Here is a 72,089-nt window from a genome sequence, read left to right on the forward strand (position 1 = left end):
GGGTTATTTTCTGTTGATATGAATTTCCATTAAACTATTTATTTACTGTGCACACTTGAATGACTGAATTATATTGCTAAGTATGCTTTACACATGCAAATAAGCTAAGTTAATCATCTAATTGAGGAATACTAGTACAACATTGGGTAATAAAAGCGTTCAACCCCCACGTAGGACTATGCGAAGGCAACATCTCATGGTGCAAGGTACGGATAAGTGCGTGTAGTGATGTGCATGTAGGGTCGAACCGCTGACCACTTGAACTCATCAAACATCTCCAGGGTGTGGAAACCTAGTTCTAGCACCCTCCCATACTAATTCGGGTGAGACCTGAGTCTGCTCTCCGCAGACTGTTGCTGAAGGGGCCAGTAGTACCAGAATTGTTTTGGCTAAATCACCTCCGAACCTGGGTTAGGCCGCTATAAGCCAACAACATGACCGGTGATAAAATTTTATTCAGTTCCTTGGAGGAGAAAGACCTCAAGATGTGCATAGAGATGGGTGATGACGAAAGTTACAGTGTTTTAGGAGTGGGCACGGTTTCTTTTCAAAGGGAGAATGGAGCTCCTCTCACCTTTTCAAATGTGATATATGTGCCTAGATTGAAGAAGAACTTGGTATTGGTCGCAATGTTGGAGGACAAAGGCTATGATGTTGTCTTCAAGGAAAGGCGTTCCTAAGACACATAGCCACAGGCCAAACTAAGAGGATAGGGATTCGGGTGAAGAATCTTTATAAAATAGAGGTAGATGATTATGCAGCATTGAGTACGAAAGCATAATTGGTTCATGGCCAAGACATTGGCGAGTTGTGGCACAGGCAGTTGGGCCATTTGCATCATGGGGCTTTGAAGATAATGCAACAGATATCTACAGGACTTCCCAAAGGTAAACTTGAGCAAGTTGACACATGCAAAGGTTATACCTTGGGAAAGTACACAAAGTCTTCCTTTCATGATCAAGACAGTGGAGCAAAGGCTATCTTAGAGTGAGTTCATATTGATGTGTGTGGACCATTCTCGACAGCATCCACAGCGAAGCAAAGGTATTATTTGATTTTCATTGATGACTATTCTTGTAAATGTTGGATTTATTTCATGCAGAAGGAGAACCAAACCTTCACAAAGTTTTGTGAGTTCAAAGCTTGGTCAAGAAAGAGTCAGGGAAGAATATCAAGGCCTTGAGAAGTGACAATGGTGGAGAATATGTCTCTCGAGAGTTTAAGGACTTTTGTGCAGTGGAAGGAATTAAACGAGAGTTGATGACAACTCATAACCCACAGCATAATGGGGTGGCCGAGAGGAAGAATAGAACTATTGTAGGGGCAGCACGGGTGATGCTGCATGACTAAGGCCTACCACTTCACGGATGAGGCATGCAACACAAAGGTCTATTTGCAGAATAGAAGCCCACATTGCATACTTGGGATGAAGACACCAGAGGAAGCTTTCTTCAGTAAGAGACTAGATGTGGGTCACTTCAGGATCTTTGGCTCATCAGTATATTGCCATGTGACAAAGGATGCACAGAAGAAGCTTGAGTTGACAACGGAGTTGGGGATACCTGTGGGGTACACTAATACACCTGACAACTATCGGGTGTACTTGCCTACCAGTTAGAGGATTGTGGTTCGTAGAGATCTCAAGTTTTATGAGTAGAAGGCCATGCAAGTTTCCCTTGAGAGAGAGCTCCAACTACAAGCTATGGAGGAACTGTTGGTTCCAAAGGAGGAGTAGCCTTAGACTAATACAGGGCAGCCACATGTAGAGGTTCCAGGAGCGGAGACATCCACTCAAGCAGAGTCTTCTAGATATGGATGGAAGCACACAAGAGAAGCTGACAAATTGTTGTAGGATGCGAGAGAGAATGTGGGAGCACCATTTTCTCAGCATAGATAGAGGAGGTCACCTGAGAGGTACACTGGATACTTGGCCCTTACTGGGGAATGTATTGTGTTAAAATTGGCAACTAGGGCCAAACTCGATATGGGTCATCTTATTTATGGCAGCTGATATTTTTATTGGATCCCTCTCATTGAGAGGTGTAGGATTGATCTAAATATCATCCGATCTTGATAAGTATTTATGGAGATATGAATTTATTTTGATTATGGAATTATTATCAAGCCGACCAACAACTTGAGTAGGCTCAAAAGCCCAATAGACATGCATATTCATCATCTACGTTTTAGTATAAATAGAAAAGGATTTGAAGTCAATTGAAAATAGTCTTTATGTGATCTCCTCTCCACGTCTTGGGTTTTTGGTGAAGGAGAGATGCATAAGAAGATACGTTAGGCCAAGCATGATGCCCTAGCCTACACGTTGTTCAAGAATCCCTAACACATCTGAACGCAGTCCTATAATGGAGTCTCCTAGCCATAGTTAAGGGAGATCGTACCATACTCTAAATGTAGTGATGAACTACAGCCCTATGCCGCCCGAAACGTACGTACTAATATGATGTCCAAACATCTCTAAGGATAGCCGCAGTAATATGAAGGTAGTCGCAGTCATAAAGGATAGCTGTAGTCAAATCTGCAGTAAGGTATTGATTGCACCATGGTTTTAGGTGCAGTCATGGCTTCATGAAGGAGGCAATAGTCATTGAGCTGAGCATCCTGTATTGTATGTAGATCTGGCAGCATAGATAAGGGCATAGAAACTCTAGTCACGCAATTTCATGAAGGCTCATCAATGGATATATATATATATATATACGCAGGCAATGGAGATACAACGTCGCTATATTTACACACTGTAATGGAGATACCTTCCTACGTTCTCAGGAAGTCACCTTCTATGTAGTCATGGAGACAAGCCTTTATACGCAGTCAAAGGAGACTTGTCTCAGACATTCTCCTGCTCAATCATAGATAGACAAGACTTCAAATGGATAGTAAGCTGCAGTCTTGTTGATAGTAAACCCTTCTCTGAGATCTCAATCAAAGGAGAAGATCTCGGATGCCATGAATGAAGGTATGAACTCGGATTTCATCTCAGATGGATGAAAAAGGTATGCGTATTAACATATACATCAATATATATATATATGTGTGTGTGTGTGTGTGTTGATCTGTGCTCCTATACAACCAGCAGTAATGCATTGATGATCCTAGTGTTTATATGATGAAATTGTCTTTATATAAAAGTCTCAGTAAATGTGCAGCAATGATGCAATTGTGATGACATCAATGATATGAGCATTGGCAACATGATAGATGAGATCATGGGCAGCATGATGAATGGGCAGCATGATAGATGAGATCATGGGCAACATGATGCATGGGCAGCATGATGTATGAGATCATGGACACCATGATTTATGGGTAGCATAGTGATCATGAGCAGTATGATGATGCATGATGTAGCATGATGGTGCTACATGGTAAGGTGCAGCAAATGGATGAGATGCAACACTAAGATAGGTGAAGGGGTCACCTAAGAGAATTAGTTGAAGCAATATGTCTTCAATTGATCTCATGTGATATCAAAAGTCAAAGTATTGACTTCTATTATAAATGTACTATCTCTCTCACTTTCTTTGCTGAACTTTGAAGAACATAAAAGAAGAATTGATCAAGGGTTTCACCACATTGTGGGGTTTGTCCCTAGCTAGCACCAGATCTTATGTCCTCTTGTCTTGGCTTGTCTTCCGCAATTTATATTTATGTTCTACCTATAGTTTACTTTAATGTTGATGTGATTGTTAATCTGGAAAAGACATTGAGCTAACTATTGAAAATTGAAATAAATTTCTCTAGCATAGAACATACCTAAAATTAACATAGTATCAGAGGTGAGGTGAAGACAATGCCCAAGCAAGAGTGAAAGAGCAATCACCAAAGACAGTTGGGACAAGACAAAAGGATCAATGGGATCGACATCTCTCTTCAAATTCACCGAGGGTGAAGTGGAAGTAGAGAATATTATCATGACAGCAGAATGGAAGTTTTTGATGGACCACTTAAAGATCACTTCATTGGGAAGTACGGATCTTAGGGTCGAAGAAAAGGCAGATGCCTTGGTTATAATAAGTTCGGCCATTATGCAAAGGAGTGTCCAAATGGCAGAGATGTAGGTCATTAAGGACATGACCCACTCTCCAGAGAAAGAAAGGAACCCCAGGAACTTCATCAGATAGATGGGTACACTCTCTAATTTGGTAGAGATGGAAATAATCGTGCGATTATACTTGGAGCCGATGCCACCTATCCCAGAAAGGATTTTGGGAATGTTATCCCTCAATTGAATGGGGGTAACTCAATTCATTTAAAAAATCTCTTTTATGTACCTGATCGCAAGAAGAACCTAGTGTCCATTTTAGCAATGGAAGTCAAAGGTTAAAGGGTGGCAGTCATTGATGGAAAGGTACATGTTTGAAAATAGATTTTTCAAAGATGTTTTTGAACTTAGGGTTGTATGAAGTTGCAGGAAGTCCACTGGGGACCATGTCTATTGACACAACACCAGAGGTCTGTAAGTTAGATGGTGTTAGGAATGCCTGAATTCAAAAGAGCATGAAGGTACATTTCTGAAATGTACACAAGGAAAATCTTATGAGGAGGACCATTCCCCTCATGCAACAGGTCCACAGGTCTGGAACAACCTGAGGAGTTTGAGATTCATGATCTAGAATCTCATGTATACAGGTGGAAGAAAGCCCTCTATGGCTTGAAGCAAAACACCTCGGGCGTAGTATGAGAGGATTGATAGCTGTCTGATGAAGTTGAGTTTCACTAGGAGTGAAACTGATCCAAACCATTACTCAAAGCTTGTGGATGACAGACCTCTCATAATGGCACCTATGTCTGACAGGTGCATACTCTCTCATTTTTAGGAGACAGAGGGAGTTGGATTCCGAATGTGGAAAGATAAACTGCAAGCCTATGACTACCTCAAGGATCTTAACTTTCAGAATTTACATAGTAGTAATGTCGAACCAGATTTGGGAAATGCCTCTGAATTTCATAAACTCATTCGCATTAATGTTTCTTGGTGAACCTCCGTTCAGAAATATGTTTTGCAGTTAGTATGATGAGCTCATATTTGGTTGAGCTTCACTGGGTTGGTGCCTATATTCTTTTGAGATATCTTCAGGGCACAATCTCTAATGGATTGAGATATAGTACTGGAAATATTTAAAATGCTGAGTGGGCAGGTAGTGTGGAGGATCATTAGAGCACTTCTCAGTGCTGGTTCTCTTTGGGATCTACCTCGATATCCTGGATGAGTAGGAAGTAGAAGTCGGTGGGTTTTAGCACTGCCGAGGTAGAGTATATTGCTGCTAGCATGACTAGCTAAGAGGCAGTCTAGTTACGAAAGCTCTTCAGTGAGTTGTTTGTATACCACTATGTAGCAGGATGATTAGTTCTCCTGTGAGGTCTGGATGATGTGTTATCCATGATGATTATGTAGTAGGATGATTAGTTCTTTTGTGAGGTTTGGATGATGTGTTCTCCATGACGATTATGTAGCAGGATGATTAGTTCTTTTGTGAGGTTTGGATGATGTGTTCTCCATGACGATTATGTAGCAGGATGATTAGTTCTCCTATGAGGTCTGGATGATGTGTTCTCCATGATGATTATGTAGCAAGATGATTAGCTCTCCTGTGAGGTCTAGATGATGTGTTCTCCATAACGATTATGTAGCAAGATGATTAGCTCTCTTGTGCAGCTTGGATGATGTGTTCTCCAAGGCGATTATGCAGCAGAATGATAAGTTCTCCTGTGAGGACAAGATTGATTAAATTCTCCTATCGAGGCATCCTACCCATGCAGTCTGGGACTCATGGGAAGTACCTCCCATCTGATCAATGAGCAGGGAAATGAGGATAGGAACCATAGTAGTACCGATGTATGCATCACTGTATCTACCATACTCCCTATGCTAGGATGACCTTCATTGATCTTGGATCAATGATACTAGTCTAGGACCAGTTGTAAGAGTTGTACCTACTATGACGCTGACTTCGGGTAGGTTGAGACTGGTCTGGGATCAGTGGTACATACTCTGAGACTAACTTCGGGTCAGTGGAGGACTGGTCTGGGACCAGTGAGAGTGGTACATATATGACGTTGACTTAGGGTCAGTTGAGACTGGTCTAGGACCAGTGGTACACACTCTAAGACTGATGATACTGGTCTGGGACCAGTGGTAGGAGTCGTACCCACTATGATGCTGACTTTGGGTTGGTTGAGACTGGTCTAGGACCAGTGGTACGCACTCTAAGAGTGACTTCGGGTCAGTGGAGAATGGTATGAGACATTCACAATCAATTCTTCTTCTTCATGGTTCAGCAGAGCTAAGTAGAGCAGAGCAGAGCCAGTAGAGCTAAGCAAAGTAGAGTAGAGCCAACAGAGCTGAGCAGAGATAGTAGAGCTGAGCAGAGTAGTGCAGGGCACTGATGCCAAAGATAATACAGTCGGATATATGGATCAACTGATGGAGTTCTCCCTAGTTGAGAGGGAGTGTTAAAATTGGCAACTAGGGCCAAACTCCATATGGGTCATCTTATTTATGGCAGCTGATATTTTTATTGGATCCCTCTCATCAAGAGGTGTAGGATTGATATAAAGATCATCTGATTCCGATAAGTATTTATTGAGATATGAATTTATTTTTCTTATGGAATTATTATCAAGCCAACCAGCAACTTGAGTAGGCTCAGAAGCCCAATAGACATGCCTATTCATCATCTATGTTTTAGTATAAATAAAAGAGGATTTGAAGTCAATTGAAAACACTCTTTATGTGATCTCCTCTCCACATCTTGCGTTTTTGGTGAAGGATAGATGCATAAGAAGATACATTGGGCCAAGCATGATGCCCTAGCCTACACGTTATTTAAGAAGCCCTAACACATCTAAACGTAGTCCTATAATGGAGTCTCCTAACTGCAGTTAAGGGAGATCTTACCATACTCTAAACGTAGTGATGAACTACAACCCTATGCAGCCCTAAACGCAAGTACTAATACACTGTCCAAACAACTCTAAGGATAGTCGCAATAATATGAAGGGAGCCGCAGTCATAAAGGATAACTGCAGTCAAATCTATAGTAGGGTATTGGCTGCACCATGGTTTTAGGTACAGTCATGGCTTCATGAAGGACACAACAGTCGTTGACTTCAGCATCCTATATTATATGTGGATTTGGCAGCATAGATCAGGGCATAGAAACTCCAGTCGCGCAGTTTCACGAAGACTCATCAATGGATATATATATATATATCTATATATCTCTCTCTCTCTCTCTCTCTATATATATATATATATATATATATATATATATATATATAGACGCAGGCAATGGAGATACAATGCAACTATATTTACACGCTGTAATAGGACACACTATAATGGATATACCTTCCTACACTGTCAGGAAGTCACCTTCTACGTAGTCATGGAGACATATACGCAGTCAAAGGAGACTTGTCTCAGACATTCTCATGCTCAATCACAGATATACAAGACTTCAAATGGATAGTAAGCTGCAGTCTTGTTGACAGTAAACCCTTCTCTGAGATCTCGATCAAAGGAGAAGATCTCGAATGCCATGAATGAAGGTATGAACCCGGCTGGATGAAAAAGGTATGCGTATTAACTTATACATCAATATATGTGTGTGTGTGTGTGTGTGTGTGTGTGTGTGATCTGTGCTCCTATACCCCCAACAGTAATGCATTGATGATCCTAGTGTTTATATGATGAAATTGTCTTTATATAAAAGTCTCAGTAAAGGTGCAGCAATGATGCAACTATGATGACATCGATGATATGAGCATGGGCAAAATGATATATGAGATCATGGTCAGCATGATGAATGGGAAGCATGATAGATGAGATCATGGGCAACATGATGAATGGGCAACAAAAAAGATGAGATCATGGGCAACATGATGCATGGGCAGCATGATGTATGGGCAGCATAGTGATCATGAGTAGCATGATGATGCATGATGCAACATGATGGTGCTACATGGTAAGGTGCAACAAATGGACAAGATGCAACACTAAGATAGGTGAAGGGGTCACCTAAGAGAATCAGTTGAAGCAATATGTCTTCAACTGATCTCATGCGATATCAAAAGTCAAAGTATTGGCTTCTATTGTAAATTTACTATCTCTCTCACTTTCTTTGCTGAAATTTGAAGAACACAAAAGAACAATTGATCAAGGGTTTCCCCACATTGTGGGGTTTGTCCCTGGCTAGCACCACATCTTGTGTCCTCTTGTATTGGCTTGTCTTCTGCGATTTATATTTATGTTCTATCCGCAGATTAATTTAATTCTGATGTGATTGCTACTCTAGAAAAGACATTGAGCTAACTATTGAAAATTGAAATAAATTTCTCTATAATAGAACATACCTAAAATTAACATATTGAGACCGAGCCATCTTCCTTTGAGGAAGTACTGCAATAGTTGATTTGGGTTGATGCTATGGTGGAGGAGTATGACTCCATAGTTCGTAAAAGTGTTTGGGAAGTGGTTGCAAGACCAGAGAACAAGTCAATTGTGAGTTTCCGTTGGCTTTACAAGGTAAAGCAAGTTGTTGATGGTAGTGTGGAGAAGTATAAGGCAAGATTTGTTGCCTGTGCCTTTTCACAGGTTGAGGGGATTGACTATGATGAGACTTTTTCTCCTGTCGCAAGGTATTCATCTATTAGATCCATGTTGCCACTATCAGCGTAGATGTGTTGGAAGATCCATCAGATGGATGTGAAGACTGCATTCCTCAGTGGTGAGATTGAGGAAGAGTTGTACATATAATAGTCAGAAGGTTTTGAGACCTTCGATCATGAGTCGCATGTGTGCCATCTCAAGAGAGTGTTATACGGGTTGGAGCAAGCACCTCATGCTTGGTATGCCAAGATAGACAACTTCTTCACTGGGTTGGGCTCACAAAGAGTCAAGCATATGTGAACCTATACCACATCATGGTGGAAGGTAATTTGTTTCTCATCGTTCTTTGTGTTAATGATCTCATATTGACTTCTGATGAACAATTGGTCATGTCTTGCAAGGAGGACCTTGCAAGAGAATTCGAGATGAAAGACATGGGTCTCATGCATTACTTCCTTGGCATGGAAGTGTGGCAGAAGGATGAGGAGTTGTTTGTGTCTCAGGGCAAGTATGCCAACAAGATACTCAAGAGATTCCACATGTAGAAGTGCAAGCCCATGCAGACTCCTCTAGCAGGTAACTGGAGGAAGGAGGATGCTACTTCAGGGGAAGTAGTGGAAGGTACTATGTACAGGAAGCTTGTGGGTTCACTAATGTACTTAGTGAACACATGACTAGATTTGTGCTATGTGGTGAACCAACTGAGTCAGGAAATGGTTTAACCTACTAAGATGTTTTGGAAGGTGGAAAAGCATGTATTAAGATACCTTAGAGGCACATCTCAATATGCATTATGGTACAGACGGACAGAGAGAGTAAAGCTACAAGGCTTCACTGAAGCAGATTGGGAAGGTAGTCCATCAGATCATAAGAGCACATCAGGAGGGATTTTCAACCTTGGGTCAGCGACAGTTTCTTGGTATAGTAGGAAACAGAGGTTTGTTGCACTCAGCTCGGCAGAGGAAGAATACATGGCTACAAGTCAGGCGACATCTAAGGTCATCTGGAAGCGAAAATCCTAGTTGGCTTGTTTGATCAAAGGATGGATCCAACTATGATCTATTGTGATAATAAAAGTTGTATCAAAATCTCTGAGAATCTAGTATTTCATGACAGGTCCATGCATATCGACATCCGGTATAATCATCTCAGAGACTGTGTGGAGAGGAGGATCATGTTATTGCAGTATATTTCGACAGAGGAGCAAGATGCTAACATTTTGACAAAGGAATTATCAAAGCGTAAATTCGAGTTCCATAGAGACATGATCGGGGTGGCAGATAATCCCTTTCTTGTTGAGAGGGAGTGTTGAAATATGGCAACAAGAATATTCCAATTTTAATTTGTCCTTGAATTAAAATTGTGATTTAAAATCGAATTTAGTCTTAACAACAACTTGGAAAAGATTAATTAATTCAGTTTGAATTAATTAGTTGGAGAAATTCAAGTTAGAAGTCTTTTTGAAGTCATGCAAGAGTTATCCCTTTGATTAAGGAGATAAGATTGAGTTATACATTAAATCAAGGAGATATGGTTGAGTTATATTTGAGTTGTAATTAGTTAACTTAGTTTATTGAGTTAAGTCCAGTTAAATTAGTTCCAAAATATTTGAGGATGAAATAGAGAGTTATTAGTCTGTTGATGCATGCATGCATGCAACTAGTGCTACTCAGTTAACTGAGGATTCTCTCATTAGAAACTCATGCATGTCTATTCTTAGAAAGACCCAGTTGAGTTAAATGTCAAGGAAAATCTACTATCAGTTACATATGCTTTCCTATAAAGGAAACTCATGCATGCAGAAGGAGATTCATCCTTGAGGATCAATGTAGTTTTGGAGGATTAGCATTACACTTGGTTGAGAATCTTCCACTTGGTAACAACAGGATCACCCAGGAGAAACTGCGCAAGGAAATAGAAGGCTTGGAGGGCAGAGGAGAAGGCTTGTGAGAAGCTAGGATTGCCTGTGAGCATCTGTGAGGATTGTACTGAGAGCTGGCTAGCTATGCGAGCTAAGGATTTGTATAATTCCTATGTATTTCCACCTTGTATGATAATACAGATAGTGGGGTTTTTAGCTGAGGTTGTCCCCGAAGTATTTTCATGTGTATTGTGCATTGATTCTTCTTATTCTTCTGGTTATATTGTTCAGCTCGATCTTTAAGCTTCTGCAAATTGAAAATAGAAGTAGGCTATAGTAATTTTCTTTGATTTATATTTCAATATCGGGTTAACCTACAACAAAATTTCTACATGGGACTCATATTATGTTTCCCCTTTACGACATCTATTTGGATTTCTTGGCATGGTGATATCCTAAAGGCACGAGCAAGACTATGTGAGTAATGGGGATGTAGCTAATGTAGTGAGGTCAAGCCCATGTAGACTAGTAGGAGTGAGACATAAGAAACTAAGAAAGTAGAAAAATAAGATGTCTCCATCGAAAAATAGAGAATACTTAAGAACTTTTGAAAGGGAGGAATGGATGTAGGAGGAAAAAAACTAGGTAAGAGGAGAGACCATAATGCATCTAACAAGTACAACTTAATTGTGAGGAGAATTTGGGAGGAAATAGTCAGGCCAAAAGGAAACAAAATTAGTAGATCACATAGGAATCACTATTGAGGTAGCCCATTCAATAAGCATAACCATGGAAAATCTGAGAACTTGGAGTTTAGAAATGCCAAGGAGAGTCATGAAAACAAATGGGAACATCCTCCCCCTTAGGCTAATTCCTTAATTCTCAATAGGGTAAATGCCTAATCCCTAAAGTGATTTAGGACTAAGATTACATCCTAAATTTCTTTGATCAATGGTGGAGATTAGATATAAGTCACTTAAATAATTAATTATTTATCCTTAAAATGAAATTAACCCAAGTCTATGTTAATCAAATAATTAATCAATGTATTTTTCCTAAATTAAAACTTAAGAAATATACCATATTAGTTGATCCTCTTAAGCAACCACATAAAAAGGACTTCTCCTACATGCAAGACACCATCCTATCTACAATCCCTTTCAAAGCTACAATAATCAAAACGAGCAACATGGTGGTTGGAGTGCTTCCTTTTATGGGGAAGGATTAAATATGGATGTAAGTGTGATGTTCTCCAGTGATATTTATATGCTAAAATTGAATGTAGATTAAACTTAAGCTTTTATTCATTTTTATGTAATTTTCACACAAGCTATATTTTATTCATTCATGGGATGATAGTAGAAATCATATATTTACACATTTATTTTGACACTATAATTTCATCATAGATAATTGTCCCTACACTTGGATGTGAGTCAAGAATATTTTTTTTTACACTTATCCTCATGCTATAGCACAAAAATATCTCATGATCCGGTGACGTCATTTGAGATATCATTGGTATAAAGTGGTATTTGAATTGTTCCTATATACCATAGATAATTATGCCTACATTTTATATTCATTAATTTTTTCCAAATAGATTGTATTCCTTATTTTTAGAAGCTTCAAAAACTAGGGTTTGTGTATCGTTGCTATAGCTTCCGCAAGGACCGTTGAGCCTTTTCTATCTAGTTTTTTAATCAAACACTAATGTATGGAAGTGGAAAAAAAGATACTACATGTAATGGTATATAGTTTCCAACATTTGGATAGTAGAGGATTGACATCATTAACAATTACCTTCATTGGTTTAGCTTGAATTGTTTAGAAAATGGCTTGATTAATGAGTTATTAAAGCTATTGAATACTTTAATACACTTTACTTAAATATTATGATATAATCTAATATAAAATCTACTCTAATACTTTAATATACTCAAATACTCTATTGTCAATAATACAACCATAATAGACAAAGAAACTCTTACCAATATGTAAATTTATTTACAAAATGAACATCACAAAGATCATTTTCTTTGACTTAAGTCACTATTGCAACAAAGGAACCAACATTATAAACTAGCATTTGTTCAAAATAATTCAATATTTGAGCCTGAGAAAGATTCCCATCAATAATGAGCACTTGAGCAACATTCAATAGATGATTATAATAGTGATACCACATCAAAGAAAATTCACATGAAAATGCATAAGTTCTTCTTACACTTGCCGAGCCCATCATCATACCTTGGGAATAAGTTATCAACAATAAGCACATAACCATTCTTTGATATGAAAAGGAAGTGGCCTTTCACATTCCAAAGTACTCTAAATCAATCTAATTTCAAAGTGTTGGGTTTCTTCAATAAAAGTCATCTTCATTGTCTCCACTTCCATATCAGATTCTCATATTCCAACATTGTCATTGAGTTGGCCAAATGAAAAAACATTATTTTGATATTCTCCCTTATAAGCATTGTGGAAAATAAAATCATCATTTAGAAAATGTTCTAAACACAAAATTCCTGCAAGAACTAAGACCCACCTTCAATGGATTACTTCTTAACAATGGTCTTCAATAGCTAAAAAGATATATTGATCATATAAGAAAATTCATTCTCAAGTATTAACACATATAATTCAACTTACATCTTACTAGATAAAAAAGAATTAAAAATATACTTATTCATGAGGACTCTCTTCTTACTTCTTACGATAAATTTAATGACTAGAGCCTCCTCTCTAGAAAAGTACACCGTTCAACCAATATTTCAAGATATCAAAGTAACAACATGCATTTTCTTGAATCTCTCTTTCTCTTATGTCTTTAGGGAGAAAAATTTAGAAATTGACAAGAACTCAAAAATTGATGCGGAAATAGATCAAGGAAAAATCCTCAATATAGTAGTCCAAATTTTCTTTTCATATCTTGGCTTCATATCTGATATATGCTAATCATTGGTAGTTATTTTTTTTCTAAATTAATTAATTAATTCCATTGAAGGACCTTTTGATGGATTTGATGGAAGATATATTTTGTCATCATTTTTGTGAAACATAAAAAGTGTGGCGGTAAAAGTGTACATTTATGTTCTAATCATTGTGTTATTTTTCTAAAACTGAATTCCATTTTTGAATCCTCTAAGCACTTATAATTGTATTTTTTTACATAATAAAATAGTTAAATTATAATTATATATATATATATATATATATATATATATATATATATATATATATATGAATATGATTCAAATTTTAATAAATTATTATATTTCTTTAAATCATATTAAATATAATTAATATATTTTTATTTTTAATCAATTTATATATTTTATTGAGTTACTTATAACTACCCATAATAATTATATAAATATTAGCACAATTGTATAATTTAAGTGGATCATTAATAAGAATTAAAGCATTTACTTTATGATACATCTCACATTGCCTAGATTTAAAAAATCATTAAAAGTAACTAAATTGTGCTTTTATTCTAAACTAGTATAGATCCATGGTTAACATGGATCTAGAAAAACCCAAGGGATCAAATCTCTTGACAATGCAAACCTCTTTTAGAATGAAAAACATAAATGAAGGCTTTCACCTTGAAAGAGTTGATCCCTCTTGGCACTTGCTAGATCTTGGGCTAATATAAATTTATGTTGGTGTTGTCCCCAACAACCCACCTCCTCTCCCAAATTAAAATTTGTGTGGGGCTCCTCCATAGCTAAATTCCTACTGATCTAAAACCTCTACTGAGGGAACCTTCATGAAGCGTATCCTCTTTTTGGGCCCCTTAGCCTAAAAAAGTCCTTATTAAAGATGATTTTCCCTTCTTTATACCAATTTGTATCATAGACATGAAATCATTAACTTTTTTATCCATTAAAAAGCTCACCCTCTTCATTTTCTTGATGTCAGCGAACCATCAGATGTTTTCTCCCACTTTTCTCATATTATTATATATCATAAGTCGTAAATCATAAAAAAAAGGTCATGGTAATGTTCAATACGATACTTTTTTTTCCCTAACATCAACACCATATCAGGGATATATTCTCACTAACATAGATACTCCCTTTGTCAGAAATAGAAAGTATCAAGGGAGAGCTATGAAGGCTTTTTATACACATTAACTCTTCCCAATCTCTCACTGCTGGAAAAATAGTGTGTAGATTTTAACTCTAGGAATCCCATTATCATGTTTAATCTTTTTTAGAGACAATCCCCATGTTTGTCTAAGAATGAATTGTGCCCCTGAAAGCCTTTTCTTTAAACCTTTCCATGAAGGGTATGTACTATATTTTCCTCGAGACTTATATAAACATGTATTATATTTGTGAATAAAATGAAACTCATGATTTATCCTATATGTTATCCATTATCTAGTGTTGTTTAACATTTCCAATCCAATATATCATTGTTATACATAATGACTATTAAAACAACCTTCTAACATTAATGCTAGGATCATCCCATTATACTTCATTGATCCTGAAATGTACCCAACATTATGACATGCTTTCATACAACATCCTGCTTGTGTGGCATTAATGCCTAACCTGTAGTGTATTAACAACTTGCCTCAATCACCCTAATGCCTTCCTATCTGCATTACCACACCTCAGGGCGGCATTAAAATCCACTTATTTGTTATGTTGTCAAGAACTTATATAATGTATTCATCCATGCCTTTCCCCTCATTATTATAGGGCTAAATAATTTCATTATTCCTTCTCTCTATATTCTCTTTAAGCATTAAGGCTTATTCCCACTGCTCGAAATCTCACTAAGACCTAGCTCAATTCCACTCTAGGTAAGAAATTATATTTTATTTTATTTTATTTTAATGAATTTTATATTATGAAGCTCATGGTGGTGACTTCATGTAGATACTGAATATAATAAATCAAAAAAATGTCCAAAAAATGTAAGGGAAACGAGTCAAATATTAATATTCCAGAACCCATTGTGCTAGACCCTCCTATAAATGGAATCATCTATGGGAATAATAGATATTTTGATGGAAGAAACATACATCCCGATTGGGGTGAAATATATCACACGTATGCCCATTTCCATTTAAACACACATGATGAGGACTATGCAACAATGTGTAATATCAGAAAATCTAAGATATATCATATTTCCATAAGGTCACCTATAATTCCATACAACAACATCACAAAGTGGGTCGAGTTGCAGGAGGATTCTGTTGTCAATAGAAAATGTGAAGTCATAGCCTTTCTGAAGGCTTATGATCTTAGTTAAAAGTACCATCTAAAACTAGTTGATATAAAATTGAACAAATAGTTTTTAAATAATTTATCTACAACCCTCCCCAAATTTATCTAGATTATAAATTATTAGTGGTGGGATAGTGATTTGTTCAAGAAACATGCCAACAAAAAATACCCTACACAACATCTATGGGAATTGTTTTGCCACTTCATTGTCATAATTGACATACTTTATACTAAGTTCAACATTTCCCATTTCAGAATTGAATGGTTGCCTTGGGTAGTGGAAATAATTTCCATGGGTTGTAGATTCAACTGGTTAAGCATTTTTTCAAGAAATTTATTGAAATCCCTCTTGAAAGTGAAGGATTCTTTGGCCACTAAAATCTCATCATTCTATATGTTAGCCTACTTAGTAGATGTTTTAAGTGGCACCAATGAATTCTTAGGAACTGTAAAGTAACTCTAGCACTACATCCTATACATATTTACTGTCAAAAAATGTGGGAAGACCATTACCATAAATCCCTTTATGAAACTTGGAACCACTTCTTAGCCTAAACCTATCAAATCCTCTTAAGTTTTCAAGTGCCCAATATATTAGAAGAAGCAAGGAATGATGTCAGGGGAATACGAAATTGGTATTGCAAGGAAAATTATAATTACATCTAGAGATTTGGTTGTTTAGTGCCCCCTCACTTCATGCCTCAATTGGTTCTCGACAAGATTATGATTAGGATATCATATAGTAAGTAGGAGCTTGGGTAGCATAATCCCTAGCCAATACTACTAAAAGGTCATGGTTGGGCTTCCTTATAACAATATGCCACTATGCTCTCATGAAGTTTCCCTAGGAAGTGAAAGAAATCAATAACGTTAAAGAAATCGAGATCCTCATAAAATTATTTAGGAGGGATGATGACCATGGCATGGTGAATGAACATTTCTTGTTTTAAAGCTCACATATCCATATGAAAATTAGTTCATCCCTAACAAATTAGTGTTCCAAGACATGCTCACATACAAAGAGTCGAAGATGAAAATGCAACTAAGAGAATAAGAAGATTTGTTGCCTATCAAATTTCTAGAAGAAGATAGAAGAAAAATGAAAAGGTAAAAACTCTTTGTTGAGATAAAGGTGCTCTTAAAGGCTAAAATTGAAGAGGAAAGGTCTAAAGTTGAAACCATGTAAAATTAAAGACTTGATGTTGAGATGAGACTAGAGTAACAAAGGATAGCCTAGGTTGAATCCTCAGTTGTTGAACATATAACCATTGACAATGATGAACCACAAGTGGAGATAAATTTACTACAAAGAGATATTAACAAAATGAAAGAGACATAACATTTCAAAAAATGATTTTGACAATGAGAAGCCCCAGAGCCAAATTCTTCGAAAGTGACTCTGGTAAAAGGGTCCATTATTTTGTAGAGCCTAATTTCCTATGTCCCACTTATCGTTAAAAATTAGGGATGAAAACTCCCTAATATAATTCCAAGGACCTAAAAAATGATGTTTTTGATCTAGGTGAATATTACTACAACAAAGCTAGGAAAGTCATTATCTACAATGTCCTAAAGAAAAAAAAAAGTTTGGAAACAATGGGGAGTAAGTAGTCACTCAGAAAATCCTAGAGCATAGGATAATATGTGATATGAACTTAAAAAAGTATGCAACAAATTATAGTACGGTAAATACAGAGGCGCAACATAAATAACACTTCATTGGATTAATATCAAATACTGAAATAAACTTACAAATAGAATGGAAATAAACTAGCTCGGGCGATGATAGTTTATCTCTAAGAAGAGATGTGATGGCTACATGCCTCTGAACTATGCTATAATGAGGCTCTAAGGCCTATTTATTATTGAGAAATAATGGAAAGTCCTAAACATCCAAAAACCTAAGTCTAGGAGATGAAGCACTAAAACTATGGGCCTCGTTTGGGTAAATTAGTATATCAACTTCCCGGGGTCATAAATTTGGCATACGATCTTTGTTTGACATGAAAAATACCTCGTTAGAAAGATATATCCAAGGAATATAACTTTTGAATGGAAAAAATAAATAAAAAATTCATGTTTTCTCTGATTTTCCCCAAAAACATTGTTTGGGGCCTCAAAACGACTTCGAGAGTTCAATACTAAAAAAACTACGAAAAAATAGTAAATTGTGTTGCAATTAAGGAAAATGAAAAGCTAAAAGAGACATTGGTGGGGGTCCGAGTGGAATTGGTGGGTGGCCACCAACATCCACCTGGATTAGTCCTCCCCCCTTAGGAAGCAACAACCCCCATTGCGTTGAGTTCCTCCATGAGATGGGGAAACTTTTGTTGAACTTGGTCCTTGGTGAGCCACTTGCCTTGGTGCAGGAGTTGGGCAGCTTTAACAACCCAATATATTTGGATATTCTACGGGATAATTTTCTTGATCTATGTGTCCATAATCAGATGGGTTTTGGCATGTTCCATGTAGTCTAGGTTTAATTCTGTTGGTGTGAGTTGTTCTATAATGTCTGATGTGTCAAGTAATGATGGGAAGTATGGTCGAAGGTGATCCAAATTGAACATGGGGTGCAGGCCAAGGATTGGGAGAATATAGAGCTCGAAAGCATTGTATCCCATAGCCTTGGTAATAGTGTAATGATCATATTGGAGTGGTTTGAGCTTTCGATGGGATCCAATAAGCCATTCTTTCTGCAAATGAAACCACACTTTGTCACCCACCTAAAACGTTGGAGTTTTGGCCAATAAAAGTACTTTTGTTGTACAGCCAAAGTTTTCTCCACACCAAAATGTCCTGCGACATTATTATAATGCGCCACCCAAATGATCTTGGAATGCTCTCTAGGAACACAAAGGTGGCCCAAGTAGCATAATAATGCATCATGGAGGTGGAAATCATGAACTTTCTTTTCATCTACTAGAATTTGGTACATGGAGGCGAACTTTGGATCATTTTTGTATAGTTGCGGCCATCCATACATCTCATGGACACAAGAGTTGATAACATAAGTTAGTGCTGCAACTGAAGGCCGAATAAGGCAGTTTACAACATGATTGGTGCTTCCCTTTTTCTATTTAATTTTCAAGTGGAATTGTTGCAAATATGTAGACCACTTCTAATGACAGTCGTTCTGCAACTTCCCTTGTGTTTGTATAAACTGAAGAGGTCGTGATCGGTGTGGATGACCGAATCCTTCCCCAGAATGTTATGCTATCAGAAAGTGTCTCACTATGATATGCCACTAGATGCTCGTGCTGGGTGAGGACTGCACCAATAACATAGTCGGAGGCTTCTGTCTCAATTTCAAATGGTTGTTGTAGGTTTGGTAGTGTGAGTATCGTTGCAAAGTAGAGGCAGTTCTTCAAGTCAACGAATTCCCTCTTTTGGGACTCGAACCAGGAAATTTTTTCTTTCACCCTGCCCTTAGTAATTTGATGCAAAGGCCAAGTGATATGGGAGAATCCCAACACAAACCTCCAACAAAAATTTGCAAGGCCCAAAAAATTGTGAAGCTCTATTAGAGTGGTCGAGGCTGGCCAATCCCAAATGACTTGGATCTTAGTCATATCCACATGTGTGCCACACTTCTCTATGACGTAACTCAAATATTGGACTTGGCTCATGCCGAAGGTGCATTTCTCTAAGTTGGCATACAATTTTTGTTGTCGAAGGGTTTGAAGGACCTACTGAACATGTTGCAAGTGTTCTTCCCAACTCTTGCTCAAGATGAGGAGGGTGTCTAGATAAACAATCATGAATGAGTTGGTGAAGGGCTGCAATATGTCATCCATTAGCCTCATAAAATTAGCAGGGGTATTTTTCAACCTGAAGGGCATAACCAACCATTTAAAAAAGCCTTCCTTGGATTTGAAGGTGGTCTCCGATAGATCTGTGGGTTCTATTGGAACCCGGTGATAGACAAACTTCAAATCGATCTTGTTGAAATAATTGGTCCCCTTGAGTTAGTCCAGGGGGTCAACAATCTATGGGATTGGATGTCTATTCCTGACAATGATTTTGTTTAGTGTCTAATAATCAATGCAGAGCCTCCAGGTCCCATCCTTCTCCTATACAAGTACAATTGAGCTCCCACAAGGTGAGGAGCTTGATCGGATATGCCCTTTTTGTAGCAACTCTTGGATTTTCCGCTTGATCCCTTCATTTCCATAATGGAGCGACAATATATTGGCTCATTGGTTAGAGGTGCTCTCGGAGTCATATCGATCAAATGCTTGAATGGATAGTGCATGGGTACCCCTGTGGGTGAGCAGAATATGTCCCTGTATTCTTCCACGACTGTATCCATCTGCTTCTACTATGTGGAGGAACCCTTCCCTGGGACCATGGATTTGGATTTCGAAAATGAAGTGCAATGAAGAGCCCTTCACCCACATCTGTGAGTGGAATATGCATTCCCCCTCCTCTAGATATTCTGGATCTTTGTGGCATTGGGATCTTTGTCAATGATTTGCTTCCCTTTGTCATTCCCCTTGTTGGGTTCTGACTTAGAGTTGGAACATGTGTTAGACTCAGAAGCCTTTAGCTCGGCCACTAGTGACTGCTTGGCCCGATACTCACTTGTGTTGTGAGTGGAGATCTTATGGAACTCACACCACTTTCTCATGTCCTTCCTTGTCTTCGTGGTGTTGTTCTTTGCTTTCTACTTTGACGAGTTATCCTAGGCCATGTCGCCTTGGATTTTTCCTTTTCTTTTCGGTTTGGAAGCACCTTTACCTTACTTTGGATTCACTGATCCAAAGTCTCACCTTTTTTTTTAAACTTCTGCTCAATTTTGACAATGTATTGGTACACCATGCCGCACTAGGAGATGTATAGGAACTTCATATTGTCATAGATGTACTAGTGTAAATAGTCGCGTTATTTGAGTACCAAATGACACTCAGAATCCTTGATACACAACTTTATGTATTTATCCTCATAGCTCCTGACAGAGTATTACTTCTCCTTGATGGCATCCCAGCATGAATTCCAAGTGGGTGTGGCTGGAAATAGTGAGGGTGTACTTTCATACTTCTTCTCATAATAGGTTTCCCACCAGTCCTGGGCATGGGGGAAGGATTTGAAAAGTGCAAAAGTAATATTTACTGGGCCTGCAAAATCATGAACAAAAAATACCCTTCTAGCAGATTTAACCATTTATATACAATGTTCACATCTATATGACCTTAAAATATGGGGATGTCAAAGTTAACTTGTACCGTAAAGGGTGTGGCATTCGAGTTTTCCTGTTAGAAGGAGATGCATCACCTTTGGGTAGTCACTGAAGGATATGGACAAAGTTGTCCATCATCACATTCCTCTGTTGCTCAAGGGCTTCTTTGAGAAATATTTTTAAAGGATCTCCTGCCCCCTCGTCTTTATTTTCTTCCACCACGAGAGGTCGTCAGGGCTTTTGAGGTTGGCCTTGCAAATATTTGACCAATTCAAGCCCTAACTCCTTATATCCCAACCTCGTTGGGGTCATGAAAAGAAAAACCGAGAAGGAGAAGACCGCTCCAATACCACTGATCCAAACTCAAACAGGAACAGAATAAATTATAGGTATAACCATAAGTATAGAGGCACAACAGAAATAACACTTCATTTCATTAATATCAAATACTGAAATAAGCCTACAAATGGAATGGAAATAAACTAGCTCAGGCGATGGTAACTTATCTTTGTGAAGAAATGTGGTGGCTACATGCCTCTAAACTGTGTTACAATGAGGTTAAAAAGGCCTATTTATTATTCAGAAACAGTGGAAACCCATAAACATCCAAAAACCTAAACCTAGGAGACGAGCGCCAAAAATATGGCCCCCATTTGGGTAAATTTTTAGATCAACTCCCTGGGGTCATAACTTTGACGTATAATCTATGTTTGACGTGCACAATACCTCATTAGAAAGATATATTCAATGAATACAACTTTCGAATGAAAACATCAATCAAATAAATGTGTTTACCCTATTTTTCCCAAAAAACATTGTTTAGGGCCTCAAAATGGCTCTGGAAGTTCAGGGTCCAAAAAACTTCCAAAAATAGTAAATTGTGCTACAATTAAGGAAACTGAAAAACTAAAAGAGACTGTGGTGGGTGTCCAAGTGGAATAGGTGGGTGGCCACCAACATCCGCCTAGATCAATATGAAATATAGTCAGGCAAAGCAATCAAAAGGATGTAGTGGATACAACATGGATTATAGGAGTTTTAGATACAAAAAATAAGGCCACCACTTAGAGTCCATACCTAGATGTGAACCAATTGTTTCAGATGGTGAATTCACTACACAAACATTTGAAAGATCATAGGTAGCATATGGAAATTGAACAATGACACAAGTTGGCGGAACAATGTATAGCATTCTTAGAGTCCTTCACAGCCCAATAGGAACAGAAAACAACATGGATAAACGAGGCTCACATCAATGAGGTAAAGGCCTTGAAGAAGGTCATCGAAGTCTGTTAGAATGAAGATGGAGCAAGTGCAGAAGGGCACATTGACCTCCATGTATTTAGAAGATAAGATATTAAAGTTAATAATTAATTTTGAAATGCACAAAATTCTTTTGTGGAAATATTAGAATAGATTCAGGGCTAGTTCATGTAATTAGAACAAATAGCCCATGAAAGTGATGCCTAGTTAGAGACAGAAAGAAACCAAGTTTATGTATTTTGGATGATGTGTGCAAACTAGATTCTACATAGATACATATGTCTCATATTTTTATTCTTATGGATGTGTTATTGATCACACGTTGGATCCCATGTGTTTTATGTCCATGCATGTTCAATTATATTTATGTTGAATATGTGATGTATGCCATTCCAATACATAGGTTGACAACAAATCATCCAATGTATTATAACTCCTAGGGACATGTTTATAAATCACATAATCAAATCATTCAAGAAGAAGTACCCAGAGGTAACGAAAAATACCACAGGATGTCAGACATATTAGATGTGATTCAGTTGTGATACCATGGGTTGAGAGTCCATATTCACCACCAACTGAAAAAATCCTAGAGCTATAGCCTCAATTAAGATTTCAATGACAACATTGTATCTTGGTGACACCTAGAAACATGCCCCATAAACGCAAAAGTTTGTTGATGGGTGAAAAAAGTACTCATGTTTCAGAGGCAATGTTCAAGGAAATATGGTTGGAACCATCAAAATATCCTATGTAAATCAAAGGGGGTACATACATTTGTAAAAAATGTACCAAAGATGATAAGTAGCAGACCAAAACATGACACGCATCCAGAAAAAAGTAATACCATAATAAAACATATGTAAAGGGAACCATGCTCAATGGTCTAAGAATAATACCTTTTGAGATAGATCCTATTTTGGGCCCCAAAAGAGTCACGTTCCCACCATATTTTATGAACATGTATATCAATTTTTTTTACACATGTTTAACAATATAGGGACCAATCCAAAGGGGTTCTCACTTTCCCACATCAAGTTGACCATGTTTCTGTTCACAAATAAGGACCAACTCACCTTCAGAAAAACATGAGGTTGAATAAACTTGTCATATTGATGTTTGAAATGCTTTTGGTGAACCTCACTGGTTAGAAAAGTGTCATGACATTGTTCATCAAGTCAAGCCAAGTAAAGGAGTTGTTCTTCCTCAATCAAAGTGTTTGGGAGAATTTTGACAACAATTTTTAATGAGGAATCAATGTATTTGATAAGTAACATCACTTCCATTCCATAAAAAATTTGGAAAGGAGTGAATTCCATGGAGGAATTGGCTGAGATTATATAATCCGAAAAGCATAAAGATATCATCAAGCTTCTATTCCTTTGGTGCTTCTCGACCATATTCTAGATTATAGTTTTGAGGATGCAATTGATGGCCTTAGCTTGACCATTAGCTTGAGGATAGTAGGGAGTTGAATTCTCATGACAGAACCCCAAACTAGTTGCCACTTTAGTCATCATATGGTTACAAAAGTGAAAAATGTGATCAGTCACATTCTCTTTGATAAAAACAGACCTAGCAATGATATGATTAAAGAAAAGGAGAGTCACAGTGGTTCCATAAAAAAAGTAGGTAGGCATAGCCTTATCCCATTTGGTGAAGTAATTTAGAACCACTATAACATAATTATACTACTCGAGGAGGGAGGCATACAATGCATAAAATTGGTATCCCATTTAATAAAGGGATTGAAATCAACCATGGGATGAAGGTGATCAGGATGAGGATGCATATTGTGAGTAAAGAAATGGTAGGGATGACACCTTGGGACTGCATACATATAATCCTTTAATATCAATGGGCAAAAAATACTTAGCGCACAAGATTTTCTAATAAGTGGTTAATCCAAAGAGATGAATGACACATGGATCTACATGGAATTCATTCATAATGATAAACCTCTTGATGATTTAGACATCAATGTAAAACCAAATCAACCCTGTAGCGATAAAGGGAATCACCAATGGTGAAATACTATTTGGAGTTGTGGCATACACATCGATGGTCATCGTGAGACAACTTGGGCTAAAAGTTTTAGGTCTAGTGATATAACAAGATATCCCCATAGTAAGGATCATATGTGCTAATGAGGAACAAAAATTCATCAAGAAAGGAATCAATAGCCATTGCTCCATCATAACTAGTGGGAAGGTCAAATAAAATTTCTGCAAAGAACAACTATTTCTTAGATTTCACATCCACAAATTATGGACCAAATTAATGCAAAATAACTATCCATTTGGAGTACTTTCCGCTGAGCATATATCGACAAATAAAATGGTGCATGGGTTTAGAATCAACCACTACAATGGTCTTATGAAATATAATTACGCCGTAAGGCGTTTCCCTCTGAGATCAACTCCCCTCTCTGCCTACCTGTCATCTTGTAAGCCACAGGATTATATGTTAGACGATTGCAACCATTTCAGCCATTGATCGGGGTTGCCCAAACGGTTTGGGCGTTTCATCAAATAGTTTCATTCGGGCAGCAGGGTTTGTACCTCAGATCAAACGCTTGCCCTCGCTCTGGATTTGGTTTCAGGCTCGCTGTTCTTGCTGGTCTTCGTATTTTTCCTCTGCGTATTTACTCCACTGGATCATAGGCTGCTGGATCATGCCATCAAAGGCGGCGCCATCAGATGCGATGTGCAGCAGATCAGGTCTCTGAATGCGAGTGCAGCAACAGAGCTTTCCATGGAGACTCCAGAGGTTGGGAGCACTGATAAACTAAAAATAGCCCTAAAAAATTCCTTACAAGGTTAGCTTATTCTTACATGGGTATGTTATGCTTTCTGTTATTGAATTTGGGGTCCTTATTGCATTTTGGATGATAACAGTAATTCGGAGCTGAAGGATTTAAGCCTTTTCTGAAAGTAAATTGCTGATTGCCCGTTTGGGTTTTGTGAATGTCAATGCAAGGCCTGAACAGGGGTGTTTTCGGCGTTCCAGTGGCTAAAAGGACTGAAATAGAGAAGCTTCTAATGCTGCTTGAAGAAAAAAACCCTGTACACAATCCTACTGAAAATCTCCAAATGGTAAATGCGTTTGTATTTCAGTGTGAATCTGGGTTCCGAAACTAAGTGGATCTAGTCCAATGGTTGGTGGCATTTACAAAAGAAATTAGCGCTATTATTCCATTTCAAGATTTGGGATCCCATGTTCTAATTAGATTTGGGCATGGATAGGATACCATAGATGCCCTAATGCGAAGTTTCTACCAGGTCGAAGGCCGGTGGAAGCTTCTATACAGTACAATAACAATCCTGGGCTCTAAACGGACAAAGCTAGGTCTCCGGGACTTTATTGCTCTGGGGGAGTTTGTGCAGACTATCAATACAAAAGAGGTGGCTCTTCTATCTAGTTTGTCATTCATTCATGAATTGCTTGTCTTTTATTCTAAATTCAAAATCATATCAGAAAAGCTTGGGTGTTCATGGCTTTGATTTCTGTAGGGACCCATATGGGTTTTGAAATCTTAATCCTCTGAATGTAGGGAAAAGCAGTAAACACCATTGGCTTCAGTGTTGCCGGCTTGGGCATGCTCACAGGAGAGCTAACTATTGAGGCTTCCTTAAAGATTGCAAGCCCTAAGGTTCCAAACCCTAACCCTTACTGATTGTAATATGGATTAGTCTACATTCTTGAATAGAATCAAAATGTGCACATTGAGGTCTTCCAATTAATGTTGAGAAACTGATTTTATAATGGATTAGTCCATGTTCTTGAATAAGTCAAAATGTTCACTCTGATATATTCCAAACGATTGGGAGAAACTGAGTATGATATGGAATAGTCCATGTTCTTGAATAGAATCAAAATTTACACTTTGATATCTATTGAGCCATTGTGGAAAACTTATTACAATATGCATTAGTTTATGTTCTTGAATAGAATCAAAAGGTGTGCTCTGATATTTACGAAATCATAGGGAAAACTCAGCTAATGAACATGGAATTAAGGTTGAGGGCTGAATTTCACCAGCTCAAGATCAAATTCAATTCTGGATTTGGTTTCAGGCTCGCTGTTCTTGCCGGTCTTCGTATTTTTCCTCTGCGTATTTACTCCACTGGATCATAGGCTGCTGGATCATGCCATCAAAGGCGGCGCCATCAGATGCGATGTGCAGTAGATCAGGTCTCTGAATGCGAGTGTAGCAACAGAGCTTTCCATGGAGACTCCAGAGGTTGGGAGCACTGATCAACTAAAAATAGCCCTAAAAAATTCCTTACAAGGTTAGCTTATTCTTACATGGGTATGTTATGCTTTCTGTTATTGAATTTGGGGTCCTTATTGCATTTTGGATGATAACAGTAATTCGGAGCTGAAGGATTTAAGCCTTTTCTGAAAGTAAATTGTTGATTGCCCGTTTGGGTTTTGTGAATGTCAATGCAAGGCCTGAACAGGGGTGTTTTCGGCGTTCCAGTGGCTAAAAGGACCGAAATAGAGAAGCTTCTAATGCTGCTTGAAGAACAAAACCCTGTACACAATCCTACTGAAAATCTCCAAATGGTAAATGCGTTTGTATTTCAGTGTGAATCCGGGTTCCGAAACTAAGTGGATCTAGTCCAATGGTTGGTGGCATTTACAAAAGAAATTAGCACTATTATTCCATTTCAAGATTTGGGATCCCATGTTCTAATTAGATTTGGGCATGGATAGGATACCATGGATGCCCTAATGTGAAGTTTCTACCAGGTCGAAGGCCAGTGGAAGCTTCTATACAGTACAATAACAATCCTGGGCTCTAAACGGACAAAGCTAGGTCTCCGGGACTTTATTGCTCTGGGGAGTTTGTGCAGACTATCAATACAAAAGAGGTGGCTCTGCTATCCAGTTTGTCATTCATTCATGAATTGCTTGTCTTTTATTCTAAATTCAAAATCATATCAGAAAAGCTTGGGTGTTCATGGCTTTGATTTCTGTAGGGACCCATATGGGTTTTGAAATCTTAATCCTCTGAATGTAGGGAAAAGCAGTAAACACCATTGGCTTCAGTGTTGCCGGCTTGGGCATGCTCACAGGAGAGCTAACTATTGAGGCTTACTTCAAGATTGCAAGCCCCAAGGTTCCAAACCCTAACCCTTACTGATTGTAATATGGATTAGTCTACATTCTTGAATAGAATCAAAATGTGCACATTGAGGTCTTCCAATTAATGTTGAGAAACTGATTTTATAATGGATTAGTCCATGTTCTTGAATAAGTCAAAATGTTCACTCTGATATATTCCAAACGATTGGGAGAAACTGAGTATGATATGGAATAGTCCATGTTCTTGAATAGAATCAAAATTTACACTTTGATATCTATTGAGCCATTGTGGAAAACTTATTACAATATGCATTAGTTTATGTTCTTGAATTGAATCAAAAGGTGTGCTCTGATATTTCCGAAATCATAGGGAAAACTCAGGTGCCTAATGAACATGGAATTAAGGTTGAGGGTTGAATTTCACCAGCTCAAGATCAAATTCAATTCTGGATTTGGTTTCAGGCTCGCTGTTCTTGCCGGTCTTCGTATTTTTCCTCTGCGTATTTACTCCACTGGATCATAGGTTGCTGGATCATGCCATCAAAGGCGGCGCCATCAGATGCGATGTGTAGCAGATCAGGTCTCTGAATGCGAGTGCAACAACAGAGCTTTCCATGGAGACTCCAGAGGTTGGGAGCACTGATCAACTAAAAATAGCCCTAAAAAATTCCTTACAAGGTTAGCTTATTCTTACATGGGTATGTTATGCTTTCTGTTATTGAATTTGGGGTCCTTATTGCATTTTGGATGATAACAGTAATTCGGAGCTGAAGGATTTAAGCCTTTTCTGAAAGTAAATTGCTGATTGCCCGTTTGGGTTTTGTGAATGTCAATGCAAGGCCTGAACAGGGGTGTTTTCGGCGTTCCAGTGGCTAAAAGGACCGAAATAGAGAAGCTTCTAATGCTGCTTGAAGAACAAAACCCTGTACACAATCCTACTGAAAATCTCCAAATGGTAAATGCGTTTGTATTTCAGTGTGAATCTGGGTTCCGAAACTAAGTGGATCTAGTCCAATGGTTGGTGGCATTTACAAAAGAAATTAGCGCTATTATTCCATTTCAAGATTTGGTATCCCATGTTCTAATTAGATTTGGGCATGGATAGGATACCATGGATGCCCTAATGTGAAGTTTCTACCAGGTCGAAGGCCAGTGGAAGCTTCTATACAGTACAATAACAATCCTGGGCTCTAAACGGACAAAGCTAGGTCTCCGGGACTTTATTGCTCTGGGGGAGTTTGTGCAGACTATCAATACAAAAGAGGTGGCTCTGCTATCTAGTTTGTCATTCATTCATGAATTGCTTGTCTTTTATTCTAAATTCAAAATCATATCAGAAAAGCTTGGGTGTTCATGGCTTTGATTTCTGTAGGGACCCATATGGGTTTTGAAATCTTAATCCTCTGAATGTAGGGAAAAGCAGTAAACACCATTGGCTTCAGTGTTGCCGGCTTGGGCATGCTCACAGGAGAGCTAACTATTGAGGCTTCCTTCAAGATTGCAAGCCCTAAGGTTCCAAACCCTAACCCTTACTGATTGTAATATGGATTAGTCTACATTCTTGAATAGAATCAAAATGTGCACATTGAGGTCTTCCAATTAATGTTGAGAAATTGATTTTATAATGGATTAGTCCATGTTCTTGAATAAGTCAAAATGTTCACTCTGATATATTCCAAACGATTGGGAGAAACTGAGTATGATATGGAATAGTCCATGTTCTTGAATAGAATCAAAATTTACACTTTGATATCTATTGAGCCATTGTGGAAAACTTATTACAATATGCATTAGTTTATGTTCTTGAATAGAATCAAAAGGTGTGCTCTGATATTTCCGAAATCATAGGGAAAACTCAGGTGCCTAATGAACATGGAATTAAGGTTGAGGGCTGAATTTCACCAGCTCAAGATCAAATTCAATTTGTTGTTTCATGTCTTTTCCTATTCCTTGATTTGATTCATTCAAAATTTATAGTCAACATTGTTCAGTTTCTCAATCTTGCATAAGTATTTAAACTAATCCTGCCCTTCTTTCCAACCAGCGCGTTGACATCCAGTTTGAAAGATCAGCCATTGCCCCTGAAACGGTAGGCTACTTTGTTTCAGAAATACAGGTTGTTAACAAGATTTGGCATGGAATTTTCGGTTGTGAGGTTGCAAATGTCTTTGCTGTTTGTGATTTGCAGTTACTAAATTTGTTCCGAAAGAACTATGATATACTTCTCAGCATTTTCAATCCCCAAGGCTGGTTGGAAATAACGTATCCTTGACCATATGTTTCCTAGGATAATTAGAGGACTTCTTTCTCTTTCTCTGTGAAAATATTGAATTGGCTGCAGTTTGATTTTAATTTTGAAAGTGTGCAATAGTTAAAAGTGATTTTGGTCACATGAATGATGGTCCTTAATGTGGGGAAAGATATGTTGACAATATTACTAGGATTGGTAGGGATGACAAAGGTAATGTCTTTCTCCTTGAACGAGTGGCAGGAGAAAAGATATCTGGGTAAGGTTTGCAAGTTCTTAGCTGTCAAAAAAAATGATGCAGAGAAATGTAATTTATGAGAGCTTGGTTGGCTGACTGCATCAAGCTCAGAGAATATCATTGTCAAAAAAGATATTCCTAGGCTGATGACTCTTAGAGATTATTTAGTTAAATTGTACAATGTGTTCTATAATTGATTTAAAGGGCCACAATAATATATTTTGTTCTTTAATTCTATAGCAATCATTTGAATAGACTGAAAAAGTAAATACAGTTACCTGGTTTCAGTGGACTTGAAGTCAGGTAAATAACCTGCACGAAATTTCCACTTCAGGGCTTCTCAAAATGCTGTGATGGTTGTCACCCTGCTCTGAATCTATGATCGCAATTATTCTATCATCAAACTCGCATCATCAGATTGGATAATTGAAAGGTGGAACAAGTGAACATGTGGCCAAGTTGTAAAATATAAAATTCAAGTAAAACTATATTTAAATTAAATATAACAAGTTAAAACTAAGTTTTATAAAATATATATAATTTATTCATTTTATATTAATTACGCCGTAAGGCGTTTCCCTCTGAGATCAACTCCCCTCTCTGCCTACCTGTCATCTTGTAAGCCACAGGATTATATGTTAGACGATTGCAACCATTTCAGCCGTTGATCGGGGTTGCCCAAACGGTTTGGGCGTTTCATCGAATAGTTTCATCCGGGCAGCAGGGTTTGTACCTTAGATCAAACGCTTGCCCTCGCTCTAGTTTTGGTTTCAGGCTCGCTGTTCTTGCCGGTCTTCGTATTTTTCCTCTGCGTATTTACTCCACTGGAAGATTCGTTAGCTACATCGGGGGAGACAAGCATTGCGGCTGAGCTGGGGAAGGGACAGAGATGGAGATCCCCAGGACAGATAACGCTTTGACAGAGTGGTTGAATCAGGGGAGGCAGGCCTGCCCCTTGAAATCCGTCGATTACTATCCTTGCGTGAAGAAAACTTCTGAACACTCCAACCAGGTTAAGATGGCAGAACTGTAAGTCACTATATTGTTTTGATTATATTTAATTTATTATACATAATCAAACAATGGGTTTTTTTGTTGCTTCAAATCTCGCTGAGCAGCCACTGTGTAACATAACCTATTCTTACAGTCATGAGCTTGACCAGCAATGCCCTTAGCATGGTAGATGCTCTGGATGCATACAGACAGAATATGGTCCTATGGAGGCCTCCAAAAATAGAGAGATCATCCAATTCCTCTAGTACTGCAGATTATTACCATCATTATAATCAAATTTGGGATGTATTAGAGGTTGATAAATTGGTTCCCGATGTGACTGTGTCCAAGGATGAATCCTCTATGAGTATTCAACAGGCGGTGAACAGTGCACCGGATAAATCTAAGCGGAGATTCGTGATACATATAAAGGCTGGGGTGTATAAGGAGATTGTTAGGGCTCCTCCTAGTAAAACTAATCTTATGTTTGTGGGTGATGGCATGGGGAAGACTGTGATCACGGGGTCTATGCGTGTGCCATCCCTGCCTGGTGTTCCAAGTACATATGGCTCTGCAACTGTTGGTAATGCTCATCATTGTTCCTCTTCCTCTTCATATTAAGTTGGAATTTATTTCTTTGCCTGAGTTTGGTTTTGTTATTGTGTTTGATCATGGTGTGGTTCCTGGCAGATTTGAGATGCCTTGAATTGAAATTGGAAAATCTGCTCTTCCAACATGTTTTGATCATTACACATGGTTCTTGCGGACCACATCCCTCTGTGATTTTTCGGGTCAACCTTAGTCCATATTCTCTCCTCTCTCACCTTTTGTCACTAATTCACCCCAAGAGACATTAAAAGAGCTGTTAGGATCTTGAGCACCAGCAAAGAAGTAGATGAGTAAGGTCTACAAGTTGAATTTGCATTGGCTTTCCCTCTTCATGGTCTCAAAATATCATCCACCCCATCTTCCAATTGAAGGATATTTCTGATAGAAATAATTACAGGAATATTATGATTGGGCGTGCCTTTGTCGAACTCTATGTTATGGACATGAACGTGTGGCTTTCTCAACATCTACAGAGGAACAAATTCAAAGCTATGGGGCAACCAAGTCTTAGAAGAGATTATGAAACTAGTGACCACATTTTTAGCTTGTGTGCTATTATCAAGGAAGCTGACGTCCCTCATCTAAAGTCCTGTTGCTTTGTGGATTTTCAGAAGGCTTTTGGACTCTGTTCCAAGGGAATTATCGTTCTGGAGACTACGTGAAATTGGCATCTTTGAGTGTCTCATAGTTGCTTTCATGAAATTCCATGGGATATACATTAATGGGTTAGAGCATAACCGAGTGAGTACTTCTACAAGGAAGATGTTTATGTTTTACACCATGTTTTGTTTACCTTATTCTTATTTGCAGAGGATCTGATCCTTTTAGCCTCCTCCCCTAGGGACATTCAGAGATAGCTTGATGCCCCTGCCAATGTGATGGTCATAGAATGATGGTGGTGAACCTTAGTGAAACTGAGGTTGTGATTTAAATATCCAAGAGCACCCTAACAAACTTCCACTTCTTCTTCAAAGGAAGCAAGGTGGAGATTACCATTGCTTATACATCTATGGGATCTGATCCATAGCCCTTAGGTTTAGCTTAAGGCATGTCTTTCAACCCAAACTTAGAAAGGGTTATAGGTCTCTCTCCATGCTTGACCGACAATAATTCCATATGCATTTTCAGGACATCTCTTCTGAGATGCATTTTTTGACACAATTAACAGACCTATAGTACTATACGGTGTTGAAATCTTGGGGCCTACCTCATTACCACCTGACTGCGCGCAAGCTGAGACAGTCCAATTCCTCATGCTACAGTGTATGATTTAGCATAAACAAACAGTTCCATAACCCATTGTACAAACAGTTTGGCATTCATCCCTTTTTCCTTGAGAGCATTTTTGGACTTGTCTTCTTTCTTCACGGGAAACTCCTATCTGTCCCTTTGCCTTTTTTAGATTGCCTCCATAGGCCCCTTTGTCTAGCGAATGTGCTGTTTTTTGAAAGGCGTCTTCAGTTCTTCAAAGAGTGCCTCCCTCCTTTTAGCTATTCTCTAGATGCCCTAGTGACATCCTAGCCCCTGAATGGAGATAAACATGGATATCAAAGAGGACGTCTATCTACAGTAAATTCAAGTCACTTGGATTGAATCCCAAAACGGTTTCGCAATCAAATGACCTTCTACTATGATCACTTATTGTACAAGTATGATCTAGGAAGCAATTCTCTTTGATACATTTGCAGATTTTTATGGGTCTTCTTGCAGAACCCAAAGGGCTTTAAACGCTTGTTCAATTCTGTGGCCAAGGAATCCACTACCATTGCTTCCAATTCCTTCTGCATGGACATAAAGTGTGCCCTTTCTGCCATGTTGCTAAGAACTACTGGATAAAAATGCCAAACCACAACACTGAGGGCCTGCATGCTGGTTAAACTTAAAAGCCTGAGGAAAGGTAGAGATTTGGCTGACAAGACTTCTTTGGAGACAATCAATTGTGAAAATGACCATCCAATTAATGAGAGAGAAATTTTCTACTTGAGTTCAACCCAGATTAATTCCCTTGCAAAGGAATGCTGATCTAGAAAGCATCAACAAAATACAAATGAGAGGAGAAGGAAACAATCAAAATCCAGCAGTGCTTGGAATGCAATCTGTCATTTGCAAGGGAAGCAATAATGCTTTTCTTCAGATTGTAGGTTGCTGAAAAGAAGAGAGCAATAACATTTATTTTTGCAGATTCTGCACTTCTTTCATCCTATTAAAGCAGCAAAAAAATTAATTATGGTTTTACATTTTAAGAATAAGATATTTGGAACCCTTTCATATGATAGGTGTAATGTCTTTCAACATGCATTGGGGTTTGTAAGTTTGAGAAATTTCAATGGGCATATGCTAAAATCGGATCCTCTGTTTATTCTGATAACTAGATAAATATGTGTATGTTATTTCTAAACAAAGGCAGAATTTAATACTTACAATTACCATCGTTCTTTGGTTTTGAACTCTTATCAAAGGAAAATTCAATCAATCCATATTCCTCGATCCCACTAAATCTTGTTTTAGATGTTGAGGATTGCTAATTTATTTTTTTTCACAATTGCAACTGTAAATGCTGATGGCTTCTTAGCACGGGATATAACATTCGAAAATGCAGCAGGGCCAGGTAGTCAACAAGCGGTAGCCCTAAGAGTAGATAGTGATCACTCTGCCTTCTACAACTGTGCCTTTCTTGGCCACCAGGATACATTGTACACTCATATTCTTCGTCAGTTCTATAGAAACTGCACAATAGAAGGCACTGTTGGCTTCATATTTGGAGACTCGGCAGCCATCTTTGAAAACTGTCTCATTCTGCTGCGTCCTCGTCAAATAAACTCAGACAAAGGATCATCAGATCCTGTCACTGCACAGGGTCGAACAGATCCAGCCGAGCCCACAGGATTTGTTTTCCATAACTGCACTATCAATGGAACTGAAGAATATATGAGGGCTTACTATGCCAACCCAAAAATTTACAAAGGCTATTTGGGTCGGCCATGGAAGATGTACTCCAGAGCAATCTGCATAAATTCATATTTGGGAGAGGCCATTAGCCCTGAGGGATGGATGCCGTGGATAGAGGAATTTTCTCTTAACACGCTTTACTATGGGGAATACTAGAATTATGGGCCGGGGGTTAAGGTTTCTGGAAGAACGCCATGGTCTAATCAGATACCTGAGAGAAATGTAGGAATGTATACTGTTGGAAACTTTATACAGGGAGACGAATGGCTTCCAGATACAATCAATTAATCCAAAAACAAAGGTTGGTTACTATGCAATCTTCTAATGCGTGATTTTATTCTACATTGTTGTTGTTCCCTGATGATGGTGAAGAATTCAACGCGGAGCAATGGGACTAAAAATTCTCAGACAGTTGCAACCCAAAAATCCATGAGCCACATTGTTTCCTTCTATCACTGTTTCATCTGTCTTTGGAGTATTGCAATTTCAATCTGCTATGAAGGAGCCACTTGCTTTTCATTGGAGGAAAATGTTATTTGTACTTGTCTGCAATTTTTACTGCACTATTTTGATCGACATTGATGACCAAAATGGCAGAATAATTTTGTACCTGGTGCAGAGGAAAGCTGTTTTGTTACTGGGAAAGTTTCAACGCAGCACTGTTTTGTGATTGGGCGAATCCTCCCGCAGTTATATTTGAAGCATGGGATAAAACTTTTGGAAAAATGTTATGAACTCTAAAGGTTTGGGTGTCTGTATTTGTTGTTGTTTTTTTTTAAAATCACGAAAATTGGTTGAATGAAAATTACAGGGATTTATTGAACCACCAAACATAATATTGACTCTCAAGTTTTAAGTAGATATCATTCAAGTTCTCAATATGTTCTTAATATAAAAAAAAACATGCAACTTATACAGGCTAAGTGTAAGTGCAGAGCGATTTGGTGAACAGAAGCAAAAACCAGTCTATCGGTCAGCTTTCTGGTAATAAAGGACTCTACGACAACATTACAGCATACTTTTTAAACTAACCAAAAGACTTTTAAAAGGCTTGAAATAAAAACCGGACCTAGAAAGTTATAAAAGTCTGACCTTCCTGGTATAAGATACAAACTATTATTAACACCATAAATAAAAAGACAACCACAATGAAGAATAATTTAAACATCGTTGGAACTAATAGATTCTAGAACAATATAAGTTTGGATAATACTTTGATCATTTGAAGAATAAGGTACTTAATTTTTAACAGCATGTTATTCTCGACAACGTCATGGCTTATTCTGTGTGACAATTTGCATACACTCTCTTTGATTTTTCCAAGGAGTGCTGTTATTCAAAATATATCTCCCTGTGGGTGTCCTTATGCTACACACAAGCAATGATGCATTCACTTTTTTCAACTTTATGTATGTTTATCATTTCCATCCATATGATTGTCTTCCCATGATTTCTAAGATGTAATTGAGTTTATATCCATCTAATTGTATTATAGGCTCCTAAACCAATGGTAAGATCAGTTATTTTAGATTTGCTGACAGGACTAGATAGACACGCGGGATAAATCTTATATTTATAGTATACTCCTCTTTAACGTTATGAGCTTGTACACATGTTTTAACACTTTCTCAGCTCTCAATAAAAATCAGAACATTGTCGAATTCTTTTAGGATCAGAAGCAACACTAGGGTTGGAAAAAGCATGTAGCACTTATAATGTATCAAACTTAAAACAAGCCAGAAGTCTCCATTTTATCTGGGATTCCTCTTTGTTCATCCCTTGTCTGACACTAAGGTATATAATGTTCTGAAAAGTCTCATTGTGATATCCACTCATACATGCTAGACAGTAAGGCACACCTCTGTGTTGAGATTCAATTCTAGATCCATAATTGTTTTTGACTTTTATTGATTTTTCTTTGTCAAAAATGTAGATTAGCATTGCCTCGAATTGGCCATTTGTTGATGATAAAAAATAAACACCGGTAAAGAAACAAAATTGCATAAAATTTTTACTTCTTTCTTCTATGCTGTTGTTTCTTATGTCATTTGCATAAAATTTTGACTTCTCTCTTCTATGCTATTGTTTTTCATATCATTACCTTACGGCGTTTCTTTTGCAACATGTGGTGCAAATGCTAGTGTAATGTCTAATCCATTGGATAACGAAGACAATAGGGAGATCCAACTTCCTGATGTATGAATAAGAAAGTTCCCCACCTACTAATACTCCACTCGTTGAAAATTGGTAGGCGAGGGAGAAATTCACCCATTGGAGAAGCTCAAAAACCCCTAAGGAGACCCCTCTTCCACTTAAGATAATTCAAATTTTCACTTGGAAAATATTATTATTTTGTTGGTTGGGGTCAACATGAAAGTCAACAAGACGGCCTAGAGAGAGAAATTGACCCTCCTAACTCCCATATAAATATGATCTCGTTAACTTCACTTGGAGGCATCACCATCACATCACATCTTCAACAATTGGTTCATACACCTTTGAAAATTGTAGGGATAAGTTCACACATGCGAATGAGAGAGAAGATCTTTTGTTTCATTGTGTTCACTTTCTGTTTTGGGTATTCTTTGAACATCATTGATTTCAGATTATTTCAATTGGTATGATTAATTTTCTAATCTATTTTGCGAGGCCAAATTTAGGGAGATTTTCACTAATTTTACCCAGGAACTTTGACCATATTTGACTGTAGATTTGTGCAAGGTTTTATCGTAGGATAACTTGAAAGGGTGGTTGAATTGTTGGAAAAATTTCAGGATTGTTTTCACTTGGTTTGACTAAGGGATGTAAGGTTGAAATCATTGTTGATTATGCCAAAATTTTCTAGGTTTTTTTTTTAATGGTTAGTGTTACCATTGGCTCTTGCTGATTGTACTTCCATAGGGCTAGAAATTGTAGATTGGTACTTTGACCAGATTTGACATTATCCTTCATTTTTGAATGATTTTTAATTGGTTGGATTAGAATAGTTAAATCTTGACTTTGACTTGTTTATGGATGTACATTGTATCTGTTGTTGAACTAATAGAAGAAGAATATAGCTGGGTTTCCCCGTTGTGGGGTTTTTCCTTGGTCTTTGACCTAAATATCCATGTCTCATTGAACTCGGATATCTTCTATTATGTATATTGTTGAGCCTATTAATTTTTATCCTTTAAACAAACACTTTTCCTTTCTTTCATCCATTTTTCTTGGCTTAAGGGGGCTTGGACCCAAGTTCAGAGTTAATTGCAATAACCAACAAAACCATACACTACTGTCCCTTTCAGCAACAACCCACGTAGTGCAGGCTACAACCTCATCCAAGGCAATATTGGGGGATGCCAAAACTAGGTTTTTGCATCCAAAGGACTATGTCATGTGTTTTTGTTACTCCTAGGGTTTTATTCCGATCTCTGTGAACCCTAACCCTTAAAACACTAAAACTATAGTAACTAACAGATTCAAACTCTTCGCTAATTGTCTTAAACATTCATAACATCATGTAACTAAGTAGATATACCACTTTCATGTATTATTAAGTGTTTCTTATGATAAATGCAGTAAATAGAGTGAATACAAAGTAAATGCAGAAGTAACGATTAACACACAAATGCATAGATATTTTTCTGAAGTAGTCTTTATTATGTTCAGATATTCTATTACAGACTTTGTCCTCCCTATGCACTCAAATACAAACTTACCAAGGTCTCCAAGCACATAGATGCAAGAGCCATACCCTTAGCCTAAGTACAAAGTAGGCAATACATACCCAAAACTTTCCTATATGTGTTCTTCGCTATCTCAACTGACTTCCCTATGACCTTTTATGACTCATTTTATATCTTTCTCTTTTACAATACCATGGTCCATGAACCATGGGTGGGTTAGAAGACAACTTAGCTTGTAACAAGATAAGGGGCTTTAACCTTCCTAAAAACCCTTTTGACTCGTAATGACCTCCGCGCTTCGTTCCTCAAAATGTGGAGACTTTATAAAAATAACAAAATTGTTTACAAAATTTACCTTAGGGGACCTATTACACAACATTTTTTCACTGTCCTTGTACTCCCCATTCCATGATCCTGGAGGACCTCTACAGTGAACCTTGCATGCTTTCCCATTATGAAGAAACTCCCATTATGTCCTTCTTCAAGCGCAGAACAATTCCCTTTTGCATCATTTCCCGAAAATATTCCTTTTACCCTAGTTTACAAGACCGACACTAATGGCCCATTCTCACCTCGCATCGATTTGCAAAGTTTAACACTAGTACTAGCATCGATCAGTGCTACTGAGTCTTTTCTCAGTCTCATCGATCCTCTTTTGTCAAGTTTTTTAAATATGGAGTCAAAGCTTCCAGGTCTAGAAGCTTCGTAATGGAAGTTTGGTAAATGGTTGGGCTAGATGGAGCTGAGGAAGTTAGTTTGGGCTTCTTTCCCCTATTAGGATGGAACAAAATCGAGAGATAAGGCCTTATAACATGATAAGGGGAACCATCTCCCATCCATCCAAGCTATATAAAACTCCTTTTTCCCAAGCCAAAACTAGTTTCTATTTTGGATTTTTTTGAGTGTAAAGTTTCAGCAAGACATCTATAGCTTGTAGCTCTCTAGTTTATGTTTGAGGGAGAATTGTGTGTTTGGTTTGGTTTGAAGACTAAAGGGAAGAGCCTTAAAACTCCCATTTTTGGGGCTATCCATGAGATGTTAGCAGAAGTGTGTGGGAACCCAGATATGTCAGAGGAGACCAATGACGTCAAGGCATTGGTTATAATCTCTTTCTAAAATTATATGAATACAACTATCGATTGATTTCCTACATGAAGTGTTGTCTTACATATTTATGGTTTAATGTTCCTTGACATATTAAGTAGTTTGAATGTAATTTGTATGTTATCACATTTGTTGTTTGTTGTTGTTTTCTTGTTTCAGGTATTTGAAGGAAGGAAATGAAAGATAGCTAGAGCAAGGAAGAAGGATCATCACCAAGTGGAATAGCGTACTAAGTGGTAGGCCCTCTTATTTGATTCTAGTTTAAGGAGATTTTCCATAGATTGTTTGTTTTTGGCTAGACCCACTCTCTTAGGCTAGAGGAATTGTTTGTGTCCGCACTTAGAATTTACCTGCACCATAGGAGCATGTCCCAACAAGCCCCCAATATAAAGTCGTGACTCATCCTCGAGTCACTCTACTGGTGGCACCTAGATATTCGCCTGCAACTCACTTAATTATATCTTCAATACTTGAAGATCAGTTGTTCCCTACACAATGGCCTGACGAACTTCTTCAATCAATTTTTCTATGATTGGGCCTTCGACTGCTAGGCCCATGGTTCTTTGCATCTGCTGCATCACCTTCATCTTGTTCTGTACTGAGAGTGTCAATTGACTCACTTCATCCACCCAGGGTTTCATCCTTGAAGATATGATGGATTCCTTCCCCTATAAGATAGTGAACCTTTGCACTGGTGCTAAGGTTCGTGTTGTAGACTTGATCTCGTCGAAGTGCCTTTTCCTTTCTCAGATATCTGCTTCAATCATCTACAAAGTTGGATCCTCTTGTAGTGAGGTCAATAGTTCCATGGCTTTCTCAAACAACTGGGTGTAGCTCTTGACTGCAGCTTCTAATGTGGCCATTTCTTCTTTAATAGTAGCCTTGCGCTGCTCTTTGATTTCTGGAGGAGTGATGGGTTGGAGCTTAAGTTGGAGCTTAGATATCTGTAATTGCAACTCAAATCAAACTTTGCCAATTTCCTCCTTCAACTCCTTTACTACAACAACTAGCTTTTGAATCTTCTCTACGGAGGTCGCTTCTATTGGAATCTAGAGCTTAGGAAGCTCACTACAGGCCTGCACTAATGTTGCTTCTAGCTACTGACTACATTCCATCACTTCCTCCATTTCCTTAAGGTCCTACTCCTTTTCCTCGAGCATATGCTGATTATTGGTTTTGACTTTGTTGATGATCAGTAGTGTGCGTTGTTCCCAAACTCCAATCTCATCTAATACCCCTTGATGCAACTCGTATAATGTCTAAATGGGGAGTGTCGCTAGATTCAGACTCAAATCCTTCATTTGTAGGAGGCATTCCCTGTCTTCTAATGCCTCAACGTGCAATGACCCCTCTGGTAACTACACTGTGTGGAGGTCCCTGGTGAGCTCTGCTACTAAGGCTGACCCACTCACTTGTTTCAGGCTCGCCTATCCAACGCTCGCTTGAATAATTCTTGTTTAGACCTGCAATTCCCTCAGGCTTTGCTGCACCTTATCCAACGTCTAATGATATTGGTCCTCAATGTGGTTCAATATATTCTCCATTGCATCACAGACCACATATTTGATCTCGTCTATGTCCCCCTCTATGAGGAACAAAGGCATCGTGCTCACTGATTCGTCTGAATTATGCTTCTTGCGTAGCCTTGTAGAACTTCGCTTCTACCTCTTTTTGATGATGAAGGGGAATTCCAAGCCTGTGCCCCTTCCTCTTCACCCTTTATCTCGCCCTCAACATTGGTGTGCTTTGTTTTTTACATGTCGAGGTCAATAGTGGCCTGCAACATGGTGGCATCTTTCTCCTTCGGCACTTCTGTCTCTTTGGTAGAGACCTTCTCTTTGGGCGCTTCCTTCTCCTTTGTAGAAGCATCCTTCTATTGCGCGACATTTTATTTTGTCGCGACCTTCTCTTTCATAGAAGCCTTCTAGGATTCCTTCTTCTTATATTTTGCAGTTGTTATCGTGGATGTGGTCTACGCTGCTTCAACTTCAGCAACCTTACTAGTTCATGCGCTAACATCAGAGGGGGTGAGTCAATCTCTCAACCATTTACTGATGACCCCGATAATATCATCTTCAATGACTAATTATGGAAACTTATGCCATGTGCCCATGGCATATTTCTTCATGTGGATGTGCAGATTATGAAAATATACCTTGAAATCAACAACATTGACATACTATCCGTGCAAACTTGGTGATAACCTTGGCCACTGGTTAATCACTATCCTCATATCTGGTTCAAACAAGACCCAAAATATCTTTGTCTCCATAAAGTGCTCAAGGTCTTTGGTGACCCATACGAGGAAAAATTCATGGCCTCGGGTAGATAAGTATCATGCTGAGGGAACTGAATTTCTTCTGGCATCCTCCATGCCAACAACGTGATCAATAAAAGTAGCAACGAGTAGTGGAACTCCTTGCCCTCATCATGGGCCTCTTTGAAATCCTCCAAAAATTCATGACATAAGTACTGAGCCCAATTTTATTTGACTCCTTTAGCATACTACGCATCCAAAAAGACTATTATCGCCGACACTTCATCAGTGCGACACTTCCTCATGATTTTTCCAGCCAAAATTTGTGTGGCGAACTGCACTGCATCATTTGAGATGGAATGAATTGAATAACCGCACAAATTCTTTACGAGGCCAAAATTTTTCTTCATTTGTTCCACCAACTTCTTCTTCTATGATTTTCCCACAAATGCATTTGTAAGGTCCACCGCTTGGTAAGGAAACAATGTAATTCTATGAATCAACATTTTAGTAATCAAGATGGGCCCTCCCAACCATAGGCACCCATCATGCACCAGCATCAATAATTGATGCACACAAACTCTATTAATGGCACTACGGCTGAAATGTGGCACCCATAACATGTTTAACAACCCCGCACACCTAATTCTGACCACCCATTTCATTGGCTCCAGGTGAGTAACCTTTGATTCTTCATATTATACCTTCTTGAGGTATTTTCTTGGTTCCAACTGCAGGAACTTTGTGTGATCTCCCATGTCCCAATCCTCCATCTTGAAGTATGGTATTCGGGCCAGCAGATTTCCCTCAAATGACACATTCTCCGGTAGCGATGGTGTGGAGACCATGAACTTTGCTAAATTCGAGTCTTTAGGGACCTTAGTTGTAGATTCTGTCGGTGTTATATAAGGCAGAAACTGAGTTATCAACTCATGTTCCTATGTATCAATCCTCTTAATTCCCCTGGTTAGTTCTTCCTCATCTAGGTCCAGGGGTTCCGTGGGTTGCTTGGATCTATCAATTTTTCCTTTCTGTTAGACCTCCGTCAAATTTTTGCGCGGAGACTGCCACACCGTAGCTTGTTGGGGCTTCTTCTGTTTGTTTTTTCTCATTGTGGATCATTTAGGCCTCGACGACCTAGGCACTATAGTAGGTACAAGTTGTTATAACTCACGTCACGTTACTGTCATTCTCTCAAGGAATCTTTCATGCCGCCAATCAGTTAAAATTAGAATTTTGGCTATAAGATCTTCTCTCGGAGTATTTCTCACTCTCTTGCAGACATATAATAATACTCTTGATGCAAACTGAAGCGCAAAATCTCAAGACCAATTCTCAAGAAGAAACAGAACCTTTTGTTGGCTTATGGGGGCTTGGACTCAGGTCCAAAGTTAGCTACACTAACCAAGAAATCCCTACACTACCGGCCCTTTCAGCAACAATCCGCATAACGTAGGCTATAGTATCCCCTGAGGCAGTATTGGGGGATGCCATAACCAGGCCTCTGCATCCAAATGACTATGTTATGTGTTTCTATTACTCCTAGGGATTTATTTCGATCTTCACAAACCCTAACCCTTAAAACCTGGAAATTTTAGTAACTAACATATAATAGATTCAAAATCTTGCTAATTGCTCTAAAAATTCATAACATCATGTAACTAAGCATATCTACAACTTTCATGCATCTATTAAGTGTTTCTTATGATAAATGTTGTAAATAGAGTGAATACACAGTAAATGCAAAAGTAACGATTAACACACAAATGCATAGATGTTTCTCCAAAATAGTCTTTATTATGTTCAAATATTCTATTATAGATTTTTTCATCCTTGTGCACATAGCTACAAGGGCCCGCACAATTAGTTGCAGACTTTACCAAGGTCTCCACACACACAACTGCAAGAGCCTTCCCCTTTGCCTAAGTACAAAGTAGGCAATACAGACCCAAAACTTGCCTATCTATGTTCTTCGCTATCTTAACTGACTTCCCTATGACCTTCTATGACTCCTTTTATATATTTCTCTTTTATAATACCATGGTCCGTGAACCATGGGCGAGTCATAAGACAACTTAAATTATAACAAACTAAGGGGCTTTGACCTTCCTAAAGCCCCTTTTGACTCCTAAAGACCTTCACACTCCGCTTCTCGAAATTCAAAGACTTTACAAAATTTACCCCAGGGGACCCCATCCCAACAATTTTGTACACATTTTTCACTTCATCTATGAATTATAGGTCACCCATGTCATGAAAATCTATAATAAAAAGGTAGTCATCCACTCTCAACTCATACTCGATGTTTGCTTTGTGAAATTTATGTAAACTATGTTATAACTACCAAAAGATGAACATTATGTAGCTAAAAGACATTTATGCAACTGAATCCTAAGTTTTACAGGTTCACACCTGTTAGAAGACAAACAAGACACATGAACAATTGGCAGGTGTCAACCACATGGCCATCCACCTATGGGATGCAACTAGAAGCTCACAGAATGTGTGAAACTTATATGTCAAACTGAAAGGTCAAACATAGCTATGGAACATTGTTTTCATGCAGAATGTCAAGGAATTGACCTTATCATCAAGCGAGCATGGAGAATATCAGGTGAGAAAGACCTTGAATCTAGAATATTAGTTAATGAAGTGTCAATAGGAACTCTTTCATGATTCATTCTTTGAATAGTGAATAAGGAGACAAAATTTCCTATTGTTATTTCAAAACTTTGGATATAGAATTTAGAACTTATCTCTCACTATTAATTTCTTAAGTTGTCAATTCAAGAAGATCCTATAAAATGCTTGGATCCAAAAGAAAAACATACTTAATGTATTATGTTCATATTGTCATTATCATTCACTAGACAATAATCTGCTTTAAGAAATACAAGCACTCTATTTCATGATGCTTTTGTGATTGTGTTGACAAGACATATATCATGATCTAAATTCTTAATGTCTTGTGCTCACTAGGAGGGCCCCCAGTGGAGTTGTGAGAAATATTATAGTTGTTCTTCATGATAATTTTGATTCCATTTCTGACACTTTACAAGTATATTAATATTTGCTTCAATTCAATTCTTTAATTAGTTATATTATTTAAATGATTTATTTTTGATTCTAGATTTGATTATTTATCTTCCGTTCGTGATACGTTGACCACTCGACTATAAAAAAGGAACTACAAAAATATTTCTTTTATGCGTAGTCTCATATTTCTACTTTAGATGCTAAGATTATTTTAGGTTATCAATGTGCACATTAGTAATCTTTGAAAGCCTTTTTTTTTCTTCAATTGATTGCTTTATAATCATTTCTTTCTAGAGTATTTTCATTTCTGAGTTTTATAGACCAGTTATAGACTAGTTATATTTTCAAACTGATAGATATATTTCCTTTCCAACCCTTTAAAATAAACTTATTTAAGTTTCAATAAATTAAATGTAGAATAGAACTATTTCAAAATATTTCTAGAATAAACCTTCTTTCTCAATTCAATTAGATTATATTTATTTTCATTGTTCAATAGAATAGATTTACATTTCATGTTCAATAGAATAAATTCCAAAACTTGTTCACTAGAGTAGTTATCAATTATTCGAAAAACAACATAGTATACTTTGAAGTTTATTTACATTGAAGTTTGGAATGCCCTTTTAGACAAAACATGTGCATATGATTGATGAGATCTAGTCTATATTTGATTTCCATTCACAATTTAATACGCTTTAAATGAAAATATATGTTCTAGCATATATGGTGCATGTACACTTCATAAGTTCACAAGTATTGATTGATAATTTAATGAAGTAATTTAAATGACAATTAAGTTACCCAACATTTTTAGTGTCATTTATAGGGAAGTGTAGATAGGTTTCTATTTTTCATTAAGAATGTGTTTTCATTTAAGCAACTCTATTTAAAGGGAGCGGTAAGACAAGAGGTAAGAACTTGGGCATAACAATTATGGTTTTCTCTATAAATTACAATTGTGGCTATTGCATTCCATAATAGTTGCATTCATCCTTTAGATGCATAATGAATTCATATAAAATCATTTATGATGTATGTATAGAGAATGAGATTCTAGGGGTAGATTTGTAAGTAGAGGATGTATTTCTATACCAACATCACTAATAACACCTGCTAGACCACGTAGTGCCACACCACCTTCCACTACATGCATTCCATCATTTGTAGGTAGAACAAGAATCCCATAAGTGCATAGGTTTGAAATTCAACCTAGGGACTCACCATCCTCATCTGCAATCGATGTAGTTAAATAACCTATATCCCTAACTGAAGGAGTCATAATTATTTCTTCAATAGATGAAAATCTCACAGGACAAGAGTTAGAAGTACCTACTGAGGAGGAACAAGTAGAAGAGGAAAATCTTTCTGAATTTCCATTAGTAGGGGAACAAGAGGAGGAAGAGGTAGACAACCCTATCATAGAGCCTTATATTAGCTTTGAAGAATCTACAATGGTAGGAGAAGGAGATGTATAAGTACACAATGGAGAGGACATACCAATAATTACTGCAGGAAGAGGCAGAATAGGGGGAGATGGTAGAGGAGGTCAACGTAGTAGAGGTGGAGGGGGGGATGATGGAGATTTTCATGAAGAGGATCCTTTTGGATTTATTATTTTAGATATAGATACCACTTATACCATGAAAAATATCTCACCATCTATCCTTCCTAACATCCATGGGTTAATAAATTAGGATCTAAAAAAGATTCTTTTTAATTTTGAGGTATTATGCAGATCATATGATTATTTACTCGATAATAAAAAATTGAAATTATTTCCTACTACTTTAAAATATGGGGCTCTTAAAAGGTTCATGGGCATAAGAACACATTCTATCATAACATGTGATGATTTGAAAGGAATATTCTTAGAAAAATAAAAATATTATTTCATACACCGTGACCTTAAGGATGACATTTTTAAAATGGCCCAAAAGGAGGAAGAAAGCCTTGAAGATTTGGCAAAGAGATTTGTCTACAATGTCAAAAGAGATAAGTTGCATAATTTAGATGAAGACACATTAAAGACTATCTTACTAAAATCCATAAGGGATGAATGGATTGACCTCCTCAACCTAATGGGTAAAGGAGATAATTCTCAATTGTCATTTCAAGAAATTTGTCAGTTACACAAACATATCTCAAGAGGAAAAGGAAATTATGGCAATAATCCAAGATATCCAATCATGTCAAGGGTAACCAAATTTTCATCTAGAATAGTAAGTAGAGTATAATCATAAATTTTTCTTGATAACTTTAAGACTGATATTTTCAAAAATCTTAGTGAACAACTAGATACCCTAAGGATAAAACACAAGCAAAAAACTTATAATGTTGCATTGTCTATTTTATGTCTTAAATTAGGAAAATGCATGCATTACAAGAATTTCCTCTTGATAATATTGAAATATGTGTTATATGTGTAGAAAATAATGCTACAAAGGAGTTCCCTTCAATATTTGGACTTAAACTTGTTTTCCAAGAAGAAGCTGGGACAAGCCAAACTGAACCACTTTTCTATGTTTCTCCCAAAAGGACTTGTTACAAATAGGTATGGCACAAGATTCAAATGTATAATATCAATCTTATCCATAAGCACAAAGTAATTGGAATATACCTTTACCATGGCAATCTTGGCCACCTCAACCACAAAACCAATCTTGGTCACATGGTTGGGAATGTTCTTATGGTAGGAATCCTCAATATCCTCAAGCTTTCCAATAGTCACATTCTCAATACCAACCTCAATATTATCCTCCCCCACCACAACCTAGTCAACCACAATTCCAACCTTAATGGTTTGTATGTAAGAGGAGTTGCATGCTCTAGTAGAGTTACCCATGCCAAGTATCCATTCACTAGTTTCACAATCCAATTGCCTATCTGGAATTAAACTTCTAGCTTCTTAGACTTGTTCTTCGACATCAAACATTACTCTTTGGACTATTTGAAGGATAATTTCTCTATATTGGGCCATAACCACTTGAGCTATTGATTGAGCATGGGTTTGGCTAATAGGGGGAAGCAAGATTAGGGGCAATGGAGGGGCCTGGTTGTTCTCTTCTGCCTCCATGGTGAGCGGAGGAGAGACCACCTCTTTCCATGACCTAGGGGCACTAGGGAGGGGTTGAATGAAGTTTACGGTCCTAGGGAGGGAAGGGGAAATCAAATAGAAAGTTTAGATGGGGAGGAGATGCAAAATAGAAATTGTAGGAACTCTAAGAAGGGGCAAAAGGAAGGTGACTAGGATGCCAGAGAAGGATAACCTAGCTTAACAATGAGTAGGGCACTCCCAACAAAGAGAAACATTATAGGTAGGGGGTGAAATGGAGGCTGAAAAAGCTCAAATTAAGTCATAAAAACACACCTCTTCGAATTAGAAGTTCCTAATAGGGGATAAATATCCAAAAGATGATTAATCCATAATTCCTGTAAAACTTTGATAGAAAAATGTCTACAACTAAATGGTTGTGTGTAATAGAAATTACAATTACAGCAAACCTAAGAATCCTTATCTAATTTTGCAATGAACTAGAGGTATTGCACTCTAGACTGAGTATTTTCCAATTGCAAACTATCATCAATCTTGCATGCAACGACAATTCTATTATAGGATTAAATTTTAATTTCCTCTTTTCCAAACCTATAATCTTTGACAGTAGTAGGACTATAAAAGACTAGGAGTGCCCATGAGAAATAGTGGCATGGAACTTAATAAACTATACCGAGAGCTTCAACCCTCCCTCCTCAATTTCTATTACTCCATCCCGTGTTATGATATGTTATTTCCTTCTTGTTAATCACCATAATTAATACTCAAGTTCTCTTGCATTTAGAATTCAAAAAAAATTTCCCTTCACTAGACTCCCATGCAATCAAGGTTATCATCACAACACCCTCCCACGAACTAAACAAAATACCAAATAAGCATATTTTTATGCTAAGCCATCCATATCACATTTGATGGGAAGCCTATTGCCCATATTAAATAGATGGTTTTCATCTCAATGCAAGGAGGTCACGTCACCATATGTGCACCCACCCTAGGGAGTTCCTAAGAGGGGATAAATATCCAAAAGATGATTAATCTACAATTCCTATAAAACATTGATAGAAAAATGTCTACAACTAAATGGTTGTGTGTAACAGAAATTATAATTACAGCAAACCTGAGAATCCTTATCTAATTTTGCAAGGAACTAGAGGTATTGCACTCTAGACTGAGTATTTTCCAATTGAAAACTATCATCAATCTTGCATGCAACGACAATTCTATTATAGGATTGACTTTTAATTTCCTCTTTTCCAAACCTATAATCTTTGACAGTAATAGGACTATAAAAGACTAGGAGTGCCCATGAGAAATAGTGGCATGGAACTTAATAAACTATACCAAGAGCTTCAACCCTCCCTCCTCAATTTCTATTACTCCATCCCATGTTATGATATGTTATTTCCTTCTTGTTAATCACCATAATTAATACTCAAGTTCTCTTGCATTTAGAATTCAAAATTGTTTCCCTTCACTAGACTCCCACGCAATGAAGGCTATCATCACAATGCCCTCCCACGAACTAAACAAAATACCAAATAAGCATATTTTTATGCTAAGCCATCCATATCACATTTGATGGGAAGCCTACTGCCCATATTAAATAGATGGTTTTCATCTCAATGAAAGGAGGTCGCCTCACCAGATGTGCACCCACCCTAGGGAGCTTTTTCCATTTCTACAATTTCTTTGCACATGGTTCTTATCACATTAAGAAGAGGATGGAGAATTTTTTTCCAACATATCTACTTGTATTGTTGACCTTTGTTCGCTATTTATTTGCCAACTTATTTCCTATTCTTCGTATATGTGATAGTACAAGGGATACTATTACCTTTAATACTTTGATTCTTGTTAAGCCTACCATTAGTCTCCGTCTATTAGAGAACTTGGGGGTCTAGATCCATTTTGTAGTTTATTTATCATTAGGACAATAGTTTTATAATCCCCTTATGTTATCAATTTTTGATAATTAAGATGCTTGGATATTATTAGGACTTGCTCCAAGGATGAAAGTTTAGCCACATTATTAGTTTCATTCTTAGAATTCCCATATAAATGTGAGTAATTTACCCATGATAATTTCTAAATACCCCTATGAAACTAGCAAGGTCGGGATTACCCCTAGAGGCTCTATCAGATTTTAACTTTAAGAAACTAGGAGAAGGTGGTAGCTATTTGTTAGGATTTAAGGGAATGGGCTAGGGTTGTGTTGCTTGAAAATTTGTAAAATATTGGTTGAGCACCAAAAGTTTGAGAATGCGTGATTCCTTGGAATTACATTCCCAATCTTGTGTAGACTACTTAAGATTATGAGGATTGTTTCGCTTACCTTCCCATTATGGAGCTCTAATAGTGTCCACATTTAATGACTAATATTTGAAGATTCTTCTAATCCTTTCCTTACATAATTCCCATGTTATAAATCTCAGGAAAATTTCCATGTTCAGTCCACTATAATACTTTTAGAAGGTCCAAAATTCCATTCATTAAGTGTTGAATGAATATTGGTTCCGCTCCAATTTTGATTGTCTAAAAATTATGGCCAAGTGATCCCATATTTCTAATGAAAATCTATAATTGTTAAGCAGATGCTCAGTTGTTTCTATGTTTTCCCATCAGAGGTTACATCTAGATAGACTTTGAAAACCCATTTTCGGAGATTTTCCCAAGTTAAGATTTTGTTTTGCATGAAAGTTAGAGGAAGAGGGTCGCCTTTGGCTAGAATTTGGAGTCCCATAGCCTTTTCCATTTATTTTTACTAGGGTTTCCTTCTATGCTAAATATTAATCTACAAGGCTCCTTTAAGCTAAAATATCCTTTAGGACATTTCCCCTATCGAAGGATATCTTTCCTATATTGGATTTTAATTCTTCTACTTTATGTTTCATTTGTGATGGCTACTTGTGTTTCTGAGCTTATGTGCACTCGTCAATGCATGCACTTCTGCCACTACCTCCATTGTTGTTGAGATTGAGGTTGCGCCCAATACTAGTAGACTAGTACTATACCTTACAATATCAAACAAGTTTTTAACTAATTTACCTCTCCTTTTTCCAATTTGGGCCCATTTCTACTAAGAATCCTCCCAAAAGAGGAATAAGTTTATGTTTTGATTTCCACAATGAATTCTAGAGATGAAATCCCTTAATTCCACCCCCTATCCAAATTCTCAAACTATCATTTGTTCTTTCCATGTATTTTTGCTTCCATACATTACTCCATAAAGCTGATGGGTTTTTAAACCACCACCACCAAGTTTGGGCTCCTAGTGATTAATTGAGGATTTAGGGTCTCTCACTCCCAAACCATCGAGGTGGTTAGGATAGCATAATTTTTCTGAAGTGACAAGGACACATTTTTATTGTTATTTAGCTCCCCTAAAATAAGCATGTTTGTATGTTTCTTATTTTTCCCATAATGTCTTTAGGGGTTGCCGAGGATGAGAATATATACATAGAGATGACTTGTGGAACTAATTTGCATATTTTTTAATACACATCATTAATCATATCTTTTTGAATACACATCGTTAATCATATCAATATTATTTCAAATAGTTAAATTATACAAAATTTTTAAATAAAAAATATATAAAAATATATGAAAAAAAAAAAAAAAAAATGTTCACCATTATATCTTTTTATTTTTTAATTAAAACTTAGTAATGATTTTTTTTTCAAAATAATTAGTTTTCACCTCTTAAAATGTATTTTAAAAGGTATAAATAAATTATCTCCCTCCAAAATCCCTAAAAGATTAAAATATTAAGATTATGCAAGTTACAAAACTCACAATTACTATTGTAAAAAATCTCACCAGATTTTAAATAAAGTTGAAGAAACACTCCAAAATGGATGGTCTCAAGGTCTTTTGGGTATTCGGGGGCGTGGTTAGGTAGAGTTAAAAATTCAAAATTTAAATTTCACATTGCCGGGCGTGCGGGACTGGGTCTTAGAAAGAAAATTCTTTTGCATATTTTTGAATATGTATCATTAATCATATCAATATTACTTAAAATAGTTAAATTATACAAAATTTTAAATAAAATTTATATAAAAATATATGAAAATAACAAAAAAAAATCGTTCACCATTATATCTTTTTATTTTTTAATTAAAACTTAGTAATGTTTTTTTTTTCAAAATAATTAGTTTTCACCATTTAAAATGTATTTTAAAACATATAAATAAATTATATCCCTCCAAAATCCCTAAAAGATTAAAAGATTAAGATTATGCAAGTTACAAAACTCATAGTTACCAAAAAATCTCACCAGGTTTTAAAATAAAATTGAAGAAACACTCCAAACGGACGGTCTCAAGGTCTTTTGGGTATTCGTGGTTTTAAATAGATTATATCCCTCCAAAATCCCTAAAAGATTAAAAGATTAAGATTATGCAAGTTACAAAACTCACAATTACCATTGTAAAAAATCTCACTAGACTTTAAAATAAAAATTGAAGAAACACACCAAAACGGACGGTCTCAAGCTCTTTTGGGTATTCGCGGGCGTGGCTGGGTAGAGTTCAAAATTCAAAATTTAAATTTCACATTGCCGGGTGCGCCGGACTGAGTCTTAAAAAGAAAATTCATGACGAATGGTCCATGGATGACCATGTGATGGTCATCGTCAGATGCTTTAAAAATATTTATGTTAATGGTCATCAAAAAACTGGGGTGGTTGTATGCTCCATGTATGCATCATCCAGTTCACATAGTTTTTTTAATAATTAACGAATATCTCCGTCAATGTTCGTTAAGCAACCGGAAACAGAGAGTTGGGCTAGAACAGCCATGTAAGCAGGTTCTGATAACCTGCAACCGGGACAAGGGTTGCCCAGATACAAGCCCAATAACTCAACTACACTAGCCCACTAAGGTAGTTAGAGGAAACGAGATGTGGGATAGAGGTGCGGTGTCGCCTGGAAACCCTCAATGTCCTTGCCACCAATTGCGAGGAGTGGAGGGCAGTTTCATGCTGATGTGGCGAAAAGAGCAGTAGGGTTGGCCAGTTTCATTCAGCCTGACCCGACAAGATCATCCTGGTAGCTAATAGAATCATTTATAGAATCAATGTGCTGTAAGCAGTCTGTTAATGTAAAGCGTATGGCGGGTACGGGGAGTGCAGGCGTGATGGTAGTTGGTCGCTTATTAGTTTTCACCAATATTGGATGAAACACCACACAGGTCTAGTTAAATTGATATCGGTTTTGACATATTCATCCCACGGTGTTGTTATCCAAAATCTCAATGAGGTCGTCAATTGGGAGGCTATGCTCTGTTGTTAGAGGAGTGGGTCTGGATCGAACCCGTGCTCACCGACGTCAGGAGAGCGGAGGCCGAAGTCACGAAAGCAGACTGAGTTTTTGTAATAGCTCTATGAACAGATGTTTAATATAACGGGATGGTTTAGTGCATAGATGTTGGTCGTGGGTTATTCTGGTTTCAGCGTTTTATTCTTGTTGTTTTACTCCCTTGCAATTCGGTTTTTTCCGCGGCCTGCCCAAGCATCTGTTGGAGCTGGACATATTGGCACAAACAACTTTCTGGGTAGACATCCCTTTTCAGTGCTTTCTTTCCTACAGAGATTCATATACTTACAAGATGGTGTATGATTGCCGGAAAATTATTGTTTGTTATGTAAAAACGAGTTTAGTTCCAGATGTTCTTTGTTGCTTGCCATGGGATATTATTTAAAAAAATCAGGCAGAAAAGAAGAGGTGAGGTATCTGTTGTGGATCCAGTTGTATCGAGCCCAGAAATTGATGGAATTTTTCAAGAAAATAGAAAAAAATATCGGTATAAACTATCTATTCACAAGGATTCTGAAACTTATCTCTATGCAGCTGTATTGCACACATATCACTGCTTGCATCTTTTATTATCTGACAACAACTATTCCAGAGGAAAATGAAGGGTCTACATGGGTTGGAAGTTTAAGTTTGGGAGATTACCATTATACTCATTTTAGGGAGATAAGCCTGTCAAAATTATATATAACCTCTCTGTATTTTACAATAACTACCATGTCCACCGTAGGATATGGAGATGTGCATGCAGTGAATCGCAGGGAAATGATATTTTTAATGATATATATCTCTTTTAGTATGATTTTCCGGGCCTATGTGATCGGTAACTTGACTACGCACATCGTTAAGGGATCCAAGAGAGAAAGATTTAGCGATAAAATGACTAATTTGATTAAATATATGAAAAGAAATAAAGTGGTGAAGCATATAAAGGCTGAAATCAAAGGTATTGTCAGGTTCGGCTACGAAAGTAGCTATTATGAACCCAAAGTGTTAGATGATATTCCCATTTTTATCAGGGCTAAAATTGCAGAGTATTTACGTACTTCAGAAATTGCAAATGTTACTCTCTTCAATAATTGCAGCCAAGAATTTTTAAGCGGGATTGCGACGAGAATGAAAGAAGAGTTCTTTTTTGCTGGGGAGGTGGTAATTGAATGAGGAAGTGTAGTAGATCAGCTCTACATTGTTTCTCGTGGGTCTGTGGAAACTGTAATTGTTGGAGAGGATCGGTATGAGGAGACAACTGCATAAATTGAGCCCTATAGTATATTAGGTGAGATGGCTGTGTTGGGTAACATAGTTGAGAAATATAATGTTTGTGTCCGTCATCACTGCAAACTGCTTACACTAGATAAACAGACTTTTGTAAACATCACACAAATTTATTTCAAGGATGGAATGCAGATCCTCACTAATTTGCTTGAGGGAAAGGATACCGATTTGAGAAGTAAACTGCTAGAATCTGAGTTCGATCTCCTTTTTGGAAAAGAAGAAGCTGAATTAGCCTTGAGAGTTAATAATCAAGAAAATGGATCTTCTTTTAAAGATTCAGGAAGAGAGATATATGAGCCCAAAATATGCAAAATGTTTCCTTTTCACCCACGAACTCCCATAGAGAGTAGAAGAGATGGCCTTGTCATATGGGTTCCTCAGACAATTGAAGGCTTGCTTCAAAGCACTTTGGTTCTGTTGGTACCACTGTTTTAATGGAAGATGAAGAACAAATTTTGCATGCAGACTTAATTTAGAACAATCAAAATCTTTATATTTTTCATGTTGGCGAGAGTAGCAACCAAGTACAGATAGAGATACATAGACAGATGTAATTTCACCGAGCTTATAAAGTACAAAAAAATCATCAAGATTGAAATGTATTTTCTACTTGATTGTATTTGGATAAAATGTTTATTCAGAACAAAAATATAGAAAGGTACCCAAAACTTTTCATATAATATTTTCCTTATTTTTGTTTATATGTGGTCTCTTTTTTTTTCTTTTTATGTGGTTTCTTGATTTTCTTTTGGATTGGAACCAGGCTGCTCATTAATCAAATTGCAACTCAATACATGTTTGCAACTTCACCTTCATAGTTTAAGTGCACTGTATGGTTTGAATGAATAAAATATTTACTACAATGTGTTGGATTCAATGAAGTCCTCAATTGGGAGCCTGTCAATTGGGAACCTGTGCTTATTCGTTAAAGGAGTGTGTCTGGGTCGAACCCGCGGCCGCCAAAGTCGTCAATTGGGAAGCCTTATTTGTTTATTTAAACTTTCAATTCCAGGAAGAATTAATTCCTAATTTTGACAAAGTTTATAGTATAACCTGTTTTTTATTTTCTTCATTTGATTTGTGGATTATAAGTCTATTTACAATGACAACTGATTTCTAGATGAAACCCTAACTTCCTGTGAAATATTGGTGAATATACACATGGGTTATTTGTAATATCCCATTAAATGAGTGCGTCTGGATCGAACTCGCGGCTGCTGAAGTCGTAAATACGCTTTACTAATATTAATTAATAACTAACTAAAAATTGATGTAATAAATTTGCAATATTAATAACTAAATAAAAATTAATGTAATAAATTTGCAATCCACATATAAACAATTATGATTTTTTTAGTTTTTTTTTTTCAAATATTTCAATGTCACATTTAAAAAGTGTTGATATTATTTATTCATTTAATTTATGAGGGTTAGGAGTTCAAACATTATAGATACATTGTTGCATTCATTAACCTCCTTGAAAAATTTCCAGTAAGGAAACAATGCTACATAAAATCAAATTACTATTTATTGGGTTTTAATTACTCTCAATCCAAGCTTAAAAATAAAAATATTCTTTAATTATTGGAATTAAAATCTATTGGGTTTTAATAACTCTCAACACAAGCTTAAAAATATAAATATTCTTTAATTATTCTAATTTAGATTGGAATTAAATTTTCATCAACTTTTAATCCAAAATTTAAAATTAAAATCAAAATTATTTAGATGATGTTATTATTGGATTTTAAATTGGGAATTAATACAAATTAGGAAGTGGTAACGTGCATGTAACATTGTTTTCTATCCAAACAAATATCACAGTTAATGTTTGAGGGCTTGCACTAAGGATTAAAATTTTATATCACAAGTACCATAATTCAATTTGACATTAAAGAGACATTCTAAATTGCAGGAAACAAGGTAGTTGCCTAGTTCAACATAGTTGATGTGATGGTATGTTGGGATGTGTCACTCTCAATTTCAAAGGGTTGTTGCTAATATGACTTCTGGAATGTTAGTTTGGTGAACAATATTAGTTTAAAGTAATGAAAAATAGTATTTGATGTTTTTATCCATACAAGTGTCTTTAAATTGAAAAATTGGTACGATGACTAAGCTATCTTAGAGAAGTATGAAATGAATTAAAAATTACAATAATAGTTGACGCCTCCTAGGAAACTCTTTCATGTAATCATAGAAGATGATTTGGGCACAATGTTGATCATATGTTGAATAAATAACCATAGGGGAAAACCCGTTGGTTCTACAAAGATATTGACATATTCCTCAAATAGAGGTTGTTGGTTTGATATGAAAGTTCACATTGATATTATCCTCTTCCATGGGATGAATGATGTAGATGCTATGAGAAATGTTGGAAGCTACCTTGTTGACTAGGGGAATGTGGACACTACAAAGAGGTAGGGGAACCATACAAGAACTGAGTTGATAGCAACTCCCATCAAAATAAGTGTATCAATTCAAATGAGCATGATATTAGGATTTATTAGCTTTCAAGTAGGGGTAGTCAAAAATTAGTTGTGCGTAACCAATTTGAGTGACATCATAGTCAATGATTTCATGAAAGGTTCCAATGTTGAAAGTACTGGAACAATATTGAGTGATCGAGATGTGTGCACCTATGCCCTAGCATAAATGATTTTCCTTGTGAAATGCCAAAATGGATTTTGTTGGGTTGAACCTTTGATAAGTCTATAATGAAGCTCTATGTTATTGGTCCCAGGGATATAAATCAACCAAGGACTTATGTGGATCATACCCAAAGCAAGAGTCCCAAATATTATTATAAATTAACAACCTATTATTGATTCAAATTTATCAAGGGAACAAAAGAACATATAGATTTGTAATAAAAATATAGAGATATAATGAAACTTGGCTTTTATTAATAAATGGAAAGTGTTGAAACTATATAAATACATAATGAAAACAAACTAGATTGAACGGTGGTAGCTTATCTCTGAGAATATATGTGATAGTTATGTGCCTTCCCAAATTATCTTACAAGGAGGGTCCAAGGTCCTTTTACATAAATAGGCAATGAAAAAACCCCTAAACATCCAAAAACCATAACCCTAATCGATGAAGCACCAAAATACTTGTGGGGCCCAATAAGGTAAGTTGGAATGTCAACTTTTTGAGTTTGTATGTTTTACATATGATCGATAATTGGGGTGTTGGGTAGCTACTTCAAAGGGCTTGACTAGGAAGTGCATTTGTTTACTAAATTAAGCACACCACTGAGTGCATGTTTCACCAAAAAGCATCATTTAGGGTCTCAAAATGACTCCAAAAGTTCAAGACACAAAAAGCTATAGAAAAGATTCCAAAATACAAAACTATGTTGTGAGCCAGTGGATTAGGTGGGTGGCCACTGATATCCACTAGGATCAATCCCCCCCCCTTAAGAAGCAATTGTCTCCATTGTGTTGAGTCCCTCCATTAAATGGGGAAAATTATGCTAAAATTAGCCCTCGATGACCCACTTTCCTTGGTGCAAGATCTAGTTTGGTTTGACAACCCAACCAGTTGGATCCTCTATTGGAATCCATGTGTCAATGATTTGATCAATTTTTGTCTTTTCAATGCAATTTGGGTTGAGCTCTATTAGTGTCATTTGCTTTGCAATTTTATATGTGTCCAACAATGGTGTAAAGTATGGTTGAAGGAGGTCCACATTAAACGTTGGATGCAGGTCAAGGAAGGGGGGGATACTTATCTCAAAAGCATTTCCACCCCATTTATGGTGCGAAATTACATTGTTATAGCCTAATGTATCTCTCAAGTATGAGGTCCCAATTATACCTCACACCATTTGGGATGAGATTCTCATTCAAAAATGTTGGCCAAACTACCATCTCGTATTTGGTCAAGATTAGATTTTTGGATGAATTAAACAAGGAAAGGGAAAGTCTAATAAAATTATTGATGAGATACAAGTAAGAATAATTTTGTGGAAGCATTTTAAATGAATGATGCAAAGAACATTGCAGCATATTTATAAAATAAACATGCACCTCAGAAAAATAATGATAGAAACTTTGATTAAGATACATTACAATCAAAGTGTTCTAGCTATTTTTTATTTTTTTTTTCTGTATAAAGACTATTCTATTAAAAAGATAAAAGGAAAAAATATTTACAGAGAGGATTGAACCTCTGAGGGGTCTGTAGCCTACCCTCCGCCAAAAAGACTATTGCAGGTAGCAAGCTGCATTCCTTTTACAAAAATGAGAGTCATAGAAGCGAGAATTGTAGTGAACTTGAGAGACCAAAAACTAAACTGTTCTATAGGTGATCGAAGCTTCAGAGGTAGCTGATCACTTACAAAAATGCTATCCTTTAAAACTGCTATTACAAAAAGATTCAAAACCAGACTTATGACCTGAAGACTGTAGTATTTCATGCTGATATCAAAAGAAGCCAGAGACATGCACATAATGAACCATGGGAACTTCACACGAGTACCAGAAATCAGAAGATAGATTGTTGTCATGACACTGGAGCCAGAAGTCTTTAAACCTGCGGAGGAGAGCCTGTCGCGTCCACGTTTGCCTGGTTGGGGGAGCCAATCCAGGTCACCATTACATTGTCTTCAGCTTCCATCATACTGCCTTCTGGAGGAAGAACAAGATTCAGAACACTTCCAGAGAGGCGCGCTAGCTCACAAGCAAGAATTTGCTCTTGTGGTGAAGTTGGCTGGGGTTGAAGGTCTTCCTAAAGGCCCTCCTCGTGCTGCACGGAAGTGTCGTTGAGGATAATTCCAGCCATGTCACCCTGAAAGTCACTTGAATTCTGAGACTGAGACTGATCCCTGGATGTTTCATCTGAGCTTGTAAGCTCATCTTCCTCCTCCGAGAAGATAACAGTAATAGTGGCTGAGATTAGAGGCTTATTGAGCCTGCTTCTGAACTTGAACCGGGTCATTTGAAAGGAGATATTCAGAGAGGGCCGAGAATGATCAGATGGCAGAGAGGATGGAGAGGCAGAGACTAAAGGAGTGATGCGTTGAGGGGCAGAGCCACCACGACCCCGAGAACCTCCATGAGAGCCTGAATTACTACCACGCCGAGGGACGCCGCGTCGACGAGCCATTACAGGATGCGCAGGCAGCTTGGGTGAGCAGGGAGACTGAAGCTGGGAGTAAGGCGACCAGACACAGGTTGAATGGACCCAGTTCAAGGACCAGACGCTTGCGAGATAGACCCAATTGCAAGACTTGCCACAGATGGAGTAGACCAGTTGAAGAAACCAGGCACAGGCAGAATGAACCCAATGAGTGGACCAGACACTGGCTGAGAAGACCAAATCAATAAACCAGACACATGCGAAGAAGACCAAATCAATAAACCAGACACAGGCGGAGAAGACCAACTCAATACACCAAACACCGGCGGAGAAGACCAAATCAGTATACCAGAAACAGGCAAAGTGAGATCGGTTAAGAAGCCAGAGGGCCTTCCATACACCCTGAGCTGCGCAGGGGTGCTGAAGGCATAAAAAACAGAGGAAAACTAGATTACCAATGCCTGAAGAACTCGAATCGAATGAGTCGTGATTAAGGCATGCCATGATTAAATCCCTTACCTGCAGACCTTGAGCCGAATGAACCATAAATGCCTTGATATCACTTACCGCGAACTGCTGGATCCGTCCAAGTGGGTGGAAAGCTGCCTCTGTCACATGCAATGCGATTAACGCGCAGTTATTACACTTTCATCCAGGTCAAAGTGTTCTAGCTATTAATTGTAAAGTAGTTTGTAATTAATAACTAGCATGTAAGCATATAATATCAATAAACAATTCCAAAAATTTAAGTCTACGTTAACAAAATAGTTCATTAGCCTTCAACAAGTGAACAAAAATTGCATACCATCAAACACCCATCAAGAGTAGTCTTACAATGTTCAATAACATGTGAAAGAAATTCTTGTCATGGCCCTAGAGACTTCTAAATATTATCGCTGAAATATTCCATACACAATCATACAATATCTCCATGAAACCCAATAGTGGGAATGAAAAACTAGAACTTGATCCTCAAAGAAGTTTGAAAGCTTTCCCTTTCAAGTGCTCCAAGAGTCACAAAAGCCAAAAGTCCCTTTCTCTACCATAGAGGGTATATTTATACAAAATGGGGTGACCTTTCACCTTCCATGATATTTCATCTAACCTCATGTCTAATTTCTATTTCGCTTTATTTCTAATTCTATTTTCTTTACATAATTACATGTAAAACTAGACTAATAAAGTAAACATCCTTTATGGGATTAATTCAAGGGTTGTTGAGGAAAGGGCTTGGACTTCTAATTCTTGTGTTAGGTAAGCATACCATTCCTTTTAATTACGATTTATGGACAAGAATGTGTTTGATATCAGCGTTTCATATGTGATCTCACACTCGAAAGAACTAGGTACTATTATTTTCATTCTAGACTATTCTAAGTGGAATAAATGTGGAGAGAATCTTTGTTGGTTCCACCACGTGTTGTTTGATAGCCTCCTTGGTAAGATTCATGTCCCTTTTGAGTGATGGAAATATCGTGTTTGTTATCATTTCTTATGTGTCCCAATCAATATATTTTCTGGTCTTATTCCTCCATGTGATCCAATGGGAACTATTTTGTGGGATTTGATCAAAACATCCATCATGTTATGAAGTTGTTGATAAATATTTAGAGTTCTAGTTACAACCCTCCCTAGCTTCTCTTGGGCTTGGATGGTTAATTTTACTCTTTCCTTATCTCATTCTTTACCCATCTAATCTCTTCTTGGTAATTTTATTGGTGCATTTAGATGTTTCGTGTTCCACCCATACATTATGTCCACAACTATTGGGGTTTTTTTTAGTAGCACACCTTTTTTTAGGGAATTTTGAATGGCCATAAGCATGGAAGCCGCCTTTTGAAGTGTGACTAGTTCCTTGTATAGTTTCTTCATCAAATCTACTAATAATATGATTTCTTTTAATTTTTCTGCTTGGAAATCATCATTTTTGTAAATTGACGTTAAAAAATCTTGATTATCTTTATGACGCCTCTAATTTTCTTATTGTACATTGCCAAGGGTCCTCTCTAGTTCCTTGATCCTGTCCATAAGTGTTCGATGTTTCTTTCAATGGAAGCTAAGAAAGATGATCTTTTCAAAGCAATGGTTATATTTTTGTTCATGGTGTTTGACACTATATTTCATTTAATGGTCATTGTGATTGGTTTTTCTAGTTCTCAGGAAAAATATTTTTGTCTTTCTTCAACAATCATGTTGTAGTTGTGATCAATCTAAAGCTTGCTAGATCTAGGACTTGATTCACATTGTGAGCTAAGATACCCATCTCCTTAAGTGGCAAGTGGCCTCATGTGAGTGGAACTAAAACTAGGGTTGAAGGATCAACATCCATGCTAGGAAATAAGTGAGTAGCAACGAAGTTTGAAAGAAGAACACTGTGATTTTCAATTTACCTCCACACTAGGAGGTGGTTTATGGAGAAAATCGTTGTAATAGCTGTGAAAATGAAGTGAACACGTATGAGAAAACGTTTGAGGTTTGAATCTCTTTGATTCTCTTCCTGCAAAAATGACATATATAAACACCTAGAAAGTTATAGTAGTAGCAATTAAATCAATCTAATTGTTAATTCATTTAACCCACTATTTAGAAAATTATTTTGTCAACCTGGTGCGCACACATAGTTAAAGCCATCTCGTAGATTGTATGAGGAATCGATGCACACATACATTATCAATATTTGGTGTGAGATGGTACTGTAATATCAATAAGTCACTGGTATTACCCAGCAAAAGCAGAAACATGAAGTAGATGCGTGGACTTGTTGCGTACCCGTGCTTAAGAGATTTCATAAAGCAACCCCTTGGTGACAGTGGAGTCATCAATTGACATTGTTACAAGACAAACAAATTTCCCAATGAATTTCACCATGTATTCAGGGATCTTGATGATCACGTTTTTAATGGTTATTTTTTAATTTCAAAACAAAAAGTATAAATAAATTCAACTTTTTAAATGATCGAGCCGTGAAAAAATGGATACACAAATTCAACTTTTTTCATTGATGAATGGTGTAAATGTGAATACTCTTTATTAGAATAAATTTAAGAGAGTTAGGACCTCAGACAGCATAGATACAATGTTGCATTCACTGAGGCCCTCGAAATATTTTGAGTAAGGAAACAATGCTACATAAAATCAGATTACCAGTGATTGGGTTTTAATAAATCTCAATACAAGAGTAAAAGTACAAATATTATTTAATTATTTGAATTTAGATTGGAGTTAAATTTAATTAACTTTAAATTCAAAATTCAAAATTAAAATTATTTAGATTGTTTGATTATTGGATCTTAAAATACAAATATTATTTAATTATTGGAATTTAGATTGGAGTTAAATTTTCATTAACTTTCAATTCAAAATTTAAAATTAAAATTATTTAGATTTCTTGATTATTGGATCTTAAATAGGGAATTAATACAAATAAGGAAGTGGTGACATGTATGCAACTTTGTTTCCTAGCCTAACAAATACCACAATCAATGTTTGAGGGCTTGCACTGAGGAGTAAAATTCCATATCACAAATATAATAATTCAATTTGCCATTGAAGAGACATTATAAATGGAAAGAAACAAGGTAGTTTCCTTATTTCAACTTAGTTGCTTTGATAGTATGTTGGGATGTCTCACTCTCAATTTCAAAATGTTGTTTCAAATATGATATCGCGAATGTTGGTTTGTTGCACAATATTAGTTTAAAGTAATGAAAAATAGTTTTTTTTTGTTTTTATCCATACAAGTGTTTTTGAATTGAAAAAGTGGTATGATGACTAAGCTATCTTAGAGAAGTATGGAATGACTTCACAATTACAATAATAGTTGAGGCCTCCTAGGAAACTTTTTCATGTAATCATAGAAGATGATCCAGGCACAAGGTTGATAGTATGTTGAATAAATAACTATAGAGGAAAACCCATTTGTTCTACAAAGATATTGACATATTCCTCTAGTAGAGGTTGTTGATTTGATGATGAATGTTCACATTGATATTATCCTCTTTCATGGGATGAATGATGTATATGCTATGAGAAATGTTGGAAGCTACCTTGTTGACTAGGGAAATGTGGGCACTATAAAGAGGTAGGGGAACAATACAAGAAGCGAGTTGATAACAACTCCCATCAAAATAAGCATGTCAATTCAAATGAGCATGATATTGGGATTTATTAGCTTTATGGTAGGGGTAGTCAAAAATTAGATGTGCATAATCAATTTGAGTAACATCATAGTCAATGATTTCATGAAAGGTTCCAATGGTGAAAGTAATGGAACAATATTGAGTGATCAAGATGTGTGCACCTATGCCCTAGCCTAAATGACTTTCCTTATCAAAATCCACCTAGGATTTTGTTGGGTTGAACCTTTGATAAGTCTATAATAAATCTCTATGTTATTGGTCCTTGGAGATACAAATCAACCAAGGAGTTATATGGATCATACCCAAAGTAAGAGTCCCAAATGTTATTATAAATTAACAACCTATTATTGATTCATATTTATGAAGGGAGAAAAATAATATATAAATTTGTAATAAAAGTATAGAGATATAATGAAAATTGACTTCTATTAATAAATAGAAAGCGTTGAAACAATATAAATGCATAATGAAAGAAGACTATCTTGAATGGTGGTAACTTATGTCTGAGAAGATATGTTCCTTCCCAAATTATCTTACAATTAGGGTACAAGGTATTTTTAACAAATTTTTATTTGGTGTTGCAAGGTGATGGTTTGAAGTTCTGTTTCTATAATTTTCATTTTGGTTTTATTCATCTATTTGCATGTGAAAAACAATTACAAACTTTGTTACATTGATAGTGAGTTGAAGATAATATTTTTATTTTGGAATGAGTTGAAATGTGAAAAGAGTGACAATGAAATATTTTCTTTGAATGCACAATAGTTTCTTTTTGGTTGGGTGGGGTGCATACCCCAATTGATTCGATAGATAATTTATTTGATAAAGTTTGAAGATAAATCTAATTATTTTTTGCTATCTTTAATTACATTCAGAGAGTGATATTTATTTTGGTTTGAGCAATCTTTCTGGTCAGTGTGCCTGACAAGTGTAGGGACTAGTTTCCAGGTTGAAGGTTGAAATGTAGCTTAGTTTTTTCCATTAAATAAATTGCCCTTATTTGAAGAATTGATAAACTAGTGTAGGATTAGTGTTTGATGTAGTTAAGGGCTTTAGTACTGATGAATTATTTCAAGTGCATTATTAATTAGTGTTTGAAGGAATGTAGAAGGGTGTTGATGAGCAAGTTATTGTAGGAATTTGATTTGCAGGTCACTATAGGCTCTCTCTGGCATTTACAATGTTGCATCTCAAATTCCACAAACCCTAGAATGACCTTAAATGTTGGTCCATTAAAATACACTATGCTACACCTAACATTTTGGCATCATTAATGGGGAGGCGCTTAGGGGATTGACCTTGGTGACCTGTTGTAGTTTGGCTTTCTCTTTACCTATTTTTTCTTGCAATATTTTATTTCCTTCTTGCATATTTTGATTTCGTTTCTAGGGTATTTTAAGAACCCTCCTATATATATATTTATAACCATGTCCTAAAGGAATATACCAACTAGCTTGTTGAAAATAGAGAAATTGTATTTCGAGGCATTTTTCAATGAGGTGATTGAGGTTAATATCAGTCATCCAATGCACCTATTCCACTATCTGGTTGGAAGGAACATTTGAAGGAGTACCAAATTAATACATGGAGAACCTCTTCTATTTTGGGACGAAATGACACAAATCATTACTTTTTAATTCCCTATCAAAGATCGAGGTGGAGTGGTACAAATTCATAATATTCCCCTATCTACTCTACCAAAATTTCATGGTTTGGAAAATGAAGACCCATATACCTTTTTATTTTGAGTTTGATGTACTTTGTAGAAGGTATGATTATTGTACTAATGAGAAAAGGTTGCAAGTATTTCCTCTTACTCTTAAAGGATCAGTTGTCTAATGGTTCATGAGCCTTGGGGGGAACTGATTTCATACATGGGAAGACATGAAGAATGTATTCTTGAAGAAATATCAAGGCTACTGCCATGCCAATGAAGATACTTTTCGAATGGTGTAAGGGGAAGATCAAATATTGGAGGAATATGTGGAGTTATTTCAATACAACCTTCAAAAATAAAAGAACAAACATATGGGAAAGAAAGCCTTGAAAAATCTCCTACTCAAAGGAATAAGAGATGAACTTTTAGAACCTTTAAATATGATAGGCGCAAGCGATGTTTTTCACTAACCATATGATGATGTTTGTGAATTATGAATTAGGTATTCAAGAGGAATCTCCAAGATTGGTAAGAATTCTCAAGAACTTTCCTCTCAATTTTTGAAATCTGCTACGAATGCCTCCCTAAATTTACAATTGGATGGTTTTGAGGAAGAAAAAAAGTATTACAAGGAGGATAACTCGATAAATTATTGCCCATGATTGTTAGGTATATGAAAAGTATTTAAGGAATCAAGGAAGGAAATAAATAGACTGCCAATTATAACTCAAAACTAGTCATCATCTAATACTTAAACTAACATTTATTTTCCGAAGCAAGTTCCTCAATAGATCTATAACCTTACAGTTCCATGGCATACATATAATCAACCTCTAATTCAATACTCCATCTAATGGCCATAGTGGCCCTCTCCCTTGAACTAAATATTATTGCATCCTTAAGGATGGTTTGGAGACTCCTCTTTAGGGAAATTCCACAAGGAAACTCCATTAACTGAGCCACAACAACTACAATTCTTGTCCAATACCCCACCATTTTATCTTTCTCTATGGTATCCGTCATTTGTGCAACCAAATCCTAATTCTAATAATAAAGTGGCACATTAATTTAAAACAACTATTTTTCCTACTCACTCACCTATCAAATATAATTTCATACCTTTTAGAAAGGAGAGAGGAGTGAATTCAAAAACTTCCCCTATTACCACACAACATTTAGCTCGGGAAGAAACTTTAATCCATAAACCATTAGAGGAGAAATATATGATTGTATTTTTTTCAAAAACCATTGTTGAAGCTCATGGACATATAAAGAGAAAAACCCTAGAATATCCCTTAACCATCCTTGTGAATTTTTGAAGAGATAAAACATTAAGCTATGGAAGACTTGTACAAGTTGGAGAACCATGAATATGTGGGTTCTATTGAATCATGGTTCCAAACAGTCATCAACACACCCCATTCCCTAATCATTCAACAAGCATTGGTACCACATCAGTTAAAGATTTTTATTTCTCATACTTTGGTATGTGTTGAAGTTTACATTTTAAACTTGAGTGTGAGTATATTTAGCATCTTGTTACGCACAAGGTTACACTGGAAGTACTCCTACACTTGAAGGAAACCTTCCTTTCTTTAAAATATGATGGGGTAGTATTAAAACAATAAATGAAAATGCCATTTGGAAAAAAATTATCATAGCAACACTCTTGCAATTGCAATTCCCTAAGGAAAAAATATTGAAATTATTATTATTATGCACTCTTGTGGTAAGTCTTATAAGAATCAATTCACTCTTAATACCTGATATCTTGTGAAGTGACATTGATCATTGATTGGGTCGTTCTTCTTCATATTGTTTGGTCATCCATTGAGTCACTCAGGGGGATGTGTCATTTTTTTTCTTAACAGTTTCCATTCACAAGCCAAAACACTATCCTTAGCCTAGTCATTTGAAGAAATAGTCATCCAAGAAATATTTTCAAGTTTCTCTTCAAAGGTATTGATGAAAAGAATCCTATGGTGGACCACTCATATAGGACCCTAATGAGATCCCATGAGAACCCTAGCATGATAAACTCGAGGAATATTTCATTCATTATTATAGATGCTTTCTTTAAAATGAGTATTTAGGGTAGCAAGACCAACTAGTAAAGATTAGTCATTAACAACTTTTCACGCCATCCCGTGCTCTTAAGAAGAAGATTTTCCTCTAAAATTTTTAAGTAACCTATTTGAGGTTAATCATAATCATATTTTATTTCAACATAAAGAGATTAATTGAGAGACAGGGGGTCGTATTACGAGCCGACCTACCATGATCATGGGTACTAACGAGAATGACATTACCACTACTAGTCAACAATCTGGGCTAATGGATTTAGTTGAAAAGATGGAATAAGAGGTCTCATCACATGTCAGCTTGTTCATTATTGTTATTCCTTGTGAATGGCACTGTTGTTAGCTGGTTACCAAGTCAGGATTGTGGCTTTTGATTAATTTCTAAAAGTAAATTATTTTAAATGACTTTGAATCTATAAATAATAGATGGGACACAAGAATTTCATTGGGTTAAAAGGCATCCATCTTGAGGATATAGATTCCTATTGGAAGAAGGGCCATCCCTATGGTATTAAAGTTAATTATACATTATGATTTACTTGGTCGTTTTTGTTTTTCTCTGAACTCATTATCATATCTCTCTGAGAATGGATTTAAGAAAATTTCAGTAATGTGCTTTGGAGTTCTACCTTTCATAAATATGAAGGTTTTCATGGATATGGGATCACTAATGTGGGTGATTCAATTTTCCTTACAAAAGGGGCTTCAACTGTACGCTTGGATAATGGTAGGATGGTCATTGTGGGAAGGTATCACCTTGTTATCTTTCTTATTCCATATTTCCATGTATGTTTAATGCCATGACTTTGAAATTATGTTAGTTTTATTTGTAATGAAGATATAGAGATGAATAAATATTTATTAGGGTTACTCCTAAGATTCTTATGGAAATTTTGAGTGTTCGCTATTTTATGATGACAAAATCCTTACAATAACAACATTGTTAGTATTCCTTTGGTAGCCCTTACATTAGGTACTCTTCTGAAAATAATAAAGGTCATTTTTGACATTATTGAATCTCTAGTCACAAGTATTTCTTATTAATGCAAAGGAAGTTGACATCATATGACCCTTACATGCATGTTCTTATGTAATTATAAGCCCTATGGTTTAAGTCAATGTAGCATGACTCTAATAGAGAAACCCTATCCCTTCAATTTGGATTAACTTTTGTCTCGGCTAAAGGTTTTTCTTTCACGAGGACATGCAATATGATCAACACGATGGGATGTTAGGCCTCTATTTTGTCATAATTAATACATCTCTTTCCCTCATGTTGTTACGTAGTTCTCATATTTATTGTCGCCATTTTACACATTCTTGTGGTAATTCACTTAAACATAAGAACATAGAGATAAATTAATAAGTTTCCTTTGTTTTAGAGTATTTATATAATATCATTACTCATTATGGATTTTTCCCCTTTTCTATGCAGCACGATCTTTCAATTTAATCTTGTACCATGATCTTGCACTCCTATGGATTTCCACACTAAGAGACTATCGTGCATGTTGACTTTAGCGTTTTGCACATATTTGGCATATAAAGGTTCTCAAGGAAACATATGGACTTGCAAACAAACAATTGGTCAACCAACTTATACATGAAATATATTTTTCCTTGCACTAGTATGTCTGCACTAGTTTGCCTGCACTAAAGAACAATCAATTTGGGGCTTTGATAGATCAACACACTTTTGGGGAAAACTAAGGAATTTTTTAATCCAAAATAATGTTTTAACACCTCTACATAATTTGGAATGCTCCCAAGTCGCACATGTGAGATTCTAGTAGAAAAATCAACAAATCTGCTTAAAATTCACATAGTTTTCAAACTTCCAACTTTCGCCTCGATTTTCATGCATATCGAGGAAAATCTCGAAATTTTTGGTTAATGGATTTTTTCCAACTATAGAAAATTATTTAAAATCCAAAATATTTCCCAAAATTCGCATTGTTCTAGGATATACATGAGATTCTTTGAGGCAGTTTTGTAAAAATGCAAGTTTTTCCATAACTTTAGGGTCATGCCCATAATGTAGAATTATTCACTAGATCATCATCTTTTTTTATTGGATGATGGATGAACCAAACCTCCATCAATGGAAAATTTTTGTATCTTTAGTTATTTTATTTTCTATTCAGTTTGTAATAAAAAAACATTTATAAACAAGGTTGTGGCTCCAAGTCAAGTTAGGAGAGAAATCCATTCTTTGTACTCTTATGTTGATGGAGTAAATTTTAGGGGGCTCTTCCCCTTTCCCTATGATCATTTGGAGCTATAGTAATGATCTAAAATGTATGAGGACTGATATTTCCATTAATAACAATGACCAATGCCAGGTTTCATTTTCATTTTTATTACTTTTTGTTAATGCTTCTCTCTAATCTATAATTTAAGATTTATTTAAAGAGGGTGCAAGCTAGTTGGTTTGGGCCGAACCAATCCAACTTGTTACACCTCTGTTAGTTAGTATTGTGTGGTTTTCTTTTGAAATAGATTAGTGTGGTGTGGATTTTCAATGATGGATCTTTTTATTCTTGCATAACTTATTCAGAGATCTATTAGTTCTTTTGAATTATGTTGTCTCATTCAAGGACATATAATGTGTGTGCATTTTGGAATGATCTTAACTTATATTTGAGAAGGAGTGATTTCATATATCAAAGATTTGTTTGAGTTATTTATATTTGATTTAAGTTGAGTACATATTGACTTTTGAAATCATTTCTTTATCCACTTAAAGGTTTGAATATTGTAATATTTTAGTTCAAGGTTTTCCCTCTGCGTGTGGTAGCCCTGTGCCAAAAAGATTTTGAGAAAACTAGGGTTTTGACATATTTGGAATGGCCATTATTTTTCATATGACTTGGTGAACTCTATTGTTTTTTTTGGAATCATTTCTTCGGGTATTGTCAGTTCTGTTTTTAAGGTTTGAATGATTTGATATTAGTGTTGATGAGGTTTCCCTCTAACGTATTTGAGCTATTATGGACGTAAATATCAAGGGAATATTGATATTTTATTTAGATTATAAATGGAAAAATATTAAAAGTGCTTAAACCCCAAGTTTCATGCAATGAACCAAGTCATATTTAATAGGTATAATATACATGTGAGTGCATGAGTTGGTCCTGTATATTTCTTACGCCAATACTTACCTAACATTATGATCTTGTTCTCTTGGTTTAAGAATAGAGCGCTATTTAGGAAAAGTGTTGGTACAACCTAGTGTTGGAGATTACTTGTGTTTCAACAAGTTTCTTTTGAATACAACGAGACTGCTTAGTGAGTTTAATTAGTTATATATTATGATTGATCTTACTAGCTAATAAAATTGTGGAATAGGTATATTTGAATGGTTTTGGTGTGAAAAGGTTTGTTGAGGATTGATTTATTATTCCTCTTTTAGAATCTGATTCTTATTTTTGAAGATTGGTTTAATTTCTTTCTCTTGCAAAACCTTCTTGAGAGGAAGTTTGGTTTGGGACATTTTTCTTGGTTTCAGAAAACAAAGTCGAGTGAAATAATTTTGTTATTTAAATTTATAAATTTGATTTCCACACTTTACTTTTGAATGTATAAGGAATGAGAAGTTACAGTAGTGCATGAATCATAGTTAGTGTAGGTAACCTATTGAGTGCAAGTAGATTGTGTTAAAATAGGGTATAGAAATTGGGTGTTTGCAAATATTTTTTTGGTGTTGAAAGGTGATGGTTTTATGTTTTTTTCTAGAAATTTCATTTTGATTTTATTCATCCATTTGCATGTGAAAACCCATTATAGACTCTGTTATATTGATAGTGAGTTGAAGATAATTTTTTTTTGTGGAATGAGTTGAAATGCAAATAGAGTGACAGGGGAATATTTTCTTTGAATGCACAATAGTTTCTTTTTAGTTGATTGGGCTGCATATTCCAGTTGATTCAATAATTTTTTTGTTGTGGAATGAGTTGAAATGCAAATAGAGTGACAGGGGAATATTTTCTTTGAATGCACAATAGTTTCTTTTTAGTTGACTGGGCTGCATATTCCAGTTGATTCAATGGATAATTCATTTGATGAAATTCCAAGATAAATCTAATTATTTTTGTTATATTTAATTACATTTAAAGAGTGGGATTTATTTTGGTTTGAGGAATATTTATGGTCGGTGTGCTTGGGAAGTGTAGGAAGCAGTTTCCAGGTTGAAGGTTGAATGGTAGCTTAGCTCTCTCCATTAAATAAACTTCCAATATTTGAAGGATTGATAAACCAGTAAAGGACTAGTGTTTGATGTAGTTAAGGGTTTCAGTTCTTATGAATTATTTCAAGTTTAGGATTCATTAGTGTTTGCATGAATCTATAAGGGTGTTGACGAGCAAGGTATTGTAGGAATTTTATTTACAGGTTGCTACGAGATATCTCTTGCATTTACAGGGATGGATCTCGAAGTCCATGAACCTCGAATTGAAATTAAATGTTGGTCCATTAATATACCCCATGCTACACCCAACACTTGTCCTTTCCTTTCTTGCTTGATTCCTCCTTGAGTCAAAGTTCCTGTTCTCGCTCTTTTATAGCTGTATTTTTGAAAGTGATCGAACACTAAACTGGAAAAATCTATCAATTGTTTTTTAGATGCCTTTTTATCATTGATGCCTAATTTCTCTTCCTCTCCTTTTTCTTTCTCATTCATTTTCTTTCACTTTCTCTGTAATTTCCCTTAGATGAATATTCTTGTCTCTTCATCTTCCTTTTTCTCCTATTTTCCTTTATTCTTTGAATTAATTGTCTTTTATTTTCTTTTACATTTTCCAATGCCAATGCCAATTTCCATAGCCAATAATAAACCACAAGTAATACTCACTTTAATGTTTTTACCCTCCATTCAACTTAAAATACATGTCCCATGCCCTTTGTCTTATTTTTTCCTTTAATGTCCTTTATTGCATGAAACTTTAACCCGTGGTTGTTACAAGAAGGAAGCATCTTCTTGTACTTAAGAAAAAACAAACGCCTTGGAAAAAAGAAAGGAGGCTATGTGTACATCTCCTATATTGGTCACACCTAACTTCACATAAACCTATTTTACGGAATGTGATCCATTAAACCATGGTGTT

The 72,089-nt window shown here is 36.5% G+C and overlaps 1 protein-coding gene and 2 pseudogenes across 1 annotated transcript; all 3 read left to right on the plus strand.

The window, feature by feature from the left end:
* The first annotated feature begins 27,795 nt into the window (after positions 1 to 27,795).
* LOC149189662 (fibrillin protein 5 homolog) lies at positions 27,796 to 29,993 on the plus strand. Its single transcript, XM_089413253.1, has 6 exons — positions 27,796 to 27,953; positions 28,115 to 28,230; positions 28,417 to 28,539; positions 28,689 to 28,787; positions 29,320 to 29,537; positions 29,696 to 29,993. Exons 1-6 carry the CDS (start codon positions 27,890 to 27,892, stop codon positions 29,784 to 29,786), a joined length of 711 nt encoding a protein of 236 aa, XP_089269379.1. The 5' UTR covers positions 27,796 to 27,889; the 3' UTR covers positions 29,787 to 29,993.
* Positions 29,994 to 30,650: 657 nt separating this feature from the next.
* On the plus strand, positions 30,651 to 34,600 carry LOC149189663 (putative pectinesterase/pectinesterase inhibitor 51 pseudogene; annotated as a pseudogene).
* Positions 34,601 to 52,835: 18,235 nt separating this feature from the next.
* LOC149189664 (potassium channel KOR1 pseudogene) lies at positions 52,836 to 54,454 on the plus strand (annotated as a pseudogene).
* Positions 54,455 to 72,089: the final 17,635 nt, after the last annotated feature.

This window comes from Pinus tabuliformis, chromosome 3_1, assembly GCF_031772625.1.
Source record: "Pinus tabuliformis cultivar Carrire ecotype Pingquan chromosome 3_1, CPIR1, whole genome shotgun sequence".
NCBI classification, from domain to species: Eukaryota; Viridiplantae; Streptophyta; class Pinopsida; order Pinales; family Pinaceae; genus Pinus; species Pinus tabuliformis.

Bases quoted from the DNA above. Each gene is read 5' to 3' on its own strand.
- LOC149189662 (XM_089413253.1), top strand. From the start codon at position 27,890: ATGGAGACTCCAGAGGTTGGGAGCACTGATCAACTAAAAATAGCCCTA. The intron at 27,954-28,114 runs GTTAGCTTATTC...TGTCAATGCAAG, and splicing joins CCTAAAAAATTCCTTACAAG to GCCTGAACAGGGGTGTTTTC. The intron at 28,540-28,688 runs GTGGCTCTGCTA...CTCTGAATGTAG, and splicing joins AGACTATCAATACAAAAGAG to GGAAAAGCAGTAAACACCAT.